This window comes from Staurois parvus, unplaced genomic scaffold (assembly GCF_062004578.1).
Source record: "Staurois parvus isolate SC_StPar_1 unplaced genomic scaffold, SC_StPar_1.0 ptg000470l, whole genome shotgun sequence".
NCBI classification, from domain to species: domain Eukaryota; kingdom Metazoa; phylum Chordata; class Amphibia; order Anura; family Ranidae; genus Staurois; species Staurois parvus.
The window spans coordinates 396,546-468,634 of NW_028318266.1; the positions used below are offsets into that span (position 1 = coordinate 396,546).

At 43.9% G+C, this 72,089-nt stretch overlaps 1 protein-coding gene across 1 annotated transcript; it reads left to right on the forward strand.

Annotated features, from left to right (window-relative positions):
• Positions 1 to 27,337: 27,337 nt before the first annotated feature.
• Positions 27,338 to 47,587, forward strand: LOC149452473 (vitelline membrane outer layer protein 1-like). Its single transcript, XM_089689334.1, has 3 exons — positions 27,338 to 27,539; positions 39,781 to 39,893; positions 47,156 to 47,587. Exons 1-3 carry the CDS (start codon positions 27,375 to 27,377, stop codon positions 47,442 to 47,444), a joined length of 567 nt encoding a protein of 188 aa, XP_089545460.1. The 5' UTR covers positions 27,338 to 27,374; the 3' UTR covers positions 47,445 to 47,587.
• Positions 47,588 to 72,089: the final 24,502 nt, after the last annotated feature.

Consider the following 72,089-nt stretch of genomic DNA (forward strand, 5'->3'; position numbering starts at 1 on the left):
CCCCCCTTCCAAACAAGAAGTGCAGTGTCAGTTTAATTTCTGATCACTGTCACGTGTGATATATTGCACACAAAACTGCAGCATTAGCAGAATCAGGCCTGACCTCTGCTAGCACTAGCAGGTGAATTTTATTGGTAGTGGTTCCAGCAGTCCCTGACAGCCAGGAGCTCTTTTCCCATGAGTCACACTAGGTAATAAAATTAGTAGCCAAAATGTCCAAAGAAATACTAGTGAAGAGGCCTACAGGATTCTGAGCATGTCAGGTGAGAGCGAAAGGAAAGCCTCTCCAACAGAATTCGCTTCAGAATACGAACCTGTAGAGAGCAGCAGCAACCCGTCAGGTAGCTCAGACAACGGAGAAGAGGTCCTTGCTAAGATCACGTGTACCCAACCCCATGTAGCTGAAGTGCTAGGATCACATGCCTTGTCTCATATGCAGCAGAGTGCCAGTGTGTTCAATACTTTTTCCCGGCATTCTTTCATTTTCTTCCATATAACTTAATGTCTGAACCTATTTGTTTTGGTTTCTTTGTACGTATGGATTGCATGGGTTGTTACCAACATGTGGTGAAAATGTCATGTCAGTAGCACCTTTAGAAATATATTTACCTAGAAAAATGGTGACGTGTTTAAAGCCTCATGAACACAGGGTGTTTTTTCAGCCACTGTCAGGGGAGTCAGATGGGTTTTTTTTACAGCTTCTACATGGTCCTCCATGTTATCCTATGTGTCCATGCACACATAGAGGCTTAGAAGCTTTTAGTAACAGTAGCGTTTACCAGCAGGAAAAAAAAACCCCAGGGCCAGTGCGTCCAGGAGGAGCAGCGTTTTGGCAGAAAAAACACTGACAGCTCCTAAATTCTCCTAAACTATGCTAAATGCGGGTGCACAGCGTTTAGCAGAGTTTTTTTTGTTCACTGGTTGTTAAAGAGTGGGTCAGGAAGCGGTGTGGAGTTCCCCCCAATCCTTACTAGGCCTTGTGACGTCTTTTAGGTCTCCCAGTGACATCACCAGATGGCCCCACCCTTGGTTATTCAAGAGCTGGCAGTCAGCGGGAGCCTTCATCAGGACCGGAGGTCCTTTTTTTTTGTCTTTTTTCAGGGCGGTGTGATTGACAATGCATCTACCGAGGGACTTTTGATTTTTGATTTTTTTAACTTGTCAAAGTCTTGTGTTGTGTTGTTATTTACTTTTTAAATTTTTTGGGAGAATGGGTAGGGGTACTGTGTACGTTCAAATAGAGGGGGTGTGATCTGGGGGCCCCCTTGTTAAAGGGGGCTTTCAGATGCCGATAAGCCCCCCCACCCACAGACACCCCCACAACCACCGGCCAGGGTTGTGGGGTAGAGGCCCTTGTACTTATTAACATGGGGACGAAACTTCCGGTTCCGGTGCCGCATGTGAGGGGCACGGGACTCGCAGCTCCAGGCCCTCCGGCATACAACACCGGCTCCCTGCTTCTGGGACTCACACACTGGGCCCCCCCACACATAGCCCCTGCATCCCGGTGCCACGCTGTATGGAGCGATACCTTCTGCCGGCTCCACCCAGCTCTGTACATGCTCCACGGCCCGACATGTGCAGCTCTCCCTCCTCTGCAGTCAAGATGGCTGACGGAATGGAGACAGCCACAGCAGCAGCACAACACCACACAGCCACAGTGCCTCAGGAACCACAGGTTCCAGCAGATCAATATGACAAAATCGCTCAGGCTGTGGCTGCACTTCTTTCACCTATTATCACGCTGGCTGTGGACCGCGCGGTATCGCTAGGCATTGATCAAATCAGAAAAGAGCTGAGTGAACAGGCGAAACGCTTATCTGAAACGGAGCAACGGCTCTCGGATCTGGAAGATGACGTCCATTCCATTACTGCAGGTACTCAATAAGTTGCACGTATGCAGCAATCAATTCTAGATAAATTGGATGATTTGGAAAATCGCTCACGCAGGAGCAATCTGCGCATTGTTGGCCTTCCCGAATTGTTCAATGCAGGCAGCCTTTTGGATCTATGCTCCGCATGCATCCCTGTGGCCTTGGGCCTCACCGTGCCATGTATAGTGGAAAGAGCGCACTGCTTGGGCTCACCATCAAACAACAGACGCACGCCACGGTCTATAATAACCAAGTAAATCAATTACGCTGACTGACTGGCTATCTTAAACTCTTTCCGCAACTCCCGCTCACTGCAAATCGATGGCCACAAATTGTTGATCTTTGCAGACTATTCACAAGAAGTATCCCTGCACCAGAGGGGCGTGAAATTCACCCTCGCATACCCAGCTACCCTACAGCTCTCCACATCCTCTGGGGAGGCCAAAACCTTCGTCCAACCGGAGGAGGCACTTTACTTTATACACACCTATCTGGATGACATCACTGACCCACCAAACCTTCAACACTCCCTTTGTGACAAAGGTCCCAGAGATCAACGCAGCCCACGTAAAGATCCTCCCAAAAGGCAAAGAGTGAACCACCTTGCAAGCAAGCTCCTACATCCTTAAACACATTCCGGCCTTTCTGCAGGCCCTTTTATACGAGACGGTGTCAATCTCCAGTCCCGAGATCTCCTCTTGTTTGTCGTTTGCTCAGCCCTTGAGCTATGCGGCTCTCAGTTCTCAGTTAACGTATCCTTAATATGCAAATGTATGATCATTCTAATCTGTTATTATGCTGTGGCTATTACAAATTTTTGACATATCCTGTTGATTTTACTTGTTTGATATGTTCCTCGGGGTTCTCCTTTCTATAGCCACATCACCGACGATCATGGAAAGTCCAGGCTACCTAGGTGGTTATGTTCACACATTTGTTGGATACTGAACCCCTGTTGGGTGATATCCATACCCTTCCTACCTCCCCCTTTCACCTTGCTCACCCCTCTCTTCTCTGAAGTACCAAGGTCCTCACCCCATGAGCTAAGGAACCACATCCTATTTCCATGTCGGTATTGGGCAGTGGAGGAACCACCTTTACCTCTGAAACGCGGCAGTTGCACCTTTCAATATACCATTTAAACAATTTTAATTTCCATCATATCTTAGAATGTCAAGGGCCTCCGATTCCCACATAAATGCAAGGCAGTACTACGTCACCTCAGACGTCTAAAAGCTGACATTGCCCTATTACAGGAACCTCACCTCACTAGTGCGGATTATCCACACATGAGGAAACTATGAGTAGGTCAGGTCTCAGGCTCCCCTTCTATTAAAGGCAAGGCAAAGCAGGCGTACTCATATTAATCCACAAGCGATTATCAGCCACGATCATTTCCACTGATTATGACGATGAGGGTCACCTCACCACCATCCATATCAAACTAGACTCCAAGGAACTAATCCTTGCTAATATTTACGCACCCAATTCACCTACTAAGAAATTTCTTCAATCAATCTCATCACGGGTGATGCGGTTTGCCCACCTGCCTCTCTTGGTGTAAATGTACCACATTTACAGTACGAGGTATAGGCATGGAGGTCAGAGTGAGAGCAATAATTCTAGCACCTGACCTCCTGTTTATATCTAAACTGGTAACCCGTGCCTTAAAGGCTGTTAAAGCGGTAATCTACCTTAGTTTGTCGCCGCTCCACTCCCATTTTAAGCTTGACATGTTACGTATCTATTTACTTATTTTCATATTTTATTAAAAAAATGGGTATTATATCATGTTTGTGTGCACAAAAATTCAAGATAGTGTATTTTTTTCTAAACATTTGCATATGATGTACTCCCCAGAACATGCCTTGCACAGGCCCCACCGACCATGCCACAGCTGTGACCAATCACAGCAGATCACATGACAATCGTATGCAATGCATGGCTTCCACTCATACCATTCATTGTGTACTATTGTGTTGTTCACTGTGATTGGTCATAGTGCTCACATGGTACAGGCAGGGCCAATTACAGCTAATCACAATAATGCATGCTGAATTAATTAATTTAATTCAGTGAAAATTATTGTTTTTAACCTCTTGCCGACCGCAGATAGCCGAATGACGGCTGTTCTGGGTAGACGTCATATGACGAACACAGCTGATCACGTGGTATGGTAAAAGGCCAATCACAGTGACCTTTTACCACGTGATCAGCTGTGTCCAATGACACACTGATCACCGGGGAATGCAGTTGCTGGTTATCGACTGCACTTTCCTCACGCTGTCACAGTGTGAGGAAAGTACTGCCAAGAACCGGCAGTTGTCAGAGGAGGGATCGGCACCGATCATCAGGGCACTGATGATTGGTGCCCAGCAGTGCCACCCACCAATGCTGCCCACAAGTGCCAAGCAGTGCCGCCCACAAGTGCCCAGCAGTGCCACCCACCTGTGACCATCAGTGCCCACCAGTGCCACCCACCAGTGCCCAGCAGTGCAATACACCAGTGCCCCCCAGAAGTGCTGCCAGTCAGTGCCCAGCAATACCACCAGTCAGGACCACCCATCAGGGCCGCCAGTCAGTGCCCATCATCAGTGCCAGCTCAACAGTGCTGCCTATCAGTGCCCATCAGTGCTGCCTATCAGTGCAGCCTCATCAACGCACATCAGTGAAGGAGAAAAATTACCTGTTTGCAAGATTTTATAATAGAAACAAAGAAAAACTTTTTTTCAAATTTTTTGCTCTTTTTTTGTTTATAGCGCAAAAAATAAAACACCCAGCAACGATTAAATACCACCAAAAGAAAGCTCTATTTGTGTGAAAAAAGTGTTGCATGTCATTCAAAGTGCGACAGCGCTGAAAGCTGAAAATTGGCCTGGTAAGGAAGGGGGTATAATATATTATAATGTGTAAAAGAAATAAAAAAATCCTGATCACCTCCCCAGAGTAGTACAGTGATACTATGGTATTGCTCTGGTCACAGTATCTACCGCCACACCAGTTATATCATGACACTGCACTGCACTGGTGACAGCATGGAAAAATAGGGGAAAAAATTGTGAAATTTTTTTTTTTAAAAATGTCTTAATTTTTCAAAAATATTGTGATAAAAAATTACAGCTTAAAAACCTTTCATGCCTCTTACTAACTGGGGCTCAAAGTTGCGTCAAAGTAGTATGGAACATTTTTGTGTCCAAAGTTGCCTGTTGGGGTTAGGGTTAAGGGCTAGGGTTAAATGTTATGGTTAAGGGCTAAATTTTAGGGTTAAAGGCTAGGGTAAGGGTTAAATCTTAGGGTTAGGGTTAAAGGCTAGGTAGGGTAAGGGTTAAATGTTAGGGTTAGGGTTAAAGGCTAGGTAGGGTAAGGGTTAAATGTTAGGGTTAATGGTTAAGGTTAAATGTTAGGGTTAGCATTCTAACCCTAACGTTTGACGGGGAAACCCAAAACTCATGGGTTCCAGTAACATTTTGACTGCTGAAGCCAGATTGAAAAGTAGATGTTTATTATACAAACATGTAGCTAGACCTCCATGCAGGGAGAGCAGAACAATACATGGTGTTGGATTCAAAGTAATGCTCTGACTAACTAGGGCCCTCTAATACAATATATATGCTTTCCAGTGGGTGGTACCTGACTATCTGATCTGTCAAGAGCCATCTGTGTTTTTGGAGAAACTTCTGGAGATGCGATTATTTGTCCACATGTAAATGTCCATCCAGTTTGACAGGTCCTCAAAGGCTGTGACAACAATCTTGAGGTCAATAGGTTGTAAGAATGCTGTGGAACTGGTAGCATGTCAATAGGTTGTGAGAATGCTGTGGAACTGGTAGCAGGTCAATAGGTTTTGAGAATGCTGTGACAACAATCTTGAGGTCAATAGGTTGTGAGAATGCTGTGGAACTGGTAGCAGGTCAATAGGTTGTGAGAATGCTGTGGAACTGGTAGCAGGTCAATAGGTTGTGAGAATGCTGTGGAACCGGTAGCAGGTCAATAGGTTGTGAGAATGCTGTGGAACCGGTAGCAGGTCAATAGGTTGTGAGAATGCTGTGGAACTTGTGGCAGGTCAATAGGTTGTGAGAATGCTGTGGAACTGGTGGCAGGTCAATAGGTTGTGAGAATGCTGTGTAACTGGTAGCAGGTCAATAGGTTGTGAGAATGCTGTGGAACTGGTGGCAGGTCAATAGGTTGTGAGAATGCTGTGGAACTGGTAGCAGAAGTAAAGTACCAGATGTTAAGCCAACAGGAGAGGGCATGAGATGTGGAACTGGTTTTTCTCATACAGAAACAAGGAAAAATAAATAGGTTGTTAGGCCATCTAATTCAATACTAATTCAATACCAACGTATTTCATATTAACAATGTATTTTATTTATACCTAAAACGGCTGCTCCATTTTCCCTTACAATCCCTCCTCTTGGACATCATATTGTCCACACAATTATCCCTTTTAAAAAGAAATTTGAGAAACATATTTGCTTTACAATTCCTCCCCTCCTTTAAATTCTCATACATTTCCCTTTGTTTGCCTAATATTTCTTTCTAGTTCATATTTCTCCTGATTTATACAACCAATTTACTTCTGCAGAAAAAAATCTAATTTTGCTTCACGAAGGCTGAAAAATACAAAACATTAAACAAAACTAAATATCAAAACGTCTGGAAAAAAAAAACTGTGTGTTGGTCTACTTTTCAAAAAAAAAAAGGAGAGGAATTGTAAAGCAAATATGTTTCTCAAATTTCTTTTTAGGAAGGGATAATTGTGTGGACAATATGATGTCCAAGAGGAGGGATTGTAAGGGAAAATGGAGCAGCCGTTTTAGGTATAAATAAAATACATTGTTAATATGAAATACATTGGTATTGAATTAGATGGCCTAACGCCAACAAGACATACAGTACATACTTTAAAAATGTTCTCTCTTAGTTGTTCTAACAGTGCACTTTTCTAATATCCAAAATTGACGTCAAATTAATTATTACCACGTGGATTTTGTTTATGGTATATCATTAAGAAAACAAATTATTATTATTCACCGTGGTTAAAAATGAGCAGCTCGATGTAAACCTTTTAGTAAGCTACTATTTGTCTGCAAGAGTTATACTTCACCATACTGAACACACTGGAAACTTCCAAAACTGTATCTTCTAGGAAAAAAACAAACACAAGATAGTGAATACACATAACAATTCACTATTCACAGCTGATTTCCTTTTAGAGTTCACTTGGCTCAGTAAATTTGCATGACCATACAGCTGTTCTCATTCACAAACCATGCAATTAACCTGTGTTAACCTCTTGCCGTCCGCCTGCTGTTGATAAACGGCAGGGTGGTGGCAGTCCAGGGGCGGGTTGCCGTTCATAAACGGCACTTGCCTTTTCTAGCTGTGTGCGCTCCCTGGGAGCGCGCACCACCGCGATCCGATGCCCGCTATGTCCTCCGGACACAGTGAAACACCGATCGTCGGACGGGACGTCTGTATGAGGTCCCGATCATGTGATCGCTGATTGGCGAATCAGTGATCACATGCAAAGTAGTAAGCAAGATGTCACTTGTGACATCATTGCTTACTACGTGTGAAATCTGTGAATGATCACAGAGGTCACATGGTACAAGGCTATTCACAACAGCCTTGTACCATGTGACAAGCTGTGACCAATCACAGCTCACTCAGTAGTTCTCAATGGTTGCTAGAATGCAGACAGAGAGGAGAAATGATTGCTTTTACAGCCTTTATGGGTGTTTTCAAGATCTTTCAAGAGTTTAAGGTGAAATTTCCCTTCTAGGGGTACTAAACCCCTGTGTGCCTTGGTTCCATTCCTTGAGGGATTCAGCCACTCCTGTTCCAAAGTTATATATCATGTAATCTTTGGAAATCCAGGAGGAGCTCCCAGTGGGATCACACAGATACCCATTTGGGGTGTACACGGTGGTACAATTCCCCATCTCACACGGTGGTGAGACTTCTTCAAGAATTAATCTATTACTAAGCCCCCACGATCAATTGCAAGATACGATATACCTAGATAATGACAGAATTCATCTATTACTAGGCCCCCACGATCAAATGCAAAGATACAATATACCTAGATAATAGCAGGAACCGTATATCTGGCCCCCAATCCTGGCCAAGGATATATACCAGACTATACTATGCATAAATCAGTCACACAGACTGAACAGGGACACCTCAGTCACATAGGCTGAGGGGATTCAGGAATGTAAAAAAAAGTACTTCTTTCTAAAAAGAGACAGTCCACTTATATGTATAACACATGGTAGCGCATAAAGAGATCAATACAGTACAACCAAAGTAACCAAAATTTCAATAGGAGAAGATTATAGAACTTTTTAGAGAAAGTATAGTATCTGACAGCTGTTTCCCTAAAAAGTCTTCCACATCAGTTTATAGACACTGCTGTAGAATAGAAAAGACAGTTCCTCTACTTATGGTGTGACTTTATAGAGAGCCACGCAGAAGAGAAAAAGAAGAAAGCTTTATCAATCAAAACTGGTACTAATGTTTCAAGCAGTGCTGTCTTTTCTTTAGCAGCCTGTCACCCACGGCAATGAACCACATGGCCCCACCACACTTAGTACCTTATCAGTCATACCTCAAGATATCTTGAGTCAGAAGACCCGATCCCTGACCAGCCCAGTCGCCCGGTTACAGGAACTGCAGAGATCCTACCTAACCACACACTGCGCCTGAAATAGGGCAAATCGTTCAGCAGAACACATTCATGCAAAAGGACAGTAATAAGTAACAGATCGTATGGAAAGTAAAAAGAAAAGAAAAAAATCAACAGTCAAGGTTCTTGGAAAGGGTACTTTTCCACAACATCGACTTTACAGAAAAAGGCACAGCACAAGGGGAAATCATAGTAAGCAGAAAGTTAGCTTACCACTCCCAGCAGAGATGACTTCCCAGGTTGTGCTGTCCTGTGTCTAAATGATGTCTGTAGTTTCCCTTTCGAAGGACCAAATTGACGGGGAAACCCAAAACTCATGGGTTCCAGTAACATTTTGACTGCTGAAGGCAGATTGAAAAGTAGATGTTTATTATACAAGCATGTAGCTAGGCCTCCATGCAGGGAGAGCAGAACAATACATGGTGTTGGATTCAAAGTAATGCTCTGACTAACTAGGGCCCTCTAATACAATATATATGCTTTCCAGTGGGTGGTACCTGACTATCTGATCTTTCTGTCAAGAGCCATCTGTGTTTTTGGACAAACGTCTGGAGATGCGATTATTTGTCCACATGTAAATGTCCATCCAGATTGACAGGTCCTCAAAGGCTGTGACAACAATCATGAGGTCAATTGGTTGTGAGATTGCTGTGGAACCGGTAGCAGGTCAATAGGTTGTGAGAATGCTGTGGAACTGGTGGCAGGTCAATAGGTTGTGAGAATGCAGTGGAACTGGTAGAAGGTCAATAGGTTGTGAGAATGCTGTGGAACTGGTAGAAGGTCAATAGGTTGTGAGAATGCTGTGGAACCGGTAGCAGGTCAATAGGTTGTGAGAATGCTGTGGAACTGGTAGCAGGTCAATAGGTTGTGAGAATGTTGTGGAACCGGTAGCAGAAGTAAAGTACCAGATGTTAAGCCAACAGGAGAGGGCATGAGGTGTGGAATTGGTTTTTCTCATACAGAAACAAGGAAAAATAAATAGGTTGTTAGGCCATCTAATTCAATACTAATGTATTTCATATTAACAATGTATTTTATTTATACATAAAATGGCTGCTCCATTTTCCCTTAAATGTTCAACGATAACCCTTTACCCTAACCCTAGCCCTTAACCCCAACATTTAACCCTAACCCTAGCCCTTAACCCCAACATTTAACCCTAACCCTAGCCCTTAACCCCAACATTTAACCCTAGCCCTTAACCCCAACATTTAACCCTAACCCTAGCCCTTAACCCCAACATTTAACCCTAACCCTAGCCCTTAACCCCAACATTTAACCCTAACCCTAGCCCTTAACCCTGACATTTAACCCTAACCCTAGCCCTTAACCCCAACATTTAACCCTAACCCTAGCCCTTAACCCCAACATTTAACCCTAACCCTAGCCCTTAACCCCAACATTTAACCCTAACCCTAGCCCTTAACCCCAACATTTAATCCTAACCCTAGCCCTTAACCCTAACATTTAACCTTGAACACATAAAGGTTCCTGTGCTACTTTGATATGGCTTTGATGCAACTTGTGTAAAGTCCCATCAAAGCCGCATCAACGTCACACTACATGAACAGAAGTGTCATACTTACCTATTAGAAAAATAAAAGGTGCATGAAAGTCGCACCCAGCCAAAATTGCATCAAAGTCGTATCAAAGTCACACCCATCCAAAGCCACATCAAAGTGGCATCAAATGCAATATATTCCTATCGTAAAAAAAAAACAAAAAAAACGCATCAAAAACACAAAAAATAATCAAACCATTTCAAAAAATTGCACAGATATGAACTAGATCTGCATGTAGTAAGTGTGAACCTGGAGTGAGGGAGGGTTATAACTCTTAGTGTCCCTTTGGGGAAATGTCCTTTCACTTAGCCACAACAGGAAGTGAGAGGAAATTCCTCCATTGTCAAGGAAATCTCTTGTAGCCACCCATTGGAGGATTTCCCCTCTATTCTTGTACTGGTGACCACTCAGAAAAACCTGACGGTGTTGTAATTCCTCTCCACTCTATACAAAACTAAAAAAAGTTTTACCTTCAGTTATACTTTACATGGATAAAACAGAGAACGGTGCAGGTTTTGCAGATACAGCGTGTACTACATGTTTTTTTTTATTTGGCTCAGTGGCCAGTTTATTAGGTACACCTGTTCAATTGCTTGGTAACACAAATTGCTAATCAGCCAATCACATGGCAGCAACTCAATGCATTTAGGCATCTAGACGTGGTGATGACAACTTACTGAAGTTCAAACAGAGCATCAGAATGGGGAAGAAAGGGGATTTAATGACTTTGAATGTGGCATGGTTGTTGGTGCCAGATAGGTTGGTCTGAGTATTTCAAAAACCGCTGATCTACTGGGATTTTCACGCACAACCATCTCTAGGGTTTACAGAGAATGGTCTGAAAAAGAGAAAAATCAGGCCAATGATGTGGTGTGCAGAGCCCTTTTGCCCTTCAGATCTTCTCTTGGTGGTGGATGGTCTTATTCATGCTTAACCACTTGACTGCCAGGGCATTCTTAAAAAAAAAAATGTCTGCACACGTTAAAACAGGCTGGTGTGAGTATTTCAAAATCTGCAGATCTAGTGGCATTGTCACACATAACCGTCTCTAGGGTTTACAGAGTATGGTCTGAAAGAGAGAAAATATCCAGTGAGGGGCAGTTGTGTAGAGGAAAATGCCTTGTTGATGTCAGAGGCCAGAGGAGAATGGGCAGACTGGCTGCTGCGACATTCAGATGGTAGGGTCAGAATTTGGCATAAACAACATGAAACCATGGATCCACCCTGCCTTGTATCAATGGTTCAGGCTGGTGGCTGTGGTGTCATGGTGTGGTGGATTCATCCTGCCTTGTATCAATGGTTCAGACTGGTGGTGGTGCCATGGTGTGGTGGATCCATCCTGCCTTGTATCAATGATTCAGGTTAGTGGTGGTGGTGTCATGGTGTGGTGGATCCATCCTGACTTGTATCAATGGTTCAGGCTGGTGGTGTCATGGTGTGGTGGATCCACCCTGCCTTGTATCAATGGTTCAGGCTGGCGGTGTAATGGTGTGGTGGATCCATCCTGACTTGTATCAATGGTTCAGGCTGGTGGTGTCATGGTGTGGTGGATCCACCCTGCCTTGTATCAATGGTTCAGGCTGGCGGTGTAATGGTGTGGTGGATCCATCCTGACTTGTATCAATGGTTCAGGCTGGTGGTGGGGGTGTAATGGTGTGGTGGATCCATCCTGCCTTGTATCAATGGTTCAGGCTGCTGGTGGTGGTGTCATGGTCTGATGGAGCCATCCTGCCTTGTATCAACGGTTCAGGCTAGTGGTGGTGGTGTCATGGTATGGTGGATCCATCCTGAATTATATCAATGGTTTAGGCTGGTGGCGGTGGTGTCATGGTATGGTGGATCCATCCTGCCTTGTATCAATGGTTCAGGCTGGTGGCGGTGGTGTCATGGTGTGGTGGATCCAGCCTGTCTTGTGACCCGCAGGCCAGCACTGGTACTGCAGCCCACACAGCAGGTGTGTCATTTCCCGACACTGTGGGAGAGGCTGTGTGAGGGACTGCTCTGCTAAGCTCCAGGAAGGCCGGAAAGCCTGGGGCTTGCCTGCCCCAAACCAGCCCAGGTGGGATGTCGGTCCCTGGGTCTGGTTCTACTGGCCTGAAGGCCCCAAAGCCTGGGACCTCAGGTGACTTATCCAGCTCGGACAGGATGGAAGGCCCTGGGCCTAGTGGAGAGAAGAAGGCCCCAAAGTCTGGTACCCCAAGTGCCCTGCCCGGCCCAAGCAGGAAGGAGGGACCTGAGCCTGAGTCCAGCAAGGTTAGTACCCTGGAGGGACCTAGTACCAGCCTCCAAATCCTAGCAGTGGAGGACCTGGGAACAGCCCCAAAGACAGAGGAAATGTATGCCGCATATCGGGACCGTGTGGTTGTTCGGGCTCGGCTGATTGAGAGGGAGGAAGCTAAGCTGCAGAAGCTCTCATTAGAGCTAAAAAGGCTCCGGGCCTCTTATGCCCAGGTCTGGTCTAGCAAGAGGCAGGCCATGAAGCCAGGCCTGGAGGCCCTGGAGCTACAGGTCTCCCAGCAGGGACGTTATGTTGCTGCACTGCAGCGGAAGAGTGGGGCCTTGTCGGAGAAATATCTACATGAGGCTAGATTTAAGGCTGCAAGAGGCCGCAGAGTGGCGGCATTGCGGGGGCCAGTGGAAGGGGTCTCCTCTGTAGAAGACCTGTTGGAGGAGCAGCTGTTGGAAGGAGTGAAGGAGCAAAGGCAGGATGCATCTGCTCCAATGGAAGGAGACATGGCGTCTGCTAATGTGCAGGATGGCGTGGGATCGCAGGAGTCCCTCCACCCAGGGCAGCAACCCGTGGATTGGGGGACCCAAGTGGAGGAGGCAGAGTCAGTGGTAGAGCTCCGTTTCGTGTCAAGGGAAGTTCCGGGGTTCCGTGAATCAGACTTCCGGTTCATGACGGAAGAGTCAGAGGAGGAAGGAGGAAGTGACATCATTCCCAGGAAGCCAGCCAAGATGGGGGCGCAGGACTGCGCCACGTACGTGAGGCTTGAGTGAATCCCTAAGGAGGTGGTCTCCAAGGCTGGTGAACTGCCTGGTGGTAATGGACAGGACTCTGCTAGTCATACGGGTGAGGTGACTTTGGGCGCTGGGGCAGCGGGCAACGCCCCTGAGGGTGGGATGGTGGTGCAGGTTGACCCAGTGGCCCGGTTGGATGAGGTTTCTTCCCCGGAGGTAGTCCCATGGGGCTCCGCCCCCTTGGTGATTGGGCAAGCCCCTGCTAGGGGATCTGTTGCGCAAGTTCCTGTGTCGGGGGTCTCCGATCTTCAGGGTCAGGCCCCAGAGGGCCGAGTTCATAAGGTTTCTGTCCCTCAGGTTGGGGTGCCACAGTCTCGGGGTCCCGTGCCCTCTGTTTCAGCTTCCCCTGCTCCTGGTGGTAGTGTGGGGGTCCCTTCAGTTCTGGCTCCCCCTGCAAGTGTCCCTGGGTCCGGGGCTGCTATTAGCTACTCCGCAGCGGTTAGGGGTACTGTGGGACCAATGGGGTCTGCCAGGGCGAGGGCAGGTAATTTACCCACCTCTGCGGCTCGCCGCAACGTGGTCCAGATAAAATGGACAGGGGAGGGCCCCCCCCTTGGGGAGGAGGGAAGTGGTAGACAGAATCCTGGAGATGGGATTCAAAGCCAGTGAAATCTTTGCTTTTATAGCCCCTGTGGGAACAGGGGAGTATGATGTCTCCTTTGTGAAGCCGGAACACCTGGATCTCTTTTGGCAGAGGTTTGAGGCTACCTATATCTCTAGCCCCAGGTGGGCCGGCTTATCCCCCAAGCTTGTGTCCCGCCAATCGTTGGTTAAGAAAATAACCATACTGGTTCGGAATGAATCTATCCCAGCAGCAGACATCCTGGTGTGGTTAGGCCGGTTTGGGAAGGTGCTTGAGCCCTTGCATAAGGTGGTTGACGACGATAAGTTTGATGGATATGTATGACATTAATACATAAATAAAAAAATCTCCATCCTGCCTTGTATCAATGGTTCAGGCTGGTGGTGGTGGTGTCATGGTGTGGGGGATCCATCTTGCCTTGTATCAACGATTCAGGCTGGTGGTGGGGGTGTCATGGTGTGGGGGATCCATCCTGCCTTGTATGAATGATTCAGGCTGGTGGTGGGGGTGTCATGGTGTGGTAGATCCATCCTGCCTTGTATCAATGGTTCAGGCTGGTGGTGGTGATGTCATGGTGTGGGGGATCCATCCTGCCTTGTATGAATGATTCAGGCTGGTGGGGGGGGTGTCATGGTGTGGTGGATCCATCCTGCCTTTGTATCAATGATTCAGGCTGGTGGTGGTGGTGTCATGGTGTGGGGGATCCATCCTGCCTTGTATCAATAGTTCAGGCTGGTGGTGGTGGTGTCATGGTGTGGTGGATCCATCCTGCCTTGTATCAATGATTCAGGCTGGTGGTGGTGGTGGTGTCATGGTGTGGGGGATCCATCCTGCCTTGTATGAATGATTCAGGCTGGTGGTGGGGGTGTCATGGTGTGGTGGATCCATCCTGCCTTGTATGAATGATTCAGGCTGGTGGTGGGGGTGTCGTGGTGTGGGGGAGGTTTTCTTGGTGTAGACTTTTCTGAGACACATATAATAATGTTTAGTTTCTTTAGGCGATTTCAGATAATTAAAGTAAATATAAAGTGTGATTTTATTTTATCACACAATGGCTTAAAGTAACAATGTAAAACATATCATGAATATGTAAAAGAAAAATATAAAAACAGAAGTCATAAAGATGTGTCGACCTTATTGTCCTGCCATGTGATTCTTGTCTGTTCGATGTAGCATGAGTCTGAGCAAGAAAACGGAAATTATGTGATCTTAGGTCTCTAAGAGAAAGCTCTGGTTTCAGCTTGTCAGTCTGTGAAAAACCATAGTGTCTTCATGCCATGCTCGAGTGTGTGTATGTGTACCGTATTTTTTGCCATATAAGATGCTCCGGAATATAAGACGCACCCAATTTTAAAGGAGGAAAATCTAGAAAAAAAAGATTCTGAACCCAATACATATAGTAATTCATCCCCCATATAGTAATTCATCCCCCATATAGTAATTCATCCCCCATAGTAATTCATCCCCCATAGTAATTCATCCCCCATATAGTAATTCATCCCCCATAGTAATTCATCCCCCATATAGTAATTCATCCCCCATAGTAATTCATCCCCCATATAGTAATTCATCCCCCATAGTAATTCATCCCCCATATAGTAATTCATCCCCCCTATAGTAATTCATCCCCCCTATAGTAATTCATCCCCCATAGTAATTCATCCCCCATATAGTAATTCATCCCCCATATAGTAATTCATCCCCCATAGTAATTCATCCCCCATATAGTAATTCATCCCCCATAGTAATTCATCCCCCCTATAGTAATTCATCCCCCCTATAGTAATTCATTCCCCATATTGTGTCAATTCACTTACCTTTGCTCCGCGCGTTCCTCTCGCCGTGTTCCCGCGCCGTTCCGGTCTTCAGGGCTGATCCATGAGCAGAGGGGGTGATGACGTCAGCGCGCACCGCCGGGTGTACTAAGATGGCCGACCGCTCCAGAGATAGGCCAAAGCCACGGCCTTTCCTACGGTCGTGGCCGCGCCTGACGGATTCTCTCTCTATTCGTCGTATAAGACGCACCAACTTCCCCCCCCCCCAGTTTTGGGGAAGAAAAAGTGCGTCTTATACGGCGAAAAATACGGTATGTATGTGAATGGATGGATGTATGTGTTGTGTATTGTATCCTTCGCATCTCTTAGGATGTTGTTTATGTCACATTTAGACGTCATAACTCTCACAACTCAGAACCTTGTATGGCAAACAATTCTGCTTAGTACATCGATTTCATTGAAGGGAGAGGATATTACATAAAAAAACCTCAATAAACTGAATGTTGCGCTCCTACTTCAGATACATAATTCTGTACAAAAAAAAAATATATATAAAAAACTAAAATTATATTTTACTAAATATTGAACCCACATCAAACATAAATAATAAGTGCAAATCTAAATATGATAACAAAAAACTCAAATGCATAACATCAAATGACATAAGTCTCTGTGCAGTGATGGTGATAATCCCAGTGATTCAGGTAAAATAAAGAAAAACAAAAGGCGACTTCTTAAATATAATTCAGATGTACGCTCACCTCCTTAAAAGACTGTAACAGGCTTATTGCGCTTTCGTTCACTAATAGGAACATTTATTGCATAGTGTAAGGTGTGGTGGGTATCTCTCAGCCAGCTCCACGTCTCGTATCCCTCCAGGGATCTCTCTCCCATGCAGCTACTCCTACTCCTTGAAATAACTCTTCTCTTTGAGAGCCTAAACCAGGCTTGGTAGACTTTAGCTCACTGATTAGATAAGATAAGTATCACCCGTCCGGCTCCCCGTCTCCTATCCCTCCTGGGATCTCTCTCCCATAAGGCTACTTCTCCTCAGATATATCCTCCGTGTAAAAAGAGAATAACAAATAGTGCCTTATCCTTTAAATAAGAAGTACTTTATTCAGTGCTACAATGCACTCACATTTATACAGTACAAAAATCGCTTGGTTTAAAATAATGTTGACACGCCAGACACAGCAAGCTGTGTGCATACTCGCCGTCCTCGAATGGTGTGTGATGTCTCAGCCCCTCCCTTACGCGTTACGCCTCCAGTCACAAGGCTTCATCTTCCCCTGATGAAGCCTCCGGTCACAAGGCTTCATCATCCCCTGATGAAGCCTTGTGATGCAATCACAACCCCCTGTTGAAGCCTTGTGACCGGAGGCGTAACGCGTAAGGGAGGGGCTGCGACGTCACACACCATTCGAGGACAGCGAGTATGCACACAGCTTGCTGTGTCTGGCGTGTCAACATTATTTTAAACCAAGCGATTTTTGTACTGTATAAATGTGAGTGCATTGTAGCACTGAATAAAGTACTTATTATTTAAAGGATAAGGCACTATTTGTTATTCTCTTTTTACACAGAGGATCAGGGGCGGACTGACCATTTGGAAACTCGGGCACTGCCCGAGGGCTTGGGGTCAGTAGGGGGACCCATGAGATGCTCCTGGTACCTTTTTCATAAGCTTTTTTGAGTTTGGGCAAGGACACAGGGGCCCCATGATCCCCTATTGCCCAGGGGCCCCATGAGTTGTCAGTCCGCCCCTGCTGAGGATATATCTGAGGAGAAGTAGCCTTATGGGAGAGAGATCCCAGGAGGGATAGGAGACGGGGAGCCGGACGGGTGATACTTATCTTATCTAATCAGTGAGCTAAAGTCTAAGAAGCCTGGTTTAGGCTCTCAAAGAGAGGAGTTATTTCAAGGAGGAGGAGTAGCTGCATGGGAGAGAGATCCCTGGAGGGATACGAGACGTGCAGCTGGCTGAGAGATACCCACCACACCTTCCACTATGCAATAAATGTTCCTATTAGTAAACAAAAGCGCAATAAGCCTGTTACAGTCTTTTAAGGAGGTGAGCGTACATCTGAATTATATTTAGGAAGTCGCCTTTTGTTTTTCTTTATTTTACCTGAATCTCTGGGAATATCACCATCACTGCACAGAGACTTATGTCATTTTATGTTATGCATTTGAGTTTTTTTTGATCATATTTAGATTTGCAATTATTATTTGTGTTTGATGTGGGTTCAATATTTAGTAAAATTTTAGTTTTTTATATATATATTTTTTTGTACAGAATTATGTATCTGAAGTAGGAGCGCAACATTCAGTTTATTGAGTTTTTTTCTTGGATAATTTTGCACATAAATAGAGGATGTGTGGGATGTGTGGGATGTGTGGGATGTCAGCGATCCAGTATATCTATATATAAATCGGTGGCTCACAAGTAAAAATCTTTGTTTATCCTGGAGGATATTACATATGTGGTCTTTTGATTGACAAGCACATAGGTAACACTCTTGATCTGAAACATGGCTTCATAAGTTGACAATGTTACATCAGCCTACTCATGTGACCATTATCTCTGTTTAACCGCTTAAGGACCGCCCTATAGCAGATATACTGCTACAGCGCGGCACCTATGCGCAAAGTCATTTTGCATTTCTGGGTGAGGGGTGTGCGCAAGTCGTGCGCGCGCCCTACCTGTGCCACCAGGTCAATCACCGGGTCCCGGCCGGTAATTACCTACCAGCGCCCAGTGATTACCGGCAATCAATGACGGGGAGGAAGAGTGTTTTGTTTACAAACAATCTTCCTCCCAGTCAGCTCTAGTACACTGCTTGGGATGACTATGCACAGTACAGCCATCCCGAGCAGTGTGCTTACAGTGAAGAACACACCCCCCGCCCCTTAGTAAAACACTCCCAGCACACAGTTAACCTTTTGATTGCCCCTGACATTAACCCCTTCTTCCCCAGTGCTATTATTATTATTATTATACAGGATTTATATGGCGCCAACAGTCTGCTCAGCGCTTTACAATATAATGGGAGACAATACAGTTCAATACAAGAGGGATAGGAGGGCCCTGCACCTGGGAGCTTACAATCTAAGAGGGAGGGGCTAGTGGTACAAAGGGTAGTAACTGTGGGGGATGGACTGGTTGGAAGAGTAGAAGATTCCATTATTAGCTGAGGGCAGGATAGGCTTCCTTGAAGAGGGAGGTTTTCAGAGATTGCCTAAAAGTGAGCAGAGTAGGCGATAGTCTGATAAATTGGGGTAGAGGGTTCCAGAGGATGAGGGAGGCTCTGGAAAAGTCCTGTGCTATTAGTACAGTGTCAGTGCTTTTTTAGCACTGATCACTGTATTGGTGTCACTGGGGTGTCAGAGACACCAAGTTATTTCCCCCCCCCCCCCATGTCAGAATGTCCACCGCAGCACCACTAAAAGTCGCTGATCGCCGCCATTACAAGTGGTAAAAAAATCTCATTATCTATACCGCTTTTGTAAACGCTATAACTTTCATGTAAACCAATTCATTTACACGTATTGGGATTTTTAAAAAATTTTTACTGATCATGTTTAATAGCAAGAAGTCCAAAATATAGTTTTTTTTCTCAAAATTTTTGGTCTTTATTTTTTGCGCTATAAAGAAAAAACCCCAACAATTTAGTGTTTTTTGCCTTCATGCATTTATATCACAAAAAAAACAAAAAACCAGTGGTGATCAAATACCACCAAAAGAAAGCTTGATTTGTGTGAGAAAAAAAAATGATATAAAGTTTGTTATGGGTACAGCGTTGCATGACAGCACAATTGCCAGTTAAAGTAGCGCAGTGCTAAATAGTAAAAAACGTCCAGGTCATGAAGGGAGTAAAACCTTCTGGAGCTGAAATGGATATCGATTTAATGCAGTTTTTCTCAAACTTTTTCCAGTCATGCCCCCCCCCCCCCAAAGTATTTTCAGCCTCAAGGCACTCCAGTCTAAGGCTTGGTTCACATTACTGCATGTCAGGGAATGCATGCAAAATGGTGCATCTTTCTGACAATGCATCTTGGGCACTAACTTAAAACCGTTAAAGAATTGGTGCAAACAATAAGAAACGCACAGGCGATCAAATACCACCAAAAGAAAGCTCAATTGGTGGGGAAAAAAGGACGTAAATTTCAATTGGGTACAGCGTTGCATGACCGCGCAATTGTCAGTTAAAGTAACGCAGCGCCGTAACGCAAAAATGGCCTAGTCGGGGGGGGGGGGGGGAATCCTGTGAAGGGCGAGTGGTTAAAGGATAGTATAACTAAGAATCTATCTTTACAACATAATATCTCAATAATGTTGTATAACCAAATATCTACTTATGTAAGACATATTACCAACTTATAAAACATAAATTAAATACACACCGATACTATTAGAATATATATTATTTCATACTATTATTATTATACAGGATTTATATATTATTATTATACAGGATTTATATATATTATTATTATTATACAGGATTTATATATTATTATACAGGATTTATATATTATTATTATACAGGATGTATATATTATACAGGATTTATATATTATTATACAGGATTTATATATTATTAATATTATACGCGTGCGCGGTGAGAATGGGAGGACGTCATATGATGTCCTCCCAGAACGAGAGAACCACCTTGCGCCTGTCATTGGACTATATAGCGGGCGGGAGGTGGTTAACCACCTCCCCAAATAATATAAACCAATATAAACAGCGCAAATCAAAACCCCACACAAAAAATATCAAATCAATAAATCAAGTGAATAATGAAATAATGATTAAAAATATATATAACAACATAAACAAAAAATATATAATATAAAATTAAAAAAAATAATTATTATTTTTTAATAAAAAGTGTCCAAAAAAAAGCAAAAAAAAAAATAAAAAAAAAAAAAATATATATATATATATATATATATATATATATATATATGTGTGTATATATATATATATATATATATAATGTCCTTCCTCCCAAATGTATTGGTGCTTAACAAAAAAAACTTATATAAAAGTCCTTCTCCTGTTAAAATGTGCTTCCACCATCCACCAGTGTTGAACCAACATAAACCGCACTCACCAGATGATGGTGAATAACACGCCTTTTAGGATTTTAGGGATCCTAGGCCCCTCTATAGCCTCCAGGACTCCTTTCCACCATATAGGGCTTGGGATTCTCCTTCCACTCACTCCTGATTTTATCCCTCCAGCTCCACAGCAGTGCAAGAGAGAAAAATGATATAGTATAATATTGCTAATACCCCGTGCAGTGCTAGTAATAATACCAGGCCACTTACATTTCAAAAGGTAAGTAAAAGTATTGTTTTATTGCCTCCACCGGCTAACATAATTCCCATAACATCCACAGACCGCTTCAGAAACCTCACAGCCTTTCTGCAGAGGATGACAGAGTGCATCTCCAACCACGGGAGGACTTACAACTCATGGGGCCCCCCGGGCAATAGGGGATCATGGGGCCCGTGTCCTTGCACAAACTCAAAAAGGCCTATGAAAAAGGTACCAGAGGCATCCCATGGGGCCCCCTACTGACCCCGGGCTCTCGGGCAGTGTCCGAGTTTCCAAATGGTCAGTCCGCCCCTGTATCCAACACATATCAAAGATGGCTGCTTGGTACGCACCGCTCAGCGTGAGCGTTCCACTCGCCAGAAGTTGCGCAGGACGTAAAGACGGCAGACAGGAAGTGTGTCAACGCGTTTCGCCCCTTTCACAGGGCGTTGTCAAGACACACACCTCCAGTCTCCAGGCGCTTATATAACACAAAGACCATCCCCTCTTCTCCCATAGGTCAATTGATCCCAATAGGTATAATGCCACGCCCTTTTCTCAACCATTTATTCTAAGCCTTAAACATTTTATTTATTATATACTTAAACATCAGTTCCATTTATCCTAGAATCACTACAAGATATTTGAGCCAGTGAAAACCTTAAACATATAGACCCAGTAAAAACATAAGAAAAACAAGAAAAAAATTAGAAAAAAGTATTTTCCAGACCCCTTTAATTTTATATATATATATATATATATATATATATATATATATATATTCAAACAACAAAAATAAGAAAAAATGAAAATAAAGATAAAAATAGATATAAATAGTAAATGTAAAAATAAAATATGAAATTAAAAATTTAAAATATAAAAAAATAAAAAGTAAAATATGAAAAAAAATTGAAATTAAAAAATAAATAAATAATACAAATAGTACAAAAATAATAAATAGATATTATATATACACATATATAAGAATAAAAATAAAAAACAAAATGTATAAAATATTAATTTGCACTTGGATTAGCTACAAATTGGATAAAAAAAACAATTTATGTCAATCTCTGCATTTAACCCTTTAGGGATCAACGTCACCATTTGGTATATCCATTTAGTTTCATTTTGTGAAATATTTTTGACCATATCACCCCCTCTCCACGGGACATCAATTCTATCTATCCCACAGAACTTTAAAGATGTCGGATCCCTGTTATGACATACTCTAAAATGATGTGACAAGCTATGATATTTAAATCCTTTTTTTATGTTTCTAATATGTTTCCCCAATCTTACAGAGAGTTTCCTAGTAGTTCTACCTATGTACTGGAAATGACAGGGGGAAGAAGAAGGGGAAGAAGAAGAATCTAATGAGCGGGCTAGACCATCCTCTTTATATCCCTTTTCTCTAAACCTTTGTAATAATGTCTGATTGACCTTGAAAAATACTTTCATCACAATTTTGTTTCAATCTAATAAACTGACTTTTGGGAATAGATCTTAACCAGTTACTATGGTGACAACTATGACTTGGAATGTATCCATTCCTGTCTTTTAAATGTGTTTTGGTGCAAAATGTATTACCTTGTTTATAAATCGTTAGATCTAGAAAGTCTATTACCTCCTCACTGGTATTAGTAAATTTTATATTAAAGGGGTTACAACCCATTTTTTGAATATATTCCTCCAATCCTTCTCTTGTCCCCTCCCATATTATAATAATATATAAACCTTCTATAGACCAACAATTCCTGGTTCCTATTCTCAAAAATGGCTTTACTTTCCCACCTGCTCATGAACAGATTTGCCACCGATGGCACATATTTGGCTTCCAATAGCCACACCCATTGCTTGCCTATAGAACTTGCTGGAATGCCAGAAATAATTGTGTGATGTAGCTAAATCAAGACTTTTGAGTATAAAATCTTTTTGCTTGGATTTCAACCCCGATTTGGTATCCAATGCCCATTTGACTGATCCTAACCCATCCACATGTCTAATATTTGTGTGCAGAGAATTCACATCAACACTTGCCATGACACAATCTCCTTCTCTAATACCCTTAAGTATGCTAATCCGATCACCACTATCTCTCAAATAAACTGGAAAAACAGGAACTACAGGCTGCAAAAACTTGTCAACATAATCCCCCAGCCTAGAAAACAGGGAATCAATCCCACTAATAATGGGTCTTCCAGGGGGCTTCTTGAAATGTTTATGAATCTTTGGCAGTTGGTATATAACAGGTAGTATTGGGGCATTAGGTACCAATTATTTACCCTCCCTATTAAGTAAACCTTCCCTCTCCCCTTCTTTAATATGTTTCACTAGCTTACCTTTATATTTTTTAGTGGGGTTCCCTTTCAGAACTTCATAGGTGTTAACATCATCAACTAGTCTATGAAGTTCTGCGTAATAATCGCTTTTATTCAATACCACAACCCCTCAACCCTTGTCCGCTGGCCTAATTACGATATTTCTATTTTTCTCTCATTTTTGAAGTCCTCTTATCAAGTTCTGTTTCCTTCTCATTTAAGGGACAGACACATTTTCTAAATCGTGTTCCACCATCTTCTTAAATGCATCCACACAACAGTTATTACCTATCTTGGGGTTAAATACAGATTTATTTCTCAACTTCGTATGTAGATATGGTTTCTCAGTTCCTCTCTTAACCTCCCTAGCGGTCTGATTATGTCCATATTTCTGTGCTCAAGGCGGTACATTTTTTTGCTTGGAAATATGTATTTTTTTTATTGTAGGCCTGTAATTTTTAGGAATAACTCTCTGAAATCTGTCCGGACAAGAGACTAGTAAACATCCCGGGTATGTTACACTTTGAAACACAAAATCATAAATAATAATAACTATAATATAGTCCTTCGCTCCCGCAATGTCCCTCCTGCAGTGTCCCCTGTGATGTCCTCCGGTGGATGCTGGCATCTGTCTTCCGGGTTCCGTCTCCTGTGAGCGTCGGGACGTACGGGGGACGGAACCGTCAGGAAATTTGAAAATGGCAAAAAGTGACATTCACTAAATACACTAAAATCTCATAGTATAACATTCCTGTATCAAACCATTTCACATACATTTTGTCCCGAGTGCTTTGTCCGGCGCCCTGCCTGCATTTTTACTGTTCTTTCTGCCTGGAAACTGAGAAATGTCCATGGCGTCCAAAAAGCGTCCCTTTAGGTCAAAATCGGTTTTAGACCGGCTAGAGAACAGCGATAGTAAATCAGAACCACTTGCAGAATTGAGTGATAATGATTCGTGGGGGAAATTCCTCATCAGACACTGAAAACAATTCTGCGACTGAGCTCAGCGATGTGCGAACTTGGCGCTCTATTTCACATTTCAGTGTTTTTGGTTTGATTATATTATTGAATTACATTTATTATTATTATATTATTATTTTTTATGATTATTTATTAAATTATAATTTATGATTTCGTGTTTCAAATTTTATCCTACCCGGGATGTTTACTAGACTCTTGTTCGGACAGATTTCAGTGAGTTATTCCTAAGAATTACAGCCTACAATAAAAAAACTACATATTTCCATGCAAAATAATGGTACCGCTTTCAGCACCAAAAATCTGAAATAATCAGACCACTAGGGAGGTTAAAGGCTCAAACCTATTTTTCGTGGGTACTTTATAGAGAGGTGTATTATTCCCATTAACATTTCTGCATTTTCCAATAGGTGAGGAGTTTTTACTCCTGTTTTGGGAGAAATTATTAATTGTATATAGTTTATTTTTGGATGGAGATGATCTTTGTATGGGATCATTAATTACTCACTCTATTGATGAATTCCTAGATTCACTAGTACCCCTATTTTCATCCTCTTGCCATTTGCAAACAGTATTGGATTTATAATCCTGAATATCCCTACAATATTTTTTGATTTTTTTTTTTCTTTTGCGTGTCCTCATCTAATTTTTTTAAATAATCCTGAATATGTTTAGCCTTTTCTTTAACCTCCCTGGCGGTATGATTCTTTCCGATTTTTGGTGCTGAAAGCGGTACCATTTTTTTGCATGGAAATATGTAGTTTTTTATTGTAGGCAGTAATTTTAAGGAATAACTCACTGAAATCTGTCCGAAAAAGAGTCTATTAAACATTCCGGATATGATAAAACTTGAAACACGAAATCATAAATTATAATTTAATAAATAATCATAAAAAATAATAATATAATAATAATAAATTTAATTCAATAATATAATCAAACCAAAAACACTGAAATTTGAAATACAGAGGCAAATTCGCACATCGCTGAGCAAAGTTGCAAAATCGTTTTCAGTGTCTGATGACGAATTTCCCCCACAAATCATTATCACTCAATTCTGCAAGTGGTTCTGATTTACTATCGCTGTTCTAAAACCGCTTTTCAGGTAAAGGGACGCTTTTTGGCCGCCATGGACTTTTCTAAGTTTCCAGGCAGAAAGAACAGTCAAAATGCAGGCAGGGCGCCGGACAAAGCAGTGGGGACAAAATGTATGTGAAATGCAGTTAAAAAGCAATGACAGCAAAAATGTCATTTTTAAAAAATTTCAAATTTCCCGCCGGTTCCGCCGCCCGAACATTCCGACGTCACAGGGACCGGAACACGGAAGCCAGATGCCGGCATCCGCCGGAGGAGATGGCCGGGGACGCTGCAGGGGACCCATCGTGGGAGCGAAGGACAAGGTAAGTGCTGCAGGGACCCCCAGAGAACGCTGCATGGTAAGCCCGAGTGTAGCTCAGGGTTACCGTTCTTGGTATAGAAATTCTACCCCGAGCTACACTCGGGAATACCGCTAAGGAGGTTAAAGTCTCACTAGACTCACTAAAAGGTGCCATTTTATCTCTCAAATTATGAATCCTCAATTTCCTTTTCTGCACAATTATTATACAGTATTTATATAGCGCCAAAGGGTTTGCTCAGCGCTGTACAATAGCGGGGGGGACAGAACATGAGACAATACGGTACAATACAATACACGAGGGGTTCGAGGGCCCCGCTCTTTTGAGCTTACAATCTAGGAGATTCATTTCATTAGTTTTTTTTTCACATGACTGAAAAAAGAGAACCATTCTTCATCCAACTCTTTCCCTATCAGACCATCACTAGGAGCTATGTCCCACCTTAACCTCCTAGGTGTAATCCCTTCCTTAATATATTTCACAAGAGTTGAGACATCCCACCATGTCCTAACCTGTTTGTCTAATGAATTCTTTACATGTTTGAAATCTTTGGTTAAATCTGTGTGTTCATAATTCTGTAAAAAAATATCTTCCACATTAACCCTTTCTTGGAAACAAAGTTAAATATGTCCATGGCTGCTAGGTCAAAGGAAGTAGTAAATACCTCAACTAAAAAAATAATTTTGGGGGGGGTGTTTTTTCCTGTGGCGCTGGGGTTTGCAATTTATTAATTTAATCACTTCCCATCCGGCCCATGTATATAAATGGCCAGACGGTGGCAGTTCAGCGGCGGGTGGCCGTTTATAAATGGCCTCCCCACCCCCTGCTTGTGCGCGCTCCCTGGGAGCGTGCAGCACCGCAATCCGGTGCCCGCTGTGTCCTCCGGACACAGTGGAACACCGATCACTGTACAGGACCTCTGTGCGAGGTCCCGATCATGTGATCACTGATTGGCCAATCAGTGATCACATGAAGAGTAGTAAGCAAGATGTCACTTGTGACATCGTTGCCTTCTACGTGTGAAATCTGTGAATGATCACAGAGGTCACATGGTACAGGGCTATTCACAACAGCCTTGTACCATGTGACAAGCTGTGACCAATCACAGCTCACACAGTATTTCTCAATGGCTGCAAGAATGCAGCCAGAGAGAAGGAGAAATGATTGCTTTTACAGCCTTTATGGGTGTAAAAGCAATCAGTGTAAAAAAAAAAAAACTTCATAACCCCCCACAAGTAGTACAGTGTCACTATGGTGACTCTGTACTGTTAGGGTGACAGTATGTAAAAAAACAAAAACATAAATAATAATATAAAAAAATAAAATAAAAATGTAAAAACATTTTTTTAAAAATGATAAGTTTTGGTTATAAACTAATTTGGGGTTTTTTTTTTTACTAAAAAGATAAATTAATAAATTTTGGGCAAGATTTATGAAGAAAGATTATATATTTGCAAAATTGTATAAGAAAAACACTTTTTTTTCAAACTTTTTGGACTTTTTCCCTTACATAGCAAAAAAAAAAATCCCAGTGGTGAATAAATACCATCAAAACAAAGCTTTATCTGTCTCAAAAAAATGCTAAAAATTCATATGGGTGCAGTGTTTCATGACCGCGCATTTGTCATTCAAGTGTGACAGCGCTGAAAGCTGATAATTGGCCTGGGGGCAGGAAGGGGGGGAAAGTGTCTGGACTGGAAGGGGGGGAAAGTGTCCAGACTTGAAGTGGATAATAAACTCAGTATGTGCCCCACCCAGTGTCCTTAGGCTGACATTGTGTCAGTGCTATAAATATGGGAGCTCCGTAGACTGGTCCCAGAATATCTGGTCTACTCTGAGAGCCATGGTGAGGAAGATGATGCTGAGCTGGATGGTCACTTTGATGCTCCTCCACTCCCCGCTGATCCACGGCTTAGAGATTTCTGTGACCAATGGTGGTCAATGGGGTAAATGGGGATGGATGGATACCTGCCCTCCTGGAATGGTAGCAACAGGCTTTAATTTGCTGGTAAGTGATCCCAAAATGTTAGATTTGACTGAAAGAGAACCATGTGCCAGAATCTGAAGGTCCAGTCTGAAAGCAGAACTGAAAGCAAAATTATTAGTTTCATTTTGTATAGAGTAAAGAAGGGTTATAACCCCCGAAGTTTTTGTTTTTTTTTGCCATCTGTGTCCAATTGGGGAGATTTCCATTGACTTCCTATCCCATAGCCAAAACAGGAAGTGAGAGGAAATCCCTACAAAGTGAGTAGTCGCCAGAACTAGTGTCCCCTTTGGATGATTTCCCCTCTATTCCTGTTCTGGTGACAACCCAAAATTTGGAAGGGAGATAAACAGAAGGGAAAAAATCCCTAACAGACAGCAATAAAAACCTGACAGGCTCTAATCCAGTGGTTCTCAACCTTCCTAATGCCGCGACCCCTTAATACAGTTCCTCGTGTTGTGATGACCCCCAACCATAAAATTATTTTCGTTGCTACTTCATAACCGTAATTTTGCAGTGGGAGGAGTAGTGCCACGTCATTGGTGTCAGTGGGAGGAATAGTGCCCCATCATTGGTGTCAGTGGGAGGAATAGTGTCCCATCACTGATGTCAATGGGAGGAATAGTGCCCCATCATTGGTATCAGTGGTAGGAATAGTGCCCCATCATTGGGAGGAATAGTGCCCCATCATTGGTGTCAGTGGGAGGAATAGTGCCCCATCATAGGTGTCAGTGGGGGGAATAGTGCCCCATCATTGGTGCCAGTGGGAGGAATAGTGCCCCATCATAGGTGTCAGTGGGGGGAATAGTGCCCCATCATTGGTGTCAGTGAGAGTAATAGTGCCCCAACATTGGTGTCAGTGGGGGGAATAGTGCCCCAACATTGGTGTCAGTGGAAGGAATAGTGCCCCATCATTGGGAGGAATACTGCCCCATCATTGGTGTCAGTGGGAGGAATAGTGCCCCATCATTGGTATCAGTGGGAGGAATAGTGCCCCGATATTGGTATCAGGGGGAGGAATAGTGCCCCAACATTGGTGTCAGTGGGGAGAGGAATAGTGCCCCATCGTTGGTGTCAGTGGGGGGAGGAATAGTGCCCCATCGTTGGTGTCAGTGGGGGGAGGAATAGTGCCCCATCGTTGGTGTCAGTGGGGGGAGGAATAGTGCCCCATCGTTGGTGTCAGTGGGGGGAGGAATAGTGCCCCATCGTTGGTGTCAGTGGGGGGAGGAATAGTGCCCCATCGTTGGTGTCAGTGGGGGGAGGAATAGTGCCCCATCGTTGGTGTCAGTGGGGGGAGGAATAGTGCCCCATCGTTGGTGTCAGTGGGGGGAGGAATAGTGCCCCGTCGTTGGTGTCAGTGGGGGGAGGAATAGTGCCCCGTCGTTGGTGTCAGTGGGGGGGAGGAATAGTGCCCGTCGTTGGTGTCAGTGGGGGGAGGAATAGTGCCCCGTCGTTGGTGTCAGTGGGGGGAGGAATAGTGCCCCGTCGTTGGTGTCAGTGGGGGGAGGAATAGTGCCCCGTCGTTGGTGTCAGTGGGGGGAGGAATAGTGCCCCGTCGTTGGTGTCAGTGGGGGGAGGAATAGTGCCCCGTCGTTGGTGTCAGTGGGGGGAGGAATAGTGCCCCGTCGTTGGTGTCAGTGGGGGGAGGAATCGTGCCTCGTCGTTGGTGTCAGTGGGGGGAGGAATCGTGCCTCGTCGTTGGTGTCAGTGGGGGGAGGAATAGTGCCCAATCATTGGTATTAGTGACACCAATGATTGGGCACTATTCCTCCCACTGACACCAATGATACTTACCTTGCTGACCCCTGCTCCAGCCTGGGCTCGCTCGCTCCTTCCCTCTCCCATGGTACAGACATTTACCGGTCAGCTGTCTTCCTTCTCCGGCCGCTCTGCTCCTCTTCACTCGCTCGATCTTCGCGGTGCCGCTCGGCTCCTCCTCTCCAAGCTCCACCTCCTCGCCGGTGATTGGCCGCCTGTTGCCTCTCCTGAGCTACAGTTCCGGCGGCCAATCACCGGCGAGGTTTGATCCCGGGGGTGTGTCCAGATGACAGGTGCGGCATGTCATCCCTCCCACACCTGGAGACAGAGGAGCGGTGTCTCGGTTCCTAAGACCATCGGAAATATGTGATTTCCGATGGTCTTAGGCGACCCCTGTGAAAGCGTCGTTCGACCCCCAAAGGGGTCGCGACCCACAGGTTGAGAACCGCTGCTCTAATCCCTCTCCACTGTGTCCAAAACTAAAATAAAAAGTTTTGCCTTTAGTTATACTTTAAGCCCTTTTCCACACAGCAGACTTCCATCTCCAGCTACACCTAATGCATTTTTAATGCCTACCTTTTCCAGATATCAGCCAGTTATGTGGTGTGCAGAGCCCTTTTGTCCTTCAGATCTTCTCTTGGTGGTGGATGGTCTTATTCATGGTTAACCACTTGACTGCCAGAGCATCCTTTTTAAAAAACAATTTCTGCACAAGTTAAAATCTGCATTTTATGCTAGAAATTAATTTAACCCCCCCCCCCCTCCAAATTATATATTTTCTGAAAGCAGAGATCCTGGAGAATAAAATGGTGATGATTATTATTATACAGGATTTATATGGCGCCAACAGTTTGCTCAGCACTTTACAATATAACGGGAGACAATACAGTTCAATACAAGAGGGAAAGGAGGGCCCTGATCCTTGGAGCTTACAATCTAGAAGAGAGTTTATTTATTTATTTTTTTTATTGGATGATATTGGTGCCGTTATTTATCAAATGCGTATTTTCAGTAAAAAAAATACGCTAGAATGAATTTTCGTGCAAACACAACACAATATCATACCCAATTTTTTTTTTTTTTGTAAAATATGAAACATTCGGTTGCATCAAGTAAATAGATACCAAACATGTCAAGTCTTTAAATGGGACACGCCCATGGATATACAAAAACTATAGTACCAAGAATTCTCCATAGGCAACACTTTAAAAGCCTTTACCGATTATCAGTTTATAGTTACAGTAACTGGACTAGGGCCCTAGAATGATTGCTCTCACTCCAACGTTCACACTGATACCTCACACATGTGGCGCAATTTATGTTTACATATATCCATCAGATTGTCACCTACCCGCCTCACCTTTAGGCGCACCTTGAAAACCCATCTCTTCAGGGAAGCCTACCCTGCCCTCACCTAACAGCCGATCCCCGCCACTCCTCACTCCATTCCATCCCCTACAGCCATCTCCTCCTGTATCACCATCCCCTCCCTCCTAGTATGTGAGCTCAAAAGGGCAGGGCCCTTGAACCCCTCATGTATTGTTTTGCTACTGTATTGTTTCATGTTCTGTCCCCCACTCTAATGTACAGCGCTGAGAAAACCCTTTGGTGCAATATAAACACTCAATATTAATAATAATATATGTCCTTGCCCTAAGCTGTGCTTTTCATATGAGGTGATGGGGAGGCTTTAAAATTGGTAACTTTTTTTTTTTTTTTTTTCTTTTTTATATATAGAACTGTTTTTAAATTTTAGATCTATCGCAATGGGGCTAACCAGCCCTTGTGTGATAGCATTGGCAGGTAACAGGCACTCTTTAACCACTTCCAGACCGGACACTTTTACCCCCTTCCTGAACGGGGCAATTTTCAGCTTTCAGCGCTATCACACTTTGAATGACAATTGCGCGGTCATGCAACACTGTACCCAAATAAATTTTTTACCATTTTTTTGAGACAGATAAAGATTTATTTTGGTGGTATTTATTCACCGCTGGGATTTTTATTTTTTTTTGCTATGTAAATGAAAAAGTCCAAAAATTTTGAACAAAAGTGTTTTTTTTATAAAATTTTGCAAATAAATAATATTTCATCATAAATCTTGGCCAAAATGTATTCCGTTATCTTTTTAGTAAAAAAAACAAATTAGTTTATAACCAAAAATTATAATTTTTAAACATTTTTTTTACATTTTTATTTTATTTTTTTTATATTATTATTATTATTTTTTTTTTTTTTTACATACTGTCACCCTAGCAGTACAGTATCACCATGGTGACACTGTACTACTTGTGGGGGGTGATGAAGATTTTTTTTTTTTTTTTTACACTGATTGCTTTTACACCCATATAGGATGTAAAAGCAATCATTTCTCTTTCTCTCTCTCTGCATTCTTGCAGTCATTGAGAAGTACTGAGTGAGCTGTGATTGGTCACAGCTTGTCACATGGTACAAGGATGTTGTGAATAGCCTTGTACCATGTGACCTCTGTGATCATTCACAGACTTCACACGTAGTAAGCAATGATGTCACAAGTGACATCTTGCTTACTACTTTGCATGTGATCACTGATTGGCCAATCAGTGATCACATGATCGGGACCTCGTACAGAGGTCCCGTCCGATGATCGGTGTTTCACTGTGTCCGGAGGACACAGCGGGCACCGGATCGCGGTGCTGCACGCTCCCAGGGAGCGCGCACAAGCAGGGTGCGGGGAGGCCGTTCATAAACGGCCACCCGACAATGTACTGCCACCGTCCGGCCGTTTATATGCAACGGCCGGTCGAGAAGTAATTAAGCCACTTTCACATGGGGCGACATGCGGCTGCGTTCCCCCTGCTGATCAGGGGTTCTCTCTGCTGATCCCCCACTGAGCAGGTGCTATCCGCTTTGTGTATGCAGAGCGGACACCGACGGCTCTCCTCTGTGGGGCAGTCGGATGGAATTGGACCACCTGTCTGTTTCCATCTGACTGTCATCCACTTCAACCTGCTGGATGGAAGGGGAACGGATCTCCATCCATTTTTGTTGGCGGGTGTGAACGGACATGGGTCCATTTTCACTCGCCGCTCCACAGAGGAAAGTAGAGGTTCGGATCGGGTCTGCCTGGAAAAACAGACCTGACCAGGCAATTTTTTGCTATTGCGATATTTCAACTGGTCATGCAATGCTGTACTCAAACAACATTTATGTTCTTTTTTTTCACACAAATATAGCTTTCTTTTGGAGGTATTTGTTCAGCACTGGGTTTTTTTATGTTATGAAAAAATGAAAATTTTGAAAAAGATATTTTTTACTTTCTAATATAAGAAATTTCCAGTAAACTCAAATTTAGTGATACACTTAGGCCAAAATGTATTCTGCTCCATGTCTTTGGCAAAACAAATCCCAATAAGTGTATATTAATTGGTTTGCGGGAAAGTTATACCATCTACAAACTGTGGTGTGTGTATATATACTGGAATTTACACAGCTTTTACTTTCTTGATTGCTGAAATGCCAGAGCAGTACAAAAAAACCCAAATGACCCCTTTTTGGAAAGTAGACACCCCCAAGAAATTTGCTGAGAGGCATGCTGAGTCCGTAGAAGATTTTATTTCTTTGCCACAAGTTTTTGGAAAAATTACAAAAATATTGTCATTTAAATGATATATTACTTACAGATGCCATGGGTATACGTGAAATTATACCCCAAAACACATTCTGCTACTTCTCCTGAATGTGAGGATACCCCATGTGAGATTTTTTGGCAGCCTTGCCACATACAGGAGCTTGAAATCCAATGACTGCTTTCAGGCATTCAAAGGGCGTATTTCCTCATGTCCCTTCCTCACTACCTATCCATTTTGGAGGCCCAGAAATGCCAGGATAGTACAAGCACCCCACTCAAATGACCCATTTTTGGAAAGTAGACACCCCAAGGAATTTCCTAAGAGACATTATGAGTATTTTGCCACAAGGTATTGAAAAAGAAATACCTTTTCGTTCTTTCTTCATTTTCCAAAAACTTGTGGCAACAAATGAGATATGCAAAATGCTCACCATTCCTCTCAACAAATTCCTTTGGGTACCGTATAAGCCGAGTTTTTCAGCACATTTTTTGTGCTGAAAAACGGCCCCCTCGGCTTATACTCGAGTCAACGTCTGCAGATGACATGCTGTCCCTGTCATCTGGACACACCCCCAGGATCAATCCTCGCCGGTGATTGGCCGCCGGAACTGGCACACAGACGCCCAATCAACGGCGAGGAGGTGGAGCTTGGAGAGGAGGAGCCGAGCGGCACCGCGAAGATCGAGCGAGTGAAGAGGAGGAGAGCGGCCGGAGAAGGAAGACATCTGACCGGTAAGTGTGTACCATGGGAGAGGGAGGGAGCGAGCGAGCCCAGGCTGGAGCAGGGGTCACCAACGATGGGGCACTATTCCTCCCCCCACTGACACCAACGATGGGGCACTATTCCTCCCCCCACTGACACCAACGATGGGGCACTATTCCTCCCCCCACTGACACCAACGATGGGGCACTATTCCTCCCCCCCACTGACACCAACGATGGGGCACTATTCCTCCCCCCCCACTAACACCAACGATGGGGCACTATTCCTCCCACACTGACACCAACGATGGGGCACTATTCCTCCCCCCACTGACACCAGCGATGGGGCACTATTCCTCCCCCCACTGACACCAGCGATGGGGCACTATTCCTCCCCCCACACTGACACCAACGATGGGGCACTATTCCTCCCCCCCACACTGACACCAACGATGGGGCACTATTCCTCACCCCCACACTGACACCAACGATGGGGCACTATTCCTCCCCCCACTGACACCAACGATGGGGCACTATTCCTCCCCCCACTGACACCAACGATGGGGCACTATTCCTCCCCCCACTGACACCAACGATGGGGCACTATTCCTCCCCCCACTGACACCAACGATGGGGCACTATTCCTCCCCCCACTGACACCAACGATGGGGCATTATTCCTCCCCCCACTGACACCAACGATGGGGCACTATTCCTCCCCCCACTGACACCAACGATGGGGCACTATTCCTCCCCCCACTGACACCAACGATGGGGCACTATTCCTCCCCCCTCGGCTTATACTCGAGTCAATAGTTTTTCCCAGTTTTTCTTTGGTAAAATTAGGTACCTCGGCTTATATTCGGGTCGGCTTATACTCGAGTATATACGGTATCAACTTTCCAGGGGTCTTTTGGAGGTGTTTGAACTAACTACTTGAAAACCAAGCCTTTTCTGACTCTTTTTACAGTATTTACATGAAAAACATTTTTTTTGCTGGAAAATTACTTTGAACCCCCAAACATTATATATTTTATCAAAGCAAAGGCACTAGAGAATAAAATGGTGGATGTTGCAATTTTTTATTCCACACAGTATTTGCACAGGGATTTAAAAAAAACAAAACTTTGACTTTTCGCTGCACGCCCCGTGTCAGTACAGCCAGAGCTACATACGTGTACGTAACAAAATAAAGGTGTAGCGCTTAAGGAATAAATATATTGTGGTAAAAATATTCGTCAATATATTATCATATCTCCTGTATATATGATAAAGGAATGTCCACATGCAAAGTTCACCTATATATAGATGAATAAATCCCAGGATAAAACTGCAGCAGATTAACTTGTGACTTCAATCAATAGTTAAAGTGCGCACTCACCGGAAGCGCATGGGTAAGCCAGCAGCTGTCTTTTCACTTGGCAGAGTCAGCAACGTAGGACCAGGGGCGGACTGACAACTCATGGGGCCCCCGGGCAATAGGGGATCATGGGGCCCCTGTGTCCTTGCCCAAACTCAAAAAAGCCTATGAAAAAGGTACCAGGGGCATCTCATGGGGCCCCCTACTGACCCCGGGCCCTCGGGCAGTGCTCGAGTTTCCAAATGGTCAGTCCGCCCCTGCGTAGGACCAGTAGAGGATCCATAAGGTTACCCCAAAGATACCAGTGAGACCAGAGGAAATGGAGCCCTGTACTCAGGCTGAGCACCTTAATCCATCCCTAAGGGGGACCTCTGAACCCAGCAGATTTCTTTACTAATTCCACCAACTTGATGACTGCACCATAGAGGAAAAGTTTACCGGAATATCCTGCATACCTTAAGGGTTTTACTATTGGGATTTATTCATCTATATATATGTGAACTTTGCATGTGGACATTCGTTTATCATATATACAGGAGATATTTTATTTTGTTTCCATTAAGGTTTTTTCTTGGTACCTTTTTTTTTTTTTTGTTTTTTTTTGTTTTTTGGAGCGCTCACTATCCTTTTATTACATACATACGTGTACTGTAGTGAACTGTACCCCCACCTGATTGAAAAAACTGGGGGATAAAGACTGACCTAATGTGGGTCCCCTTTTAGGAACTATAATTACACTTTCCATGAGGTGCAGTACATGTCTGATTCTTACAAAGAGCCAACAAATATCTATTAACAGTGCTTCTGATTGCCCCAAAATTCCAGAGTGGCGTTGAAAGGGTTAATTTACTATGATGTCTATTAACATTATTGTTATATGTATTACCCTTCAACAAATCATTTGTATTTCTAGAATTGGCAATGGAGAGAGCCCTGTCCAGCATCCATCTTGGATAACCTCCGGCCAACTGGCCATCCATCATAATGTGTCAGTGAGTGATGACATCATCACAATCCCACAGCCTGATCTTCTAGTGTCGGTGGTGGTGTGTTGTGTCGGATCTGTCAGCTATTCTATGTGTGTGTGGGTTGGGCTGCCTGCTATCAGTTTGTTTTTTTCTCCCCCCCCCCCCTTCCCCATTGCTTGGGGAATTCCAGCCTGGGATCTGTCCATTATCCTCCACTCACTGCAACTGTCACCCTACCACTGCCAGCCAGAGATACAGTCAATCTGTGACACTGATTTTGTCTTTATTATTGGTGCTGGTGGCATCTTATGGAACTTATTTTTGCAAATTAAAAGAAATTTCCACAATTGAGGGTTGACAAGTGTCCCTCTTGCGGTGGATGAGTTAGCAGATACCCTAGCACCTTTCCCTTCTGGAAAAGCTCCAGGAGCGGATGGACTACCAGCTCACTAATCACTCTGATGGCAACACCCTTTGTCACAATCGAGGCGTCAGACCCCAGACCTTCTCACCAAACTTGTGACCGAAGGACTGGCCAATCCAGACCGCGATGTGATGTGCGTAACAATGCCACACCCAGCTGCACCCTACAGAGCGATTTCCAGCTAATGGATTTCAATCCGTGCCTGCAGCCTGGATGCGCTTGTTACTGGATCAGGGTAATTACGCAACTGATCCTTACACACTGCCACCACCTCTTTTTTGTACAGAGAAAGGGGAAACTCTCTATCAAATATACACTATAATGGTTGAAAAGTCGTCTGTCCAATACGGTCACCGCAGGCCGATTGGGCAGAGGATTAAACAAACACAGTAGCATCTCTTTAGAGGCAGGAATTCGTAAATTGCAATTAAGCGCTTTAGAAACAGTCTAACACTTTCAGGAAGAAAGATTTATTACAAAGAGTCAAACGGGTACAATAAAATATTTACAGAAAAAGATGTAACTGATTATATATATACAGTGGGGATCGAAAGTTTGGGCACCCCAGCTAAAAATTTGTATTAATGTGCATAAAGAAGCCAAGGAAAGATGGAAAAATCACCAAAAGGCATCAAATTACAGATTAGACATTCTTATAATATGTCAACAAAAGTTAGATTTTATTTCCATCATTTACAACTTTCAAAATAACAGAAAACAAAAAAATGGCGTCTGCAAAAGTTTGGGCACCCTGCAGAGTTAATATCTTGTACTGCCCCCTTTGGCAAGTATCACAGCTTGTAAACGCTTTTTGTAGCTAGCCAAGAGTCTTTCAATTCTTGTTTGAGGTATCTTTGCCCATTCTTCCTTACAAAAGTCTTCCAGTTCTTTGAGATTTCTGGGCTGTCTGTCACGCACTGCTCTTTTAAGGTCTATGCATAGATTTTCAATTATGTTGAGGTCAGGAGATTGTGAAGGCCATGGCAAAACCTTCAGTTTACGCCTCTTGATGTAATCCCCCGTGGATTTCGAGGTGTGTTTAGGATCATTATCCATTTGTAGAAGCCATCCTCTCTTTAACTTCAGCTTTTTCACAGATGGCATCAAGTTACCATCCAAAATTTGCTGAAATTTTATTGAATCCATTTTTCCTTCTACTCGTGAGATGTTCCCTGTGCCACTGGCTGCAACACAACCCCAAAGCATGATTGATCCAACCCCATGCTTAACAGTTGGACAGAGGTTCTTTTCAATAAATTCTGTGCCCCTTCTTTTCCAAACGTACCTTTGCTCATTCCGGCCAAAAAGTTCCATTTTAACCTCATTGGTCCACAGAACTTGTTTCCAAAATGCATCAGGCTTGTCTATATGTTCATTTGCAAAGTTCAAACAATGATTTTTGTGGTGAGGACGTAGAAGAGGTTTTCTTCTGATGACTCTTCCATGAAGACCATATTTGTACAAGTATCTCTTTATAGTGGAATAGTGTACCACAACTCCAGTGTCTGCCAGATCTTTATGGAGGGATGGTGCTTTAGCAATGAGGACAAGTAGACCATTTGTATATATGTTTGTTTTATGAATATATTTTATCTTTGTAATCTAAACGTTATTAAAGGTTTAGACTAATACAAGTTAAAGTATCTAGAAGCGCCTCAAAGTCCCAAATCTAGATGTTTTAGAAATATCTATATAAATTGGAATGTGGTGCAGATTCAGTTGTCAACAACCCACATTATTAATCGTTAGTCTTCCCTCTGCACACATGTTCCATCCCTGTATCTGCTCTCCAAACACGTGTTCCATCCCTGTACCCTCTCTGCACACACGTTCCATCTCTGTATCCCCTCCTTGCGCACACGTTCCATCCCTGTACCCCTTCTGCATACATGTTCCATCACCCTATCACTGGCAGGGAGGAAGCTGAGCCTGTGGCTAACAGTTAGCCCCTCAACTGCCAGACACGGAAGTTAACTAGTGGGTGCTTTTTAGTAGTACAATGTAAAGGTGTCCCCTTAAAAACCAATGGCTCATTCCTAGCCCTTGGATCTGTTGTGGGAATAATCCCACCGTCGATCCCTCTAATTGGGGTAAGGCTCTGTCTATGTACACCTCCCACCACCCCATCCCAGTCCTTATGTAGTGTGGATCCAGAAGTGTATTGGCCTTCATATATTCCCCCCTATGCTTCACCTTTTACTCCATACCTCCATTGATCTCTCCCTCCCCCCATCCATCAATTCCATATATCTCCTGCCACCTTATGTTACCTAAAGGCAAGAGGGAGAAAAAAAAGGGACCACAAGGAGGAAACCTAGAATTAAACTCCAAATTGGGTTCCTATCGGACTCCATCTATTAAATAGTTCCCAACTATATAGTCTCTCAGAAGTGTTTGTCTTCTTCAGTTCACATCTGTTGCCATCTTTTTTTTTTTAGATATTAAGTGTCCCTTCTCTTCTTCCAGCCCCCTCTTCTCCCTTATATCAGTCCACCCTGGGATTTCTGGCATTTGCAGTTTTAATCTTTCACAAAAGACCTGGAGATCTTTAGGGAACCCACAAAAGTTTAAATGCTGTGTAACAATAGGCACTCACCACTCTCTGCTTTGTGGTTATCCAACTGCTCTTCAGCCCATTCAGAGACCTCAATGGCGGTGTACAGTGCTTCATTCCAGACCTCCTTAGGCCATGGGGAGACTAGGGCTATCCTCCGATGGGCTCTCCTCTCCCTTCTCCATTCGGCCATGGACGCTTCCCAGGTGTCTGCACAGCATTCCTTGTGATACTTATCACAGGGCCCTCTGCCACCTCCGCACAGGTCCCCACCTCTGTCCCATTCCACAGAGCAGGCTCCACATTCCGGTCAAACTGAGGGGGCCCCAACAGCCAGAGACACCACTGGAACATCACACTCAGCTTAAGAGGCATGTCTGTACTTAGTCCATCGCCAGCATCTCTCAGCAGTTCACAGATATCCTAACACAAGCTTCCAGCCAGCGCCATGTTTAGGTCCCTCTTCCCAAGCTCTCTTCCCTTTTTTCTAACCTGGGTCACAGGGTCTTACAGTGCATATATGAAATCACGGATTGATCTTCTGTGTTTCATTCTTGCATTATATACCTGTGTTCTATACCCCGCAACTAAAAGGTTTACATTGAGAGCTGCAGTATCTGCATTAACATTCTTTACTGTCTGAACTGAAGAACCCTTAGTAATTATATTGTTGCTTTACTATAGTCTGGTGTCATTGCATTTGTGATCTCTTGAGAATTATGTCTGAACCCAGGGTGTCCGGTGTTGGGAGGCTTGCAAGGTCAGGGCAACCTTTGGAGACCACAATCTTCCAGCTGCCCTCACAAGAGTAGCTCTAAATCTAGCACTTAAAAATAATTCTCCCTGAACTAAACAAAGATATTTTCATAAACTTTTTGTTTCCTTTTAAGGTGGAGCCACCTCAAGGAGGAGATGATGACACTGCGCTAAATGCGATCAAACTGTACTGTAACAAACCTGGTGAAAAAGACCTTAGTTCTGGAAGAACGTCATTGGCTGGAAGGTATGTCCATACACTTATACCTTATGCAAAACCCAACCATAAAACCACTTCATCTAAAATGGATATTTTCTCTTCAGGGCAATTTGGGAATCACATACTCTCCACAGTTCTAAACTGTTGAAGATTCATTTATTTTTACCCTAAAAAAAACTCAAATGTGCAGAAAGGATCAGACGATATTCCAAAAGCTGGTGCACATACATGTGTGATTTTCTGAGATGGCAAATCTGGTCACACATGTGTTAGCAGGTGCCTCCAAAGGCTACTGGGGAACAACAGGCCATTAGGAATTTACACTAGTTCCGTGTGGGTCAGCAGCACTCAATGGTTGGAGGCCATACCATACTCCAGAGCCCTACAAAATCATTTTGAGAAAAGTAGCCTAGAAAACTGACTTGTCTCCACCAGCTCCTCATGGCACACTACACTGTACTATTAACCTTGTCCAGCCTGAAGGCAAAGAGGGAAGCCACTCTACTTCTATTTCTGAGCAAGACCGGTGCTAGACTATGTAACACCTTAGGCAAGACCAGCTACTTGCATCACTCCCTGCCAAAACTTCAACATTTTTAACCAGTTCCCGCCCGGCCTATGGCCGAATGGTTTGTTGCCAAAAAACCTCGTCCTTCCAGGTGGACGCCATATGGCGTCCTTTCAGGCATGCACAGTTTCATGCCAGCAGAGCTGCGCAGTGACGTGATCTGTCACCGGCCGTGTACCCCGGACGCGGCCGATGACAGATCGGTTTACCAGCTCTGTTGCCAGTACCAAGTGACCTGCTGTGACCAATCACAACAGGGCACATGAGTTGTATACAATGGATGGCTTCCTATTTTATTTTAACACTTTATTTTAACACAAAACACAGGATATATATACAGAGGGTGGGGAAACACAACCAGGAACAGTAAACACATCATCAACCCGCTCCATCAGTGGGAAGAGCTACAGGGAACCACCCCAACCAACCCAAGACACAGAACAATGGGATGAAGCACATGGCAAACAAACAATGGACAGCCATGTGGCCGAGAACAAAGGAATAGCCACATGGCAGTAGACAATGCAACACATGGCAAGACACAGAACAATGGGGGGGGTAGCACATGGCATAGAACAATAGGCAACCACATGGCAGGGACAAAGGAACACACACTATACACAAGACTGGGACATTCACATTTACACACTGTACCCCTTAACAGGCCCAGGGTGGGTTAAACATAATCAGGGGGACATGAGCTGACCAAGTGGTCCCCCCACCCCCAAAAGTCACTCCCGTCACACAGACTGCTAGGGAGGCTACAGGATAGAGTGACTTTTTCTTCCACTGTGGGACAATCTAGTCTGTTTCCTGGTGTTTCTCCTTTAAGAACTGTGGTATACAGTTTTTAAAGGACTTTCCCTTTTGAAGTGCCCAAGCCACACTTTATTTCTTCTGAAAGCTTGGAATAAAAGTTCTAAGCTTTTTTGTGAGTACCTAGAACATCAGAGTCCTAAGTTATTCACATTGAAAGTCCACATTTCAAATGTTCTATACGACCATGATAGTATCTAGAGATGAGCGAATCGAACCAGGCGAACCGGAATTCGATACGAATTTCAGGAAAAATCCGTCGAATCCGAAATTTTGCCTACTTCGGGTGCGCGAATCGAAATTTTCCCGATCAGCCGGCAAAAGTGTCCCTGCAGAGAGCTCCGCTATTTCCGACATTTCTCTGACAGTTCCTTCACGTGTACAGCGGTTGAAACATTGTATCTATTAGTTTCCATTTAGGATACAGATGTTTCAACCGCTGTACATGTGAAGAAGCTGTCAGAGAACTGTCAGAAATAGAGGAACTCTGCACATACACTTTTTGCCGGCTTGGAATTATTCTTATTTTCATCCTACTTCTTCTTCTACTTCTTTTTCTTCTTCATCCTCATCCTCATCCTCTTCTTCTTCTGAGGATGAGGATGAAGAAGAAGAAGAAGAAGTAGGATGAAAATAAGATTAATTCCAAGCCGGCAAAAAGTGTATCTGCAGAGCTCCTCTAAGTGTATTTGCAGAATGTCATTTATGGAAAAAAATAGATACAATGTTTCAACCGCTGTATGGAGTGAATGTCCCAGAACTGTCAGAAATAGACAGAAACTGTCACAGAACTGTCCTTCTTCTCATCCTTCTCCTTCTTCTCATCCTTCTTCTCATCCTTCTTCTCATCCTTCTCCTTCTTCTCATCCTTCTCCTTCTTCTCATCCTTCTCCTTCTCCTTCTTCTCATCCTTCTTCTCATCCTTCTTCTCATCCTTCTCCTTCTTCTCATCCTTCTCCTTCTTCTCATCCTTCTCCTTCTCCTTCTTCTCATCCTTCTCCTTCTTCTCATCCTTCTCCTTCTCCTTCTTCTCATACTTCTCCTTCTCCTTCTTCTCATCCTTCTCTTTCTCCTTCTTCTCATCCTTCTCTTTCTCCTTCTTCTCATCCTTCTCCTTCTCCATCTTCTCATCCTTCTCCTTCTCCTTCTTCTCATCCTTCTCCTTCTGCTTCTCCTTCTCCTTCTTCTCATCCTTCTCCTTCTCCTTCTCCTTCTTCTCATCCTTCTTCTTCTCATCCTTCTCCTTCTTCTCATCCTTCTCCTTCTTCTCATCCTTCTCCTTCTCCTTCTTCTCATCCTTCTCCTTCTTCTCATCCTTCTTCTCATCCTTCTCCTTCTTCTCATCCTTCTTCTCATCCTTCTCCTTCTTCTCATCCTTCTCCTTCTTCTCATCCTTCTTCTCATCCTTCTCCTTCTTCTCATCCTTCTTCTCATCCTTCTTCTCATCCTTCTCCTTCTCCTTCTTCTCATCCTTCTCCTTCTCCTTCTTCTCATCCTTCTCCTTCTTCTCATCCTTCTTCTCATCCTTCTCCTTCTTCTCATCCTTCTCCTTCTTCTCATCCTTCTCCTTCTTCTCATCCTTCTTCTCATCCTTCTTCTCATCCTTCTTCTCATCCTTCTCCTTCTCCTTCTTCTCATCCTTCTCCTTCTCCTTCTTCTCATCCTTCTCCTTCTTCTCATCCTTCTTCTCATCCTTCTCCTTCTTCTCATCCTTCTTCTCATCCTTCTTCTCATCCTTCTCCTTCTTCTCATCCTTCTCCTTCTTCTCATCCTTCTTCTCATCCTTCTCCTTCTTCTCATCCTTCTCCTTCTTCTCATCCTTCTCCTTCTTCTCATCCTTCTCCTTCTCCTTCTTCTCATCCTTCTCCTTCTTCTCATCCTTCTCCTTCTCCATCTTCTCATCCTTCTCCTTCTCCTTCTTCTCATCCTTCTCCTTCTTCTCATCCTTCTCCTTCTCCTTCTTCTCATGCTTCTCCTTCTCCTTCTCATCCTTCTCCTTCTTCTCATCCTTCTCCTTCTCCTTCTTCTCATCCTTCTTCTCCTTCTCCTTCTCCTTCCTCATCTCCAAGGGCATTTAAATTAAAGGTACAGTGTTCTGCACTAATTTAAAGGCTCTCTGAAGCCTAGAAACCCTTTTTATAAGTCATCTTCGTAGCGAATAAATTCGCATCGAATCAAATTTCTTCCTGAAATTCGCCGAATCAGCCGAATCGAATTTTTGAATACTTCGCTCATCTCTAATAGTATCTAAAAGACAAAATCTGAAAATTGCGATCCTTCAACTGTGTTTGGCCAAGGCAGGAGACCCATTCCAAGGAGTAAGGCAGGAGCCATTGCCAGGTCCCTGAAAATATAGATCCTCTTGGTGGAGTGTGAAAGCATTGGTAAGCCTGGATCCATGGCTAACACTGCCTGGAGCAGCACCAATGCTACCGATAGGAATATACAACAGACATATGACATTGTTGAGGCTATAGGAAACTAGGCAGTCCTGTGCCCTATGCATAGTGTCTATCATTTGACAACCTCCCAGGTGTTAACATTAGCAGTACTGATTCTATGCCCAAGGATTTCCTAAAGAATACAGAACCCTAATATTTTCAAAAATAAAGTATTTTGGAAATATACAACAAGTTACAAACATAATTGTGTCATTCGTAATAAAAGCCTTTTTTACCCCTGCTTTGCCACCACTCATTCTGAAAAAACACTCTGTGCATTCCAACTCCCCACCTATGGAAAACGGCTCACCATTATATGTTATGACAAGGGGCGGACTGACCATATGGAAACTCGGGCACTGCCCGAGGGCCCGGGGTCAGTAGGGGGCCCCATGAGATGCCCCTGGTACCTTTTTTTTCATAGGCTTTTTTGAGTTTGGGCAAGGACACAGGGGCCCCATGATCTCCTATTGCCCGGGGGCCCCATGAGTTGTCAGTCCGCCCCTGGTTATGACTCCTAATTCGAGGAAGGTGACTCAGGTTTAAAGATGAGCTGAGCTGCCCCATTTCTCTGTAACCCATAGAAATGTTATTACGTACAATACATTAAAATGGACATTAGATGGTGGTGGTCTGTCACTCACAAGGATAGAACATCCCTGTGGAACCTGTATGCGGAAAGGAAGGACTCAGCTGGGGAGCAGGGCAGCCAGGTGTAATTGTTCACAATAGGGATATGATAGCTGTAGGTGACAGCCATCTTGTTAAGGTTTTGGCCATTTTGTTTTTTATGAGCAATGATCTTCCTCCCCTCCCTCCTCTGTTCTCAACCTGGCTCCCAGATTACAGAGCCTCAAGCACTTGTGTAGGCCTCAGGCTGCAGGCCTAATCAAGCTCTCCCTCAGCATGCACCAGTGGCCAGGAAACTTTCTGGTTGGCTAGGGGAAGCATGAATATTCATGTCAGTTTTACTGTAGCTGCTTATACTAATACCAGAGGTACCAGTGGCCTCTACTGGCAGAAGGGAGAAATCACAGCTTCACTGAATCTCGGGGGAAACCAAATGAACAAGTAGACTATAAGTTAGGTTGTCTACCACCCAGCAGAACTAAATTTGACCAGTAGCTCCTGTTTTGAGCAGGGTGGCTGCATATGTGAGCCACAGCCTCATTCATTCCTATGGGATAGCTGTATTGATGGTGGCCTCCAATGGTCCTGCAAAGCACAACTGCCCCGTAAGAATGAATACTGTAGGGGTTCAGGGCTCATGCATAGTGTGAAAAAGAGCCAGCTAAAGCCACACTACGAACATCACTGGATTAGGGTTGAATGTTTGTACATTACCAGGTGAGCTGCTCCCAAGTGGGTGGGGAAATTCATTGATTGCTTCCCCAAAGGTCAGGTTGTCTTTTAAAGTGGACTTGTGATCTTCCCATGCAGGGCAGTTCTTAGATTGACCTGAAGTTTACATCAGAGTTCTCTTTTTCAGAGCAGCAGAGAACAGCAGAAAGGAAGGGTCATATAAGTGTAGCACTACCCCCTTTAAGGGTTACTTAGTATTTTTTTGGTTCCCTGTCAATATGAACTTCTTGTGGAAAGCCCGACCTCTGCTGACACCACCACCGTGCTCTCGTGACCAAAATAAATCACAACTGTAATATGGATTCACATACAAGTTAGTATAAACCAGTATGAAGTTAATATTGGGATTAGAGGTAAGTTGGTCAAAAAGAACAAAATGACACTGATATGTGCAGCAAATATAAACACTCGGTATTTGTGAGCCAAAGAAAAGACTTTCACAGTAAAGCAGCAACAACTGTTGGCAGGCCTGCTTTCAGAAATAGTCCACTGCCTCCAATCTGAGGGGACTGCTGAAACCCCAGTGAGCAGGAACAACTATGTGTAGGTAGATAGATGAGGTGGCAAACTGTCAGTATTCACTTGGTTAGTGGGTGTATGCAGTGGTGTATTTAGTGTTTGAGCTGCCCTAGGCAACACACAAATCCCTCCCCCCACCCCCCACCCGTATTGACCAAGAACACCCTTGCCCTCCACCCAAGCCTTCCACTACCACTGCCCCTCCATACACCAGCCACCAACCCCCATGACGAGAGAGACACTCATCTTCACAGCTCCGGACATCCCCAGCAACGAGAGTCGGGCTGTTCATACACCGTCATGAAACCCACAGCATCTCTTGGAACTCACCAGGTCCCCATGCCACATGTGTCCCTTCTTCCGTCTCTTCTTCCCCCCTGAAAAAGTCCATCCTAGGCAAATGCCTTGTTTGCCTTGTGGTAAATCACCCCTGGGTGTATGGGTCTCTCTCTCGCCCGATCATTGTAGTCCAACAGATCGCAGCAGTCCATCTTCATCTGCAAATGGGGTCAGTCCAGACCAGCAATGGGCAAACTACGGCCCGGCGGACCTTTTAATCCGGCCCGCGGAGCGTGATACTGTCAGGATGGCTGTCAGGATGTGTGTAGGCGGGGCAGCGTGACGAATGTGAGGGGAGCTAGGCTCCTCTCACAGTCCGCCCTGAAGACCGGAACGGCGCGGGAACACGGCGAGAGGAACGGCGGAGCAAAGGTAAGTAAATTGACACGGGGGACTTGGGGACTTAATATGGGGGATGAATTACTATGGGGGATGAATTACTATATGGGGGATGAATTACTATATGGGGGATGAATTACTATGGGGGATGAATTACTATGGGGGATGAATTACTATGGGGGATGAATTACTATATGGGGGATGAATTACTATATGGGGGATGAATTACTATGCTTACTATGGGGGAATATTACTATACTTACTATGGATGACACATACACATCATTCATCTACTCTTGGTCCGGCCCCCGGGTCCAATATATGAACCCATTGCGGCCCTCAAGTCAAAAAGTTTGCCCACCCCTGGTCCAGACTCTCTGGTTCAGGCGTGGCTTTCCATGGTTTCCTGCTGTCAGATTGGCCTGCTGGTCAGCGTGGCAGACCAGGTGGTCAGTAGGCTCTGCTCTTACGCTCTCCAATCCTGGCTCTATGGCCTACGTCAGCACTTTAGCCATCAGCACACTTCCTTCTCCTTCAGTCTCTCCCTGTGCTCTCCTGGGCTTTGATATTTATATGCCCCCACCCACACACTACCCTTCCGGGGAAATGTAGTCCCTGACCACCCTGCTCACCAGTCCTGCTACAAGCATACAAGTTCCACAGGGCTGTTCTGTCCCTGTGAGTGACCCTGAATGGCTGACCACCTCTATCTAATGTCCATTTTCATTTATTGTAAGTAATAACATTTCAATGGGTTACACAAGCAGTGGCTGTAAGCACCTAAGTGTGTGGTCAAAGTCCAAATCTAACCTAAAGCCAATTGCCTAGCATTGCTGCAGAGCAAAGTAAGTAATCTCCATAAATCAGCAATGAGATGATATAAATATATTTGTTTTTCACTACAGGTGGGGAAGTTGGACTGGTGTACAGTGGTGCCCCTCAGGGTATCTCGATTACTTTGTTCTGCAAGTTGAGGAGCCCCTTGGTAGCGGTGACGATACAGCAGCCAACAATGTCTTGTTCCATTGCTCCGATTTCACTGTCCTGCCAGGTTCTGCCGGAAAATGGGGATCATATGGAAGGCCGAGTGCCACCTGCCAAAAGGGAATTTGTGGCATCGTGACCAAAGTGGAGGATCCCCAAGGACGTGGAGATGACACGGCCCTGAATGATGTCAAATTCCAATGCTGTTAAAATCAGGATCACAATTATACAAAAAAAGAATGCTAAGTCTGCTTTAGAAATACAATTATTAATGTGATTGTATTTTTTTTTTTTTTAAAAAAGCAGTTTTAAAAAAATTGTACTTTAATAAAGAAATCAGATGTGATTACCAATGCATTGCGTTTTAATATAAACAATACCAGAAAGCCTAAATAAACCCAAAATATATCTTCAAAATTAAAAAAAAAAAAAACTATGTAGAGAGCACTTTAACTGGTGCTTAGCTGTGGCCACATCACAGCTAAGCACAAAAAAAACCCTGAATGAATCGCTGTCATTCAGGTAAATGCTTGTTTATAGCAAAGTAATTCTTTCCTATAAGCAAATTGTGTAAAAAAAAAAAAAAAAATACTGATCACTTCCCCAAAGTAGTACAATGTTACTAGGGTAACATTGTACTATGGTAATAGTGAAATATGAAAAATAAAGTAATAAAAAATTAAAAATAATAAAAAAATTATATATTTTTTTTTCATACTGTCACCAGTCAGTGTCCCTGATCACCGCTATGCCAGTTATATGATGACGCTGTACTGCACTGGTGACCGTATGTAAAAAAAAAAAAAAATAGTGAAGTCATTCTTTGTTATAACCAAATTGTGTAACAAAAAAAAATACTGATCACTTCCCCATACTATGGTAACATTATACTTCTTTGGTCATAGTGAAATATGAGGAAAAATCTTAAAGAGAAAATGTAATAAATTAAAAGTAATACAATTTTAAAAAATTATCAATTTTTTTTTTCTTTTTCATACTGTAACCAGTCAGTGTCCCTGATCACCGCCATGCCAGTTATATGATGACGCTGTACTGCACTGTTGACAGTATGTGTAAAAAAAAAAAACTTTTTTTTTTTTAATTTTCCGAAAAATTATGACAAAAAAATTACAACTTTAAAAAACTCGCCATGGCTGTTATCAAATACGTCGGACTGTCTACTTTGCAAAAAGTGGTCATTTGGAGGATATCTGTACTGTCCTGACATTTGGGGGATATCTGTACTGTCCTGACATTTGGGGATATCTGTACCGCCATGACATTTGGGGGATATCTGTACTGTCCTGACATTTGGGGATATCTGTACCGCCATGACATTTGGGGGATATCTGTCCTGTCCTGACATTTGGGGGATATCTGTACCGTCCTGACATTTGGGGGATATCTGTACCGCCATGACATTTGGGGGATATCTGTACCGCCATGACATTTGGGGGATATCTGTACTGTTCTGACATTATGGGGGATATCTGTCCTGTTCTGACATTATGGGGGATATCTGTCCTGTTCTGACATTATGGGGGATATCTGTCCTGTTCTGACATTATGGGGGATATCTGTCCTGTTCTGACATTATGGGGGATATCTGTCCTGTTCTGACATTATGGGGGATATCTGTCCTGTTCTGACATTTGGGGGATATCTGTCCTGTCCTGACATTTGGGGGATATCTGTACTGTCCTGACATTTGGGGGATATCTGTACTGTTCTGACATTTGGGGGATATCTGTAATGTCCTGACATTTGGGGGATATCTGTACTGTTCTGACATTTGGGGGATATCTGTACTGTCCTAACATTTGGGGGATATCTGTACTGTTCTGACATTCTTGGACCTCCAGAAATTAGATTGGCTGTCAGTACTTCCGGATTGATCAATTTTCAGATCTATACCATAGTTTGTGAACTCTATAACTTTCCTACAGACTAAATAATAAATACTGATTTGGGTTATTTTCACCAAAGACATGTAGCAGAATACATCTCGGCCTACATTTATGTAAACAATTATTTATTTGAAAACTTTTATAACAAACAAAGAAAAACGTGTGGTTTTTTTTTCAAAATTTTCGGTCTTTTTTTGTTATTTAGCAAAAAATTAAAAACCCCAGCGGTGAATAAATACCACCAAAATAAAACTGTAGTTGTGTGAAGAAAATGATAAAATTTTAGTTTGGGTACAATGTTGTATGACCGCGCAATTGTTATTCAAAATGTGAGAGCGTTGAAACCTGAAAATTGGCCTTGGCAGGAAGGGGGTAAAAGTGCCCGGTATGGAAATGGTTAAGAACTAAGGAGTGATACGTTATGATGTTATGATAAATAAGTATCACGTAGCATAAAGAGAATTGCAAGGGTTCATGTAAGGCCTCATGCACGCTGGATATTTTTTACAGCTGCTCCTAGCCATCTGACCAGGGGCGGACTGACCATTTGGAAACTCAGGCACTGCCCAAGGGCACGGGGTCAGTAGGGGGCCCCATGAGATGCCCCTGGTACCTTTTTCATAGGCTTTTTTGAGTTTGGGCAAGGACACAGAGGCCCCATGATCCCCTATTGCCCGGGGGCCCCATGAGTTGTCAGTCCGCCCCTGCATCTGGCGGTTTTTTTTCTGATCACTAAATTCCCCTGCCTATGTGTCCATGCGCACATAAACTTTTAGTGGCAGGAAAGTTGAGGCAGGAAGAAAAAACCTACCGCCAGAGGCATTTAGCAGAAAAAACTATTTATATGCTATAATGCATGTAAACATGTGTAATTGTGCGTTATCGCTAGGCGTGTTTAGCGCTTGTGCGTCATTTCATTCATGTGACCAAGCCCCAGTGGGCAGGGCGAAATGCATCAGCTGGCATGGCCAAAACAGCGGCTGAAAGCCATTGCTCAATACTTGACTCCTGGGGCCGGCTGAGCAGCATCCATCCCTTCACTTGTATCGGCTGACACTAGAATCGCTCGGACTCAGGCTCCCCTCTTCTCACTTGCCGGTGGGGTAACTCTTCTCCTTCCATCCATAGCATGGAGCGGCACCATAAGGTATACTTTTCCACTAAATTAATTTTGATTGCCAGAATAAATTATTTTGGCCAATGAAATGAATGAATGCCCAAATGCAGGTAAACACAGTGAAACGCGTTATCACTTTCACAAGCGTCAGACTTTTGTCACCAGGAAGAGGCTTCTAGGAGAGTTTTAAAAAAAAAACTTTCAGTATGCATGAGGCCTAAATATTTCAACTAGGGCAGCCATTCTCAACATGGGTTTCCCCCGCAGGTGCTAGGGCTTCCTTAGGCAATGAGCAATTTGTGCCTCTCAGATCAGAAGCCACTGAACCCGAAGATGGTTTTAGGTATCTGTAAGTAGGGAATTCTTCCTATTGACCACAAATACACGTTGGTGAGATCCCACTCCTGCACACTCATTGGTCAATTGTATACTGAGTGGTGTTAATCATCCACAATGACAAATAAATGTAATTGCGCAAATTCCCCACTTTACAATATAAAAAGCTGCAAACACTTTAGGACATTGGTTCTCAACCTTCCTAATGCCGTGACCCTTTACTACAGTCCCTCATGTTGTGGTGACCCCCAACCATAAAATTATTTACCCAGTAATTATAATTCATGAGTGTCGATTTACCTCCAATACTGCTGCTTTCAACACAGTAGCTGCTTTCAACACAGTAGCTGCTTTTAACAGAGTAGCTGCTTTCAACACAGCAGCTGCTTTCTACACAGTAGCTGCTCTTTACACATCGGAAATATGTGTTTTCTGATGGTCTTAGGGGACCCCTGTGAAAGGGTCATTCCACCCCCAAAGGGGTCACGACCCACAGGTTGAGAACCACTGCTTTAGGAGGACATCCTCCCCTATAATAAATAGAAATCAAATGTGTATGTGTGACAAATATATACAGTTAAATACACATATTACTAGTTTAAACAACTATAAACATAAACTGTAATAATAATAATAATATAAACTGTATAAATACTGTATAATAATAATAATAAAAGGAAATGGTGTATAAAAGTGATATCATATACGGTCCATATAACGGACAATATAATGAAAGTCCACTTGAAAAATAACCTCCATAAATAATTTGTGAAAAGAACTTTCATTCCTTAATGCGCTATTAATAATACGAATCTTCTTTCCATCCAATTAATCGCCAACGTGAACGGACCACCGCCCTGTGAATGAAATGGAGGCACAGTGGAGTCCAAGGAAAGCAGTACCCCACACCAAGGCTTTTGGCGCCGGAAGGCAGCAGTCCTGGCTGTTCTTGTGATTCATAAACGGCGCCATGTGACAAGCTTGTGGCGCCACTCAAAGCTGCATAAAAGTCACGATCACCCCGCTAGCAGGGAAAAAGGGGAGCAGCATCCCAAGTTATACCAGAAGCTTGCTGATTTGCAAAGAGGGAGACAGGACACCGCACATACCAACCCCAAGGAATCAAACAGAGACCCTGTACTGTGGATGGCCTTAGCCTTCACTCCAGCCACGCCCTCTGATGCATTTCACCCCTCCCATAGGGGTCTTGGTCACAGCATTACATCATTGCAGACCTGCCCCCCAGCCCAACTGAGCCTAGCCTGCCCACCCAGCCAAGCTGAACTGAGCCCGCCCCACCACCCAAGCCAAGCCCGCCCTTCTGCCTGAGCATAGCCAAGCCCGCCTGAGCATAGCTCAGCCAAGTCCGCCCTCCTGTCTGATCACAACCGATAAGACCGCCCCCCCCACCCGTGCACAGCCGGGCCTGCCTGAGCACAGCCCAGTCTAGCTGAGACCACCCTTCTCACCAAGCCCTCCCAATACAGTTTGCCCCTGGTGGAGGGGCAAGGAATAACCTAGGGGGCAATCCCTCCCTGTAGTGATGCCACTGTTCCCTTCCGCCACCCCCCCGAAAAATGCCGCCCAAGGCAAATGCTTTTTTTGCCTCCCAGCAGATATGCCCCTGGCCTCAACCCAGTTCACATTTTAATTTTTCTTATCTTTTCTCAGTAAGATCCCACCCCCAGCACACCGATGTGTCTGTCCCTGGTGAGATCCCACCCCTCGAACACAGATTAGTCTTTCCCTAGTGGGAGTAGCCACCTTCTGCACACATATTGGTCCTTATATTAAGATACCACCCTCAGCACACAGATTTGTCTTTCCCCGGAGAGCTCCCACCCCCAGCACACAGATTTGTCTTTCCCCAGAGAGATCCCACCACCAGCACACAGATTTGTCTTTCCCCGGAGAGATCCCACCCCCAGCACACAGATTTGTCTTTCCCCGGAGAAATCCCACCCTCAGCACACAGATTTGTCTTTCCCCTGAGAGCTCCAACCCTCAGCACACAGATTTGTCTTTCCTCGGAGAGCTCCCAGCACACAGATTTGTCTTTCCCTGGAGAGATCCTACCCTCAGCACACAGATTTGTCTTTCCCCGGAGAGCTCCCACCCCCAGCACACAGATTTGTCTTTCCCCGGAGAGCTCCCACCCCAAGCACACAGATTTGTCTTTCCCCGGAGAGGTCCCACCCCAAGCACACAGATTTGTCTTTCCCCGGAGAGATCCCACCCCCCGGACACAAATTTGTCTTTCCCCGGAGAGATCCCACCTCCAGCACACAGATTTGTCTTTCCCCGGAGTGATCCCACCCCCAGCACACAGATTTGTCTTTCCCCGGAGAGATCCCACACCCAGCACACAGATTTGTCTTTCCCCGGAGAGATCCCACACCCAGCACACAGATTTGTCTTTCCCCGGAGAGCTCCCACCCCAAGCACACAGATTTGTCTTTCCCCGGAGAGATCCCACCCCCAGCACACAGATTTGTCTTTCCCCGGAGAGGTCCCACCCCAAGCACACAGATTTGTCTTTCCCTGGATAGCTCCCACCCCCAGCACACAGATTTGTCTTTCCCTGGAGAGATCCCACCCCCAGCACACAGATTTGTCTTTGGGTGCCAGCTTAGATTATCTACACGTCTATATTATTATTATTATTATTATTACTACGAGTTTATATAGCGCCAAAGGGTTTGCTCAGCGCTGTACAATAGGGGGGGACAATACATGGCACAGTACAACAAAGACAGACAGCGTACGAGGGGTAAGAGGGCCCTACTCTTACGAGCTTACAATCTAGGAGGGAGGGGGTAAATTTACAGTAGGAAGTGGCTGGGGGGGATGAAGTGGTAGGAGGAATGAGGGAGGATGGCCGTTAGGTGAGGGTGGGGTAGGCTTCCCTGAAGAGATGGGTTTTGAGGGAGCGCCTGAATGTGAATAGAGAAGGCGACAGTCTGATGGATTGGGGCAGTGAGTTCCAGAGGATGGGGGAGGACCTGGAGAAGTCCTGCAGTCGTGCATGGGAGGAGGAGACCAGGGAGCAGGATAGAAGGAGGTCCTGTGAGGAGCGAAGGGTACGGGTAGGGTGGTACCTGGTGATCAGATTGGTGAGGTAGTCAGGGGCAGTGTTGTGAATGGCTTTGTAGGTCAGGGTAAGGAGTTTAAATTTGATGCGCTGGGCAATCGGGAGCCAGTGGAGGGAGAGGCAGAGGGGGGTGGCAGAGGTGGAGCGGGTGGTAAGGTGGATGAGTCTGGCAGCTGAGTTCAGGATGGTCTGGAGCGGGGAGAGCCTGCACTTGGGTAGGCCAGTGAGGAGGGAGTTGCAGTAGTCAAGGCGTGAGATGATGAGGGAGTGTACTAGAAGTTTGGTGGTGTCTGGGGTGAGGAAGGAGCGGATCTTGGCAATGTTGCGAAGATGGAGCCTGCATGTGTTTGTGAGTGATTTGACATGAGGTTGGAGGGAGAGGTTCGCGTCAAGAATGACGCCAAGGACTTTGGCTTGCGGGGCGGAAGTGATAGTGGAGTTGTTGGTGATGATGGATAGGATGGGGGGGGGTGTGGGCAGGGGGAAAGACGAGAAGCTCGGTTTTGGAGAGGTTAATCTTGAGGAAATGTAGCGACATCCAGTCTGAGATGTCATTTAGGAGGTGAGTGATGCGGGCGGAGATAGTGGGGGTGAGGTGAGGGGTGGAGAGGTAGATTTGGGTGTCGTCAGCATAGAGGTGATAGTTGAAGCCGTGAGATTGTATGAGTTTGCCCAGGGAGGAGGTGTAGATGGAGAAGAGAAGGGGTCCAAGGACAGAGCCTTGGGGGACCCCAACAGAGAGGGGGAGGGAGGGGGAGGTGGCACCATTGTAGGTGACACTGAAGGAGCGTCGGGATAGGTAGATATTATGGTACTACAGGTACTATTATAAAACTGAGAAGCGGCCAACTTTGGTGACTTTTTTTTATTTTTATCCAGGATTATATGTACAACTAAAAAAAGTTAAGTTTGGTAGTGTTCCATAAACAATGTCCAATATTTGAATTGAATAAAGAATGTTGCAGAGCTAAAAATATGAACATAATACTTCCTACCTCTAACATAAACACATGTAAACTGATAGATCTTGGTCACCTTAACCCAGCTCAGTACAATCACAATATAACAATGTGTCCTATGAATCCAAAGCAAACAATAGCGCACATCACACATATAGCAATAAGTTCCCTTAACCCCTTGACACCGACATCACACAAATATGCGGCCTCATGGAACTGGGCTTTTTTCCGTGGGGCCGTATATTTGCATACCTGTCTTTGTGCTGGGAGCGTGCCAGCACAGAGACCGCGGTGTGACTGAGAGCCCCAGGTTCCATTCTAACGATCGGGACCCCCGATTCCGGGTCACATGATCGCTGTGAGAGCCTCTGATTGGCTATCACAGTGATCAGTCACTTTGCAGCCCGGCCCCCTTGCTTTTTTTCTCTCTCTATGAATGGAGAAGAGAGATACATTGTATCTCTCTAACTCCTGGCATAGAGAGAAAAAAAAATGTTTGGAAAAAAAAGATAAATAAATATTAAAAAAAAAGAAAAAAGAAAGAAAAATACCTACATCAAGGTTTGATCTAGTTCAGTGCCAGGGTTAGTGTTTGGGTCAGGGTCAAAGGTCAGGATCAGTGTTGTCACGGCCCGCGGTCGCCGCCACCAACAGGTGACAATTGCACGACCGTGACTAACAGTAATACATCACGCCCACGGCGTCAGACCCCAGACCTTCTCACCAAACTCGTGACCGAAGGACCGGCTGATCTAAAACTGTGGTGTGACGCGCGTAACAAGGCCACACTCAGCCGCACCCAGCACAGCGATTGCCCAGCTAATGGACTACAATCGGTGCCTGCAGCCTAAATGCGCTTGTTACTGGGTTGGGTTAATTACGCAACTAACCCTCTACTGCCACCACCACTTTTGTCGGAGACTGGGAAACTCCCGTTATCAAATATACACTATAATGGTTGAAATATTGATCTGTATAGCACGGCCCGCGGACCTGCTATACAGAGATATAACAAACAGCAGCATCTCTTCAAAAGGCAGGAATTCGTGAATTGCAAGTAAGTGCCTAAAAACAGTTTAACACTTTCAGAAAGAAAGATTTATTACTAAAAGCGTCAGACAGATGCAATAAAATATTTACAAAGAGATGTCACAAAAATATATATATATGTATATAAAGACACAGCAAAGAGATAATTAGGAAGAAGATTACAGGGTTAAGTTACTTGCCCATATGCTTGGGTTTGCAGATCCAAGTTGAGAGCAAGGTGATTTCTTGATCTCCTTTTGTTACGATGTTGCTGGGAGATCTCTGTGTGTGTCCAGCTCTAACTCACTTGTCTCTCCTAAAAGTCCCTCTCAAAGGGGAGGGGGGCTCTTACTACACGTTTTGGGAGTGGTCAGTGGGAAACTGAATTAACTATAGCTTCATAATACATGACATGAAACATACGGTTGACCCGAGGAATGTTCAACTCTCTTTCAAGTCCGGGAGAGAAGCTATTATCTGTTTTATGATGTGGGGGCTTACACAGTTTTAGGTCAATGCTTCCCAGGACTGCTGGCCCCACCAGGAATGTTTCTCCTGGGCTGACCCCCACCATCTGTCAGGAGATAACGTTTGTCTCTCAGGACTGGAAAGAGGGGGGGGGGGATGTGAGGAATGATCCAGGAATACCTCAAATTACATAAGGAACCAGAAAAAGAAGAACTCCGCTTCCAGCTCTGATGAGCTAGTTTGCTACAAGTGTCAGTTAGTGTCAAGTGTCAGTGTGTTTTAGGTAAAAAAAAAAGACAAAATGTGCACTATTGTTTCTGGGCTGTACTCCGGGTACAAACAACAAATAACATACACATACATGGTATCGCTGCGATTGTCAATAGCTGGAGAATTTATTTTGGGTTGTTCTTTGGTGGTAGGTTATGATAGTAACAAGAAACACACATCTAAATAAAAAAATATATATTTTTTTTACTATTTTGGGCCAGTTTTCCTTTGATTATGGGGGCACTCGGCCGGGGGATTAGCCAGGAGAGATCGACTGTGAGGAGGAGGATTTGATCCATACAAAACCATTACATAGAGCAGATAAGTATAACCTGTTTGTTATTCTAAAAACAAATATGGGTTTACAGTCACTTTAATCCCTTGCCCTCCAGAGGATTTACCCCCCCCCTTCCTGACCAGGCCATTTTTTGCGTTATGGTGCTGCATTACTTTAACTGCTTCCCTGCCGCTGTATAGCAGATGTACTGCTACACGGTGGCATGGGTGCGCAAAACCACGTATTTATATGTGATTGTGCAAGTCCAGGTAGGGGGCGCAAGCGTGCAACCTACCCGCGCCACCATTCGAGGCCACGGATGTCAATCACCAGGTCCCGGCTGGTGATTACCCGCCGGTGCCTGGTGATTACCGACAATCACCGATGGGGAGGAAGACTGTTTTGTTTACAGTGCTAAATAGCAAAAAACGGCCAGGTCATGAAGGGAGTAAACACACAGTGGTTTAGTGGTTAGCACATCTGCCTTGCAGTAAATGGGTCATGGGTTCGATTCCTGACCATGGCACCTCCTGCATGGAGTTTACATTTTCTCTCTGTGCTTGCGTGGGTTTCCCCCCACACTCCAAAGACATGCTGGTAGGTTAATTGGATCCTGTATAAATTGGCCCTAGTATGTGTATGTATGAATGTAAGTTAGGGACCTTAGATTGTACACCCCTTGAGGGTTAGGGACCTTAGATTGTACACCCCTTGAGGGTTAGGGACCTTAGATTGTACGCCCCTTGAGGGTTAGGGACTGATGTGAATGTACAATATATATGTAAAGCGCTGCGTAAATTGATGGTGCTATATAAGTACCTGAAATAAATAAATAATACCTTCTGCAGCTGAAGTGGATATTGATTTAATGCAGTGTTTCTCAAACTTTTTCCAGTCATGCCCCCCCCAGGGGCGTATTTACCACAAGGTAAACAAGGCATTTGCCTAGGGTGGCACTTTTTCAGGGGGGCAGCATTTTTCAGGGGGGCAGTGCCACCCCCAAAAGAAGGGATGGAAGAAAGGACACGCAGCATGGGGACCAGGTGGGATCTGAGAGAGGTTGCATGCTGCTTGATGGTGTAAGCAGAGCCTGACTCTTGTTCCCGGGGATGTCCAGAGCTGTGAAGGTGAGTGTCTTCTCTATCACCAGGGTGGGGGGGGGTTGCCAGTGTGTATGGGGCGGTGGTAGTGGAAGGCTCTCTCGGTTGGGGGGGGTTTGCTGTTGGTCAATGTCAGGCTCTTATTGTGCATCTTGGGCACTAACTTAAAACAATTAAAGAATGGGCTCCTTGCCAGAGAAGGTGGCTAGCTCAGATGTTGGTCTCGCAGACATAAGAAAGGTGGCAATGAGTTCTCTGTCTCATTTTTTTACATCACAGAAACATCTTTGCAATTTGGCGTCAACAGCATTCCTGGACTTTTCTGACAATGTGGAGGGAGGGTATTGACAGCATAATGGAAAAGGTGGACATCGTCATTTCAAAGGAGTTGGAAGTCTCACACGAGGAACCTAATGAAAGAGAACAGGCAATAATAATTAACACATACAGAGTTGTACATTCAGTCAGGAGCTGATTGACCTACCAGCATTCATTTGGAGTGTGGAAGGAAACCCACACAGCACATGGAGAACATCCATACTCCAGTCAGTGTCATTGGTGGGATTCAAACCAGTGACCCCAGTGCTACCAAGCAGAAGTGCCACAGCTATGCTACCCAACACCACTATGCTGCACCACTGCCTCAAGAGGAGCTTCTTCATAGGGATTGCAAAACCATTTTAAGAACGGTAATCTACTGATCTGTGGAGATTTGAATGCAATCACTGACAATTCATTAGAGACAACCAACACTAGCAGATGTCACACTATAGGAATCCTAACATTGGAGAATCTATATGTGGTGATGCTACCATGTTAGTTCTACTCCATATGGTTACTATTCCAGAATTGATTTCTTCTAGTAGATAAAGATCTCCTGTTAAATACAACTCTCTCTTCATTTAGTAGGATCACATGGTCTGACCACGCCCTGGTGACCTTGGAAGCTTGGGTCTATGGAGACTGAATGTTTCTGTCTTAGGCCCCATGTACACGAGACACTTCTGAACGATGGAAACTGACTGCTGGAAAACGTAGGTTAAAAAAAGTCTGTTTGCATAACGTGTTTATGCGCATTTATGTGCGTTTGCATTTAGAAGCGTTTTTTAAAGATAAGCACAGGAGAACCTCCCAAATGCCCAGAATGCACTGAAAAGTGGTAAATTATTAACTATTTCAGACTGTTTTAGAGAAATACAGAGAGTAGAAGCAGAGACAGCAGTATGTGTTGAGATTAGCTTAGGTGTGAGTTGCTCACTAACATTTCTTTTGTTTCCAAGAGTGAGAGAAGTCTGAGGTGTGAATGGTCATTAACATTCTTTTGTTTACAAGGGTGGGAAAGGTGTCTGGTGGAGGGAGTCATTAAGGCCACCTGGCAGGGAGTCTTCATGAGGAATTTGAGGTGTGAATGGTCATTAATATATCCTTTGTTTTGAAGGGTGAAGAGGTCTGAAGTGTGAATTGGTCATTACAATGTGTGAAAAGCTTGGTAGGAACATCCTGTGTTCAGTGTTTTGTCCATGTGAGTACCTTGAAAACGCTTTGCATGCATTGTTCATGATGAAAAAAGTCTCTGGACAGCATCGGGAACTGGAAGAGTTAAAAAGATTTTCAGACGCAAACGCTTATAAATGCAATTTGCCACGTTTACAAACACTTTGCATTTGAAACACTGATAAAATCGACTGCTGAACACAAGTTTTCTGCATTAAAAAAAAAACACTGTAAACTTAACTGCCTGTAAACGACTGTAAACGTCGATGTGTACATGGACACATAGGAAAACATTAGGGAGAGTTCAGGGGTTGCTGAAAAAACGCAGAACAGCTCCTAAACGTGCGTTTATCAGATGCAGTATACATGAGTCCTTAGATGACCCATTATCCCACTCATAAATTCAGTCTGAACTGTTTCTTTCAGTGTAATGTTAATAATGGCATTAGTGATTTTGTGTTTTGGAACTCCCATAAAGCTTACATTTTTCTCAAAATTAGCTTCTCACCAAAACAAAAGACAGCATCAGACAGTTAGCATGGCTCACTAAAGAGATCACCGCATATATGTTTACCACTGCTTATGGTAGAGAAACTCCCAATCTCCAAGCACAACCTCTCCTGTATCACAAGTGTAATAAAAGCGCCACACCCTTAATATTTTAAAGCAGCAATTCCACCTCAAAGAAATCAAATACATTTCTTAGTGCTATAACTTAAATAAAGGAATGCGCTAAAACCACAAACTATTCCTAATTTAGTGTAGAAACATTAGTGCAAAAAATATATATATCTATTCTCAATATCAAAAAATATCAAAATTATGTGCAAAACTATTTTTTAGTGCATAAATAATTTAAATAATTAAATATTGTGAATATAAAAATTGTCCAATTTTGTATTTCTTCAAATGTCCAAACAAATCCTTTTCCAATTCAGGTGCTCTCAAAGAAATTGTGCCAAAATCCACCACCAAAGTAAAGTTGGGTAACTCACCATAGCTCCATGCTGATCAATCTCTAGATCAGCAAAAAACGCTTTTTGCTCTGGGAGCAGATGCCATAAATCAACTTCTCAGGTGTGATGATCAATAGCTACACTGTTGGGAATGCAACAGCATGTACTGTACATATTATTTCTGTGTTAATATCACTTGACCAGTAGATGGCACTGTACACTAAGGTCACTAGTTGTGCATATGGTTCTCTCTCTTCCTCCCTCCTCTCTATCATCTCTTCAGGAAGTAATATATGTCTGCTGAGAAATGTGCTCTGTATGTTTGTAACTTAAGCCACACAAGTAAAGTCTGAATTCTGCTATCACTACCAGTGTCTTCTCTAACACATAACCAACAGGTTATGGGCCCAGCTCCAGACACTGGAAAAAGGAGAACTTCAAGCAAGTAAGTGCTGCATTTTCAATCCTACCAAATCCTGTGTGAGGAAACAAGAGCTGTATCCAATTCACTGAAAGATGGCAAGTGCTTCAGATATGAAGTTTACAATAGCAAAGCTCAACAACACCAACTACCAGCTATGGAAGTTTAAGCTTGAAATGCTGTTATCCAAAGATGACTTGTGGCCGGTACTAGATACACACAGACCCAATGACAACCCGGAAGAATGGGACAGAAAAAACAGGCAAGCAAAAGCAGTCATAAGCCTGTTAGTGGAGGACGATCAACTCATTCATATAAGGAAAGAAAACACAGCTAAAGGTATGTGGACTGCATTACAAAGACTGCATGAACGTGCAAACCTAAACAGTAAACTATATCTACTGCGCAAACTGTATAAGAAGAGGCTGGAAAAAGGGCAGGAAATGGGTGAACATGTAAATGCTATGCTAGAAATTGTGGACCAGCTGGGTGCAATAGGTGAAGATTTAAAAAGCAACCATGTTCTGTCAATACTTCTGTGCAGCCTTCCAGAATCATACAGTGCCCTTATAAATGCTCTAGAAACTAGACCGGAAACTGAACTGACGCTAGAATATGTTAAGGGAAAATTAATTGATGAATACAGCAGAAGAAAGGAAAATTTGCATAGTGAAGAGAACGAGAGACCAGAGGCAGCTCTGAAGGTGCACGAAGGCATAAGACAAAGCAAAGAAACCAGGGTATGTTTTCGCTGCAAAAAGGCCGGTCACCTGAAAAAGAACTGTTCAATCTGGAAAGCTGAGCAGCAAAAGCGGGAGCTACCCACAAGAGAAAGAGTTAAAGCGGTCATGAAAGAAAATGAAAGTGCATCATGGAGTGGTACTTTTATTTTCAAATAATTTTTATTGTAATTTTTATCATCTTAAAACAAGATAACAGCGTATAGAAACATTCAAGTGAGAGGTTCACAAAGGCAAGTTTACAAAACGTAAGATAAAAGAAGAGGTGATAGATCCCCACCATCCGGCTGGGGACCTATTAAGTGTAATCAAGTTTACGTGAGAGGTATGCTCGTGGTTCATGAACCATGTTGTAGAACGTAAAACAAAAGAAACTAGGTAGGGGTTGAGAGAAGGGGTAGGAAGAATGGGGGAGGGAGGGAAGAGGGCACCAATGAGCTGTGAATACAGTATCTGCTAGGATTTAGGACTAGTAATCAGGTGAGTGAACAATTGGGGTGTTTTAACCAACGAGACCAGTGTAGTATGAATTTATGATAGGTAGAGTTTCGGAGGGCCGTTCTTCGTTCCATCTCGCATTGTAGATTGATATCAGCAACGAGACGAGACAATAAGGGGGGTGACGTATTTCGCCATAGTTTAGTTATGTTTATCTTAGCTGCTGCCAGAATGTGTACAATAATAGTGCGTGAGCGTTTTGGGAATATTTCTATCATTATATGTAGGAGGGCTAGACCAGGATTTGGGGTTATTGGTGTATCTATAATTGAAGAAATCATTTGAAACACTTTGTTCCAATACGACTTGATGGATTTGCATGACCATAGCAAATGAAAGAGTGAGCCAGTTTCGCCGCAATGTCTCCAGCAGGTTTGTGGCTGTTGTGGATAATACAGAGATAATTTGGCAGGGGTTAGATAGCATTGATGGAGAATTTTCAAATATGAATCCCAGTGGGAACTACATTTTGAGGCTTTGTATGTGATGGCGAACGTTGTTTGCCAGGATTGTGGAGTGCTTGGGAGAAGTAAAATCCTCTCCCAGTTAGTCAGGGACGACGTATGGGTTGTAAATTGCGCTTCAATTAGTAATGTATAGAAGGTGGATATTCCCTTCTTTGGGTAAATAGTCTTCTGGAAGAAATGTTGTGCGGTAGCAGGAAAGTCTATTTCAAGTGGTATGTTCATTTTATGGAGCAAGTGGGTTACGCGCGTAAAAGTGAATTGCTCCTTATCAGGAAGATGGAATCTCCTTTGGAGGGTCTGAAAAGAATCTGGTTCTTGAGTAGTGTAGAGATCTTGAATATGATGTATACCGCACGCTTTCCAAGAAGTTAAGTTTAAATGGGGGGACAAGAAGTGCAGTGATTATATGGGGACAGGGATTCGTAGATTAGCCTTATGTGACTGTGTGTATGTCAGAAAATCATGCCAAACCGTCAGAGAGGCCTGAATACATGGATGTGAATGTAGAGGACCAATCTGAGCTATGTGGGGGGTAAAAAGTAAATCTATTAATAATCCCGGTGAGTACAAAGAGGATTCCATGATAGTCCAGGTTTTGTCTTGGGTGGGGTGCCACCAGTAGAAGAGCTGATCTAGTAAGACAGCTTGGTAATAGGATTTTAAATGCGGAAGACTGGCTCCCCCTCTGGAGGGTGGGCGTATCAGGAGGTTTGTGGTACATCTAGGCCGTTTGGAATTCCAAATGAATTTATTCAGAATTTTTTGAAGTGTGGAAAAAAAGGAGGAAGGTATAGAAATAGGCAGCGTGCGGAAGATATATAAAATTTTAGGCAGTATGCACATTTTGATAGTCGCTATTCTGCCTAACATAGATAAGGTAGCTGTACGTAGGCTTCTAAGCTCCTGTGGAATTATGTCAAGTAATGGTTTAAAATTAGCTGCATAGAGTTGATTAGTTTTGGCAGTCAGTTTAATCCCCAAGTAGGGAATATTGTGAGTTTCCCACTGAAAAGGGAAATGTTTTATAAGCCGGTTTTGAAGTGGAGCAGGAGTATATAAGTTTAAAATAGAAGACTTGGGTTCATTAAGTTTATAGTATGAGACATCTGCGTAGGTTTGTATGTGAGAGCGTATTGAAGTAAGTGACATAAGGGTTTGTAATCATTAGAATAATGTCATCCGCAAAAAGGCAAATTTTGTGTTCGTGCCTAAGAAATTTAATTCCTGAGAAACTGGGGTCATTTCTGAGGTTAGATGCTAGTGGTTCAATGAGTAAAACGAAGATTATGGGGGAAAGAGGGCAGCCTTGTCTAGTTCCGTTGGAAATTTGGAACGGTTGTGAAAGCGTGCCATTGGTGAGAACTCTAGCAGAGGGTTTGGAATATAGAGATAGAATTGCAGACAACAACCAATCTGTAATTCCAAATTTTTGGAGAGTGAGTGTCATAAATTGCCAGTGAATGCGGTCAAATGCTTTCTCTGCGTCCAGAGATAGGAGGAGTGAGGGTTGATTTTCTGAATCAAGGTGGTGTAGTAGTGATATAATTCGTCGAGTCGCATCAGGGGCCTGTCTACCTGGTACGAATCCTACTTGGTCAGGGTGGATTAGGGTGGGAAGATAGGGAAGCAGTCGTAGAGCTAATATCTTGGCATATATTTTTAGGTCTGTGTTGAGCAGTGAGATTGGCCTATAGTTCTGAACTAATTGGTGGTCTTTACCTGGTTTTGGGATAGTAGAGATTATTGATTGTAGCATATCAGAGGGAAATTCCCCTTTGGAAGCAACGTAGTTATAAAGATCTGAAAGGTGTGGTGTGAGGGAGGGAGCAAATATTTTGTAATATTCATTAGTGAAACCGTCATTACCTGGTGATTTGTTCAAAGGGAGTTTATTTATGGTTTTCTCGATCTCTGTGGGTGAAATCGGTACAGAGAGGGAGGCTAACTGGGAAGGCGTAATGTGGGGGAGATTGGCATGACGCAGGAAATTTTCAATCGATGGGGTTGTTGGTTGAGTCGTGTTGGGGTCGTCCTTTAAATTGTAGAGAGATTGATAGTAACACGCAAACGCGTCAGCTATGTCTTGTGGGTTGGTCAACGGGGCACGTGAGATTGGGTGTTGGACCATGGCAATTTTGTTTTTAAGCCGTTTTTGTTTGATGATTTTAGTAAGAAGAGAATTTGATTTGTTGCCTAGTGCATAGAATTGGGACTTTGTTTTTTGGAGGTTCGTATCATAAGTGTGTAATAGAATAGTACGTAGTGTGTTCCTATTTCGGTTTAAGACCGCGGTCGTGTTGGGGTTCGGATTTTGTTTGTTAGTGTCTTCATTCTTGCGTATAGAAGCTAGGAGTTGGTCAATTTGCTGTGACCATTGTTTTTTAATGCGAGAATTTAGTTGGATGAGGATACCTCTCATGTAAGCTTTATATGTTAACCAAAGTGTGGTAATAGAGATATCCGGAGTGATGTTAGTTTCAAAAAAGAGGTGATGAGCATCTAATACAAATTTTTGGTTGTCTGGGTGTTTCAAAAGTGTAGAATTAAGTCTCCAAATAGGAGGAAACGCTGACCGTCGGTGATCATCCAAAGAGACGCTGATCGGAGCATGATCGGACCAAGTTATAGTACCAATGTTGGATGAGGACACGTGTTGTAAGGTCCATTTGTCAGTGACAAACATGTCAATTCTAGAGTACGAGAGATGTGGGGGTGAAAAATAGGTGTAGTCTCTCTCCGAGCCGTGTTGGCATCTCCAAATGTCATATAAGTCATGGTCATGCAAGAAGCGGTTGAAGTCCAGGTTGGTGTGTTTCTTGTTAGAAGAGGAATCTATAAGTGAATTGCCAAGGACATTAAAGTCTCCTCCAATGATGAGTCTACCTCGTTTGTGTTGGGAGATGAGGTTGTAGAGTTTGCGGTAAAATCTGATTTGTTTACTATTCGGGCCATATACGTTCACCAAAGTATACGTAAGCTCATTAATTTGGCATATCAAAATGAGGTAACGCCCTTGTGGGTCGATTATGGTGGAGGTGAGTTGGAAAGAGAGAGTGTCATTAATAGCGATAATAACTCCATTCTTTTTTTTATCATTCGTTGCCATGAATTGTTGAGAGAATCGGTGAAGATACAGTTTAGGGGTCTTTTCCGTGGCAAAGTGAGACTCTTGTATAAAGAATAGGTCTGCTTGAGATTTTCGAATTTCTCTTAATAGCATCGATCTCTTGAAAGGGGAGTTGAGGCCTCGTACATTAAGAGAGGTGATTGTAATCATTTATAAGTTGATTTTTGAGGTAGAGGCATATTTGGGATGTTCTTTGGCAATATTCTGGGTCAGAATACTTAAATCCAATGTCAGAGATATATAGCTGGTGGTGCCATGGGAAGGGATAGGTGGAAAGGGAGAAAACGGGAGTAAAAAAACACTTACGTAAAACGCAAGTAACCAATGTAGCCAGGAACGCTACTGCAAAAATGGGGGAGCCAAACAGGTTTTGACCACCGGAGGGGTCATACCTATAGAAAACTTTGCAAACGAAAGTCATTAGGTATAGGCCGATCGCCAGAAATAGGAGTGTTCAGAGAGAACCTCCATGGAAAACATAAGCATGCGTAAACACGTTTTTGCCGCTGGGCCCTTCAAGTAGCTTCCATATTTTGAACGGAACCAGGGTTGTTCTTCTGTGGGTCTGCGGGTAAAATGCGCCAAGCCTTAAGGAAGTCCAATCCAGCCTCCAAATTTTTAATAGTATAAATCCTGCCTTGGTGTCGCACTATTAATTTTGTTGGGAATCCCCACTGATAGGCCATATCATGATTCCTGAGCGCTTTTGTGATTGAAATCATCTTTTTCCTGTTGGAAAGTGTGGCCTTGGACAAATCAGCATAGAGACGCAGATTCGCATGAGAGGGTGGGAGTGGAGGTGGGTTTCTAGCCGCCATCATAATTCTCTCTTTAACGTGGTAGAAGTGTATGCAGACGAGCACATCCCTAGGGATGGATGCTGACAGGAATGAAGGTTTAGGAAGTCGATGTGCTCGATCGATCGTGGCCTCTACTTCAGAGAGCGTTGGGATTAAAAGCTTTAGGAAGTGTTGCAAATATGGCAGCAGTGCGTCGGTAGACACTGTTTCTGGGACCCCTCTGAGTTTGATATTATTACGGCGCGATCGGTCCTCCATGTCAGCCAACTTTAGATTAATTTGTTCGATGTCCGATACATGGTCTGTGTGAGCATCAATCAAATCATTGTGTGCCTCTATAATGTCAGCTATATTGGTCTCAATATGGCGGATTCTGCATTCCTGTCTTTGCACCAAGGCAGTAATTTGGGTTAATGGCGCAGATATATCATTATGTAAAGTTTGACGCAGTGATGTTAGCATGTTCTTCATGCAGATTTCAGTCAGAGGTTGGTCAGATGCTGGGAATGCGTCTATGTCAGGCAGGGAGGAATGTAATGGCTGAGGTGGGACATTTATGGCTTGGCAGGAGTCGTCAGGGTCACTCTCTAGCCGCGGACGTGATTTAGCTGGGCTGCAGGTCGTGGGTGACAGTGGGGGTGACAACTCACCAGGGTCCCCTGGGTAAAGTTGGTGCGGCAGCCTGGGATCCGCGCTCTGGGACCTGTAGTCCTCCTCCTGGCCGTTGCAGCCTCCCCACATGTCTGTATGGCGGCCGCCATCTTGGTTTCTCGGCATAACAGCCGGGAAGAAGTTTGTTAGTTTCCCTGGCTGCCCCGGGCTCTTTTTCCTGCGGGGCATGTCTAGTGGGCTGCGGGCACACTACGGGAGCTGCCGTGTGCTCTTAGTTTTCCCTGGGGTCTGAGCGAGCCGCTTCAATGCTGGCGGGTGGACGGAGCGGGAACTATCGCGCGTCCATCCTCAAGCCGGCCGCGCATGCGCCCTCGGAGTGGTACTTTTAAAGTGACTCAGAATAGTACCTCACATGGATGGTACATTGATTCAGGGGCAACAAGTCACATGACAAGCGACGAGACATTCTTCACAGAAATCGATTTTAGTGTAAAAGATAAAGTCTTCCTAGCAAATGGGAAAAGTATTACAGCAGAAGGTAAAGGTCAGGGATTTCTGAACTGCAAAACACCATCAGGGGGCAAGCAGAGCATCCTTGTAAAGAATGTTCTATATGTTCCAAGCCTAGAAGGAAGCCTCCTATCAGTTAAAACCCTTGCAAGCAATGGACTCACTGTCCAGTTCAGAGGTAATGAATGCACAATTCAAAATGAAAAGCAAATTTTAGCAAGAGGAAGATTAAATGAACATCTGTACAAAATCATCACTGAAAGTGAGAAGGCTAATGCGGCAACTCATACCCCACATGACAAGTGCATCCACCTGTGGCATAGAAGATTGGGGCATCAAAACCCAGAAGCTATAAAGGACTTTGCAAAGAGAGGTCTATCAGAAGACATGAAAATATTGCCTTGCCACACACTCAGCAAGTGCACATGTTGCATCAAAGCAAAGGCCACCCGAATCTCTCTTCCACAGACCAGTCAGAGTAAAACTACTAAACCCATGGAACTGATACACAGTGATGTGTGCGGACCAATGAAAACCATCACACCTGGCGGGAACAGATATTTACTGACTTTCATCGATGATTATTCCAGGTACACAATAATGTATCTAATGAAGCACAAAAGTGAGACATTAGAAAAACTTCAAGAGTTTGTAGCTATGACAAGCAACAAGTTTCAAAGGAAACCTGGAATAATACGCACTGACAATGGAGGGGAATATATGAATAAAGAGATGGAATCATACCTAAAGAAACAAGGTATTATACACCAAACAACTGTACCATACACTCCTGAGCAAAACGGTGTAGCTGAAAGAAAGAATTGCACTCTTGTAGAAATGACAAGATGTATGATTACAGACGCTGCCTTACCTAACAAATACTGGGGAGAAGCAATAATGACTGCAACATACCTACAAAACAGGCTCCCATCATAAGCTATTGAGAGTACACCATATGAAATGTGGAATGGATCAAAACCCAACATAGGACATATCAGAGTGTTTGGCTGTAAAGCATATGCCCACATTCCAAGTCAGAAACGCTCCAAGTTGGAGAACAAAGCCATAGAAGGCATTCTGGTTGGCTACAGTGAGCAGAGTAAGGGATATAGAATCCTTTGTCCAAAGACCAACAAGGTCACAGTAAGCCGCAGTGTTTATTTTGATGAAAGTGAAGCATCAGATAATACAATTCTTGAAAAATGTGGAGAGGATTTACGCGCTGAATCGGCAAGAGACACTGACCCATGCGAAGCAGGACAAGAGCCAGAACAAGAAGTGGAACTTACAATCAACGATCCAATAGAACCCACTGAACAACAAGAAATCAGAAGATCCTCACGAATGACAAAAGGGATACCACCCCGCAGGTTATCATACGCTGCTAAAACACATCAAACACAGGAGCCAACATCCTGGGAAGACATAGAAACTTTGCCGAGAAGGGAAGCCGATCAGTGGAGAAAAGCAGCTGAAGAAGAAATAAAATCACTTCAAGAAAATAAAACTTGGTCACTAACAGAACTCCCTCCTGGTCGCAAAACCATCGGAAGCAAATGGACTTTTAAAGTGAAATATGATACAGAAGGAAACATCTATAGATACAAAGCAAGATTAGTTGCCAAGGGATACTCCCAGAAATTTGGAGAAGATTACGATGAGACATTTGCTCCAGTTGTGAAACATTCCACCATAAGGACTCTCCTTAGTATTGCTGCCGGAAAGGGAATGCAAGTAAAGCATCTAGATGTCAAAACTGCCTTTTTGTATGGAGACATCAAGGAGGATCTGTACATGGAACAGCCACCAGGATTTGAGAAAGAAAAGAACCTTGTTTGCAAACTGCAAAAGAGCATCTATGGGCTCAAGCAAGCAGCGAGAGCATGGAATGAAAAAGTGAACGAAATACTCAGAAAGGAAGGGTTCTCAAAAAGTAAAGCAGATCCGTGTCTGTATTCAAAGAATCAAGAGAACAAATGGACATACATCCTAATATACGTCGATGACATCTTGATGTGTTTTGAACAAAAAGGGGACTATGACCAAATAGTTCACAAACTGAAACAAAATTTTGAAATTAAAGAGTTGGGGAACATTACTCACTACCTAGGAATTCAAATAGAGCGGGAAGAGGATGGAAGCTATCTTCTTAACCAAAGTCAGAAAATTACAGAAATGTTAGAACAGTTTCACATTCAAGATGCAAAGGAAGCGAAAACACCAATGGAACCAGATTATCCAAAAAAAAGGGAACGTCATTGTTTTCTACAAAAGAGACTAAATGTCATATAATTATGCACATGCCGTTGAGAAGGGGTGTTGGGAATGCAACAGCATGTACTGTATATATTATTTCTGTGTTAATATCACTTGACCAGTAGATGGCACTGTACACTAAGGTCACTAGTTGTGCATATGGTTCTCTCTCTTCCTCCCTCCTCTCTACAGGAAGTAATATATGTCTGCTGAGAAATGTGCTCTGTATGTTTGTAACTTAAGCCACACAAGTAAAGTCTGAATTCTGCTATCACTACCAGTGTCTTCTCTAACACATAACCAACATACACAATCATCCATAAGGTAGGTATCCACCACTCAATATAACGATTCCAGGAGCATTATATCACTCTCTCTTTTTATATCTCTCCACCGAGGTCATGTTAGGGAATGAAAGAAAAAATCATGGTACAGCCAGTTTTTTTATAAAAGTATCCAACAATTTAATAAAGATTTACACTCACAAAAAGGGTGTCCTCACCGACACCAGTATAACAGCATAAAACAGCAAATGGTGTAACAGTCTCCTGCTCCCCGCACACTCACTACAGCGCTCGTGACTCAATCCTCTCCACAGACGTCAGCATCCAGCAAGCCAAGCCCTACTAGTTTCGTCATGAATGACGTCTTCAAGGGGCTGTCTGAACAACCCCTCCTGTAGCTGCTAGCCCAGCTTGTGTGCTGCATAGACGAGAACAAAGGACGTCCGATCGGCTTCACTCCAAACAGTCCACTCTATTGATCCAGGATAAAACCAATACAGACAGTGGAAATACAGTGGAGGGACTGGCAGGTAAAAGCGTTTCACGCTAAAGACAGCGCTTATTCATTACCCCAAGAGATCACTAGAGCACCTGAAAAAGTCCCAGACCACCCACACCAGTATAAGTATCTCAGGTCACTCCGACCACAGCTTGGCCAAGTGTTGTATCAATTTGACTATAAGAGATATTAAAAAACCATTTTTTTGTTATTAACATAAAAAAGAGGTTATACTTACTTGCTCTGTACAAAGATATTACACAGAGATGTCCCTTAACTCTTCCTCTGGCAGCCTCCCCACCAGTGCTGTCTGCTTCTCCCTCCTCAGGGTGCCTTCCTAGCAAGTTAGGTGGTAAGGAGGCACCCATGCGCATGCACTCCTGAGCTGGGCTGTGTATGTTCATGGACACACACAGTGCTGATAAGCAGGGCTGCTGTTAGAAACCACGGGGCACCACACAGCCAACCTGACAAGCCCCCCCCCCCAAAAAAAAAAACAATTGCCAATGCTTCCATTATGAATGAACACAGTGAGTGATCAACACCAATCACTCATTGTGTTCATTCATGAAAGGAGATGCTGGTAAATGTGACATATTTATCCGACCCTTCCCCCAATGTAGGATCCTATTCCATGCTCGCAGATGATAGTGGGAAGGAAAGGAGGGAAGCTAGCATCACTGTGGAGGTGGGGGCACACAGGGGGACCTGGGCAGCAAGGAGGAAAATGTATGGTGCACAGGGAGGGTGGTAGGTGCATCGGAGAGGGGGCAATTACAGGAACCAATCTGAGTAGCGATCACATGATCCCTGGGTCCTGAATACCAGGATCTGCACTGCGCTGTGTCTGGTGGACACAGCGGCCGCAGCAGGTGTGCAGCACCCCCCATGTTACTACAGGCAAAATTACATATGGGTACATCGCTTTGCCTGTACATGCCGTCCACCTGCAGTAAAAGTGTTGTGGGCGATCGGCAAGTAGTTATGTTGCAATTTCCAGGAGTAAGCGCGTATATGTGTGTACCCTGCTGACACCCCTGTCGGTCCAGGGAGAGAACAGAGAACACCAAACTGTGAGGAAAAGCACTACATTTTACACGCACATGTTAGATTAGCACATTTAACCCTTTGATTGCCCCGTCATCCTGTCAGTGCCATTACTACAGTGTCAGTATATAGAATTTTTCACTGATCACTGTATTCCTGCCACTAGCGACATCAGATAGCGCTGGAGTCAGTTATCGCCCCTCCCAGCCAGGATCAGCTAGTGTTAGATTGTACCCAAACTATCACACTCATGCTACATATTGATCAAGAACAGAACTAAAAAGTCCTCCCTAACCCTCCCTCTCTATCCTTCTCTTTTTTTGAGACTCACTGCATCCGGCTGTTTTCTCCCATTTCTCTGAGGATTGCAGTGATCTATCAACCTCCTGGACCCGTGTCCCGCTTTCTTGATGATTTCTCCGTCTGGCAACCCTACTTTCTCTCCTCTGAACTACCCGCTATCATTCTTGGAGATTTTAACATCCCTATTAATGTGAACAACCCGGCTACATCCCAACTCTTCAACCTAACCTCATCTTTTGCATTAGCACAGTTTATACATTCCTCCACTCACTCTGATGGGAATACAT

Bases quoted from the DNA above. Each gene is read 5' to 3' on its own strand.
- LOC149452473 (XM_089689334.1), top strand. From the start codon at position 27,375: ATGGTGAGGAAGATGATGCTGAGCTGGATGGTCACTTTGATGCTCCTC. The intron at 27,540-39,780 runs GTAAGTGATCCC...TTTCCTTTTAAG, and splicing joins CAACAGGCTTTAATTTGCTG to GTGGAGCCACCTCAAGGAGG. The intron at 39,894-47,155 runs GTATGTCCATAC...TTTTCACTACAG, and splicing joins AGAACGTCATTGGCTGGAAG to GTGGGGAAGTTGGACTGGTG.